Here is a 60,647-nt window from a genome sequence, read left to right as displayed (position 1 = left end):
GACTTTAAGGGATTTACGCCATTTCCGCTCCTGTCTTCTGCGTTCACGTCTTGCAGCATCAACTTCTTCGTTGTACCACTTTGGCCTGTGACGAACTTGCGTGGTGCGGAGACATACAGGCGCATGGATATCCAGGACACACTCCATGTCTCTGTCAAGATTGAGCACGCAACTGTTTACATCCTCTGCCAAGGGTTGATTGTCAAGGAAACTGGCAAGATCATCGGCAAACAACGTGTGATCAATGTTGCTGAATTTGCGATATTCCTGTGGCCGTTCATCTGTAGATGGTCTTTCACCACGGATCATGCAGCTCACGGCTACATGGTCGGACATGAGGCTCGGATCTGTACGTATGGAACAGAGAAGATTCTCATCTTCCCTCGCAATCACTACATCCAATGTATGGCCGTGTCGATGAGTTGGCTTTGATATGTACTGCTTGAGTCCTGCGGATTTCAGCGTATCTACAACGCGTGCGACATCAGGTCTCTCGGGACAGTCATAATGGACATTCAAATCACCTAAAAGCAGTAGCTTCCCAGGAGTCTGATTCATGTCATCGATGAAGCTGTCAAATTCTTCGAGGAACGTAGATGTTTTCAGACCATTCGTGCTGGATGGTGGTGGACGGTACACAGCAACATAGTTCACCGAACGAGCTTTGTCTGTAATAATGCAGTGCTCAAATGTTGTAAAATGAGGATCAATAGTCACTTGATGTAGTTTCAGATCAGACCTGACCAGAGCACCAACACCTCCGCCACGACCGCCAGTGCGTGGAACATTGGTGAAAGTATAACCAGGTGGTGTTACCTCAGCAATTACAGCGTCATCATTTTCAGTCAGCCATGTCTCTGTGACAAACATTACATCAACTTCGTTGGTGATGACATAGTCTTGAAGAAGAAGAGATTTATGTCTCACTGAGCGAGCATTCCAGTGACATACATGCTGTAATGTTTCATTTCCGACATTTGCATCAATAACAACATTGGAAGAGTCAATTCCCGTTGACCTCACTAGTTGTAACGTGCAAGAGTGGTGGTTTATGCAGATTTTTCTTCCCCCCCCCCCTTCCAAATGTTTTTGCTCATTACGTCACTGCCCCTGGAAGGTGAGCCCCCTGGAATGTTTGCCCCCCCCCCCCCCCAATCCCAAACTGCTTCTGGCGCGCATGTAGGTGACAGATAGCAAGGTACTCGCTCAGTAATGAAGAAACCTAGACACACAGTAACAAATTAATCCTCCCATCATTAAATAAATGTATTCCTTAATTTCCTTTTCAGCCACCAAGATGAGGGACATCTCTCAGTACAAAACAAAGATAGAGCTAACAGCTAAGGAATTCATAAAGTTACCATTGTGTATCTTTTATAATTTTAAAAAAGTCATACATTTTTCATTTCATTTTATCAAATCTTTTTCAAAAATATTTCTGCAAGTCTGATTACAGTACTAACTTAAATCGATTAGACTTGTTCTTCATTACAATTAAAAAAAAATTAAATCCCATACAGGTACTGGCAAATCTTGACTACATGGTACAGTGCAACCTGTATAGAATCATTCTGTACTTCTAGATCAGCTCAACATGAAAGCAACCGTTTGTAATAATGTAATTTAAAATACACACATACATATTAGGAAGTAGACGCCAATCAAAGGAATCAGGTATATTATTAGTAATGCAAAATTATTTTTGTTCTTGTCTTTTCTTAAAACTTGAAGGAGCTTGTTATCAAAGAACTAGGAGCAGAGAATGATGTTAGGCTGCTTGCCCTCAGGTACATTATATGAATTATTCACTCAGTGTGTGTAATGAAGAAAAGAGACCACAAGCAGATTCAGATGTCTGTATTTATTACAAAATATTCACATGAACCGTCAAAAACAAAACTCTTAGCTTTACAGTGTAATTGGAAGTGTGCTACAGACAGAGACATTGACATGCCTACCGGAAATGTCTTATTACCTTTCAACACATTAAGTGACCTTTAACCTTTAATCTTTCACATTACCATATCATGAAAGTTCCCAAAATGCAATGACTCATGATACATATTGGAGGTCAACTTTTCATGACTGATGCTTTTATACTTGTCAGCATTAGTTGACCTATGATTTCCTTCAACTTTGACCTTTGACAGTAGCATAACAGCCTAATTACCCAGGAAATCTTTGAACCAAGTTTTGCGGTAACTGGAAAAAGTGGTTGCGATGAGAAGACTTTGTACATACACTTCCTAAGTTGGTAATGGATAATGGCAAATAAGAGCAAGCGATAAGGTCTTTGTTTGACACGTGGTATGGCATTATACATATGGTGGGGTTCAGGTTTTGTTAAACATTTTCTTTCTAAATTTGCCTCTGAACCTTCTAACAAAAATAACATCTGGATTTTGTCCCCATAGGGTACCACTTGTACCATCCCTCTAGCAAGTCACACATATACTAAAAACCAAATTCAAAGAAAAAAACATTTTTCATCAGGATTTTTTCTCCAACCAGCAGGAATCCTGAAATTCTCGCATCCGATCCTGTAAACTGAAGCATGTATAGAGTTCTGCATTGTTGCCCGCACAATGGTCAGAACTCGGCTCTATCTATGAATTCTAGCTTATCATAGCAAAGATACATGTAAGTATTGCTAAGTGAACTAGTAAAATATTGTGGCCTTCTCATTCAAGCCAACTCTTGGAAAACCTGTTCAGCATTTCTTTGACATCTATAATACAACGTAATACTACACAGTTTCATGTTCTCTGTTATGCAATGTTTTTTACTTTCAGGAATACAAAGAGTAAATAAAGATGTGGTTTTTACTTTCAAGAACCATGTTAAGAAGAAGTTAAAATATGGTCATTTTGATTTGAATTTCTACAACCCATATGTTGTTAAAAATAAAGATGTAAAGAATAAATAAAAATGTGGTTTTTACTTACCACGTTGAGAATTTAAAATGTGGTCAGTTTGCTTTGACCTTTTACGACCAATATATTGGTAAAAACAAAGATGTGTTCACATTGCTTTTACTTTCTTGGTCCCACACATTGTTGATATGTAAAGATTTGTTTACATTGCTTTTACTTTCTTCGAAACCACACATTGTAGATATGCAAAGATTTGTTTACATTGCTTTTACTTTCTTCGAAACCACACATTGTAGATATGTAAAGATTTGTTTACATTGCTTTTACTTTCTTGGACCCACACATTGTAGATATGTAAAGATTTGTTTACATTGCTACTACTTTCTTTGACCCACACATTGTTGATATGTAAAGGTCAGTTTACTCCAGCATCATCTTTCACTTTCTGGAACCCCGATATTGTTGAGAAATAGCGATCATTCGCTTCCTGAGCTTTGAAATCGTTTGCATGTGGGTTTACAATCTCCAGACCCTGTATAAGAAGAAAAAAAAGGGGGAAAAAAAGCATTTTTGAAAAGTAAGCTGAATGAAATTTGAAAAATATTCTGTACTTGCTTTACTTTGCTGACTTTTAGTAGAAATAAACTTTGTGAAATGGTAGGATACATTTACACAGGACACTGTTATATTGTGAACACATTTACGCACATGTTTTTGTCTCAACTTGCCAAGTATTGAAAAAAGTCTTCACATTTAAAAATTGTATTTCAAGATTACTTGTATTGTCCCAAAACTCACTCAAAGAAATTTCACATAGGTATTCTGAATGCTTTCGACATTACCATCACATTCCAGACTTGACCACCGCAAAGGATCTAAAATGGAACTGATAATATTGATTCCATCACATTCCAGACTAGAACATCACAAAGGATCTAAAATGGACCTGATAATATTAATAGCATCTACTAGCAGGTATACAAGATTGCCTACTTTGTTATGATTACCCCAACCAATGACAGGTATCTGAATCACGATTGTGGTTTTACTGCAGAGAATTCTGAAGATCAACTCTCTTCAATTGAAGGTAATATGTACCACTATTGGCGGAGTACAGAAGAGCAGTGTGGAACTCACCATTTTGGGCGACAAATACATCATTGTCAATGACTAGTAAATAAGTATTATGTTTAGACAATAAAAGGATTGCTAACCTGTAATGGGGTAAAGGCTATGCTGGATGATGTACCAGATGTCTCTCTTCCTCTCACCGTTGATCTCCCACCATGCATCTGCTGACGATGTAGTTGTCTCTGTTCAAGAAAAATAAAAATCATAAGTAAATATATGTTACAGATATTTGACATAAACTTTATTCAATTTGACAACTTTGATAACTAAATTTTGGTCATGTTCATGCTTAATAAATAATTTTAGGTTTCATGTAAAGAAGGAAGTCAGAGTTGAGGATTCCAGGTGGATCATGATGCTTAAAAGGAAAACAAAACATGTCATAGGGACCGATGGTGAGTAAATAAAACTGAAACAAGGAGCCACATTCTGAAAAATATGCATCTTTTATGATAAAAAATATTTTAATGGTCAAAACTGAAAAAGCACTGGATAAGAACTTCTTATTAGTCCTTGCATGGATGGCTCTTTTAAGTATGCATGCATACAGCCAGTTTTGCACCCCCCCTCTCTCTCTCTCTCTCTCTTCCCCTCCCTCCATCCCTTCTCTCTCCCTCCCCCCCCCCCCCTCTCTCTCTCCCTCCCACACTCCACCCTCCATCCCACCCTTCCTCCCTCCCCCTCTCTCTCTCTCTCTCTCTCTCTCTCTCTCCCTTTCCTCTTTATCTCTCTGAACTCACCTGCAAACTCTTGGATATTTTGACCTGTGTTTTGTTGTCGACCTGTGCAGCTCGTACCCTTCCTGATCCTCCCTTGCCAATCTGTCCAAGAGAGAATCCCAAGTCCTCTTGATAAGCATCCTCTTCAATCTCTGCAAAGTTCATCCTATTCGCTTGTTTCCTCATCTCTGTCATACCAAGCTTGTCTTTCATCTTCCTCAATCTGCATTAGTAAGTATAAATGGTCTTCATATAATGCTTTGTGAAAGATGAAGAATATATTAATATCACTATCATATTTCTTTTTATCATCATAGTATTATCTATAACATGTGTTTGCATCAATTCAAAAATGGAAACACATATTCCTACCATACCATATCATATTCACAGCATTTGTTATACGTTAGAATTAGCAAAATTGTATAGATTAATTGTATACCTTTATTAAAATCAGAGATAGTTGTGCTACCATACCATACATTTATGGGTGTGTTTATACATGTATATTACTTTATGTGAAGATAAAGTCAGAATTATAAAATAACAATGAAGATCATTGATTAGATACAGAAGTTTGTCATCGCAGTTGTCATCATTAGATTTCTGAAACTCTGATGTGGGCGAAACCATGATTCAAAACGCTTTGTGTGTTCTAAACCAGCAGTTTCTAATATTACTTAGTGGCTTGATTTAAACCTCTTAAAGGGATCGTTTAACAATGTTAAATCTCAGATGCACGGCCCTACGCGTTATCAGTGTCTGTGATATGGTGTTATATTGAAGCCCTAGAAAAAATTGCGGTTCAAAATGATCCAGAAGTGCCTCAAAAAGCTTTCAGTGACCGGTGTTACCATACTCGTTTTCCACAATAGACTGTAGTGTTATGAAAAACGTTTGGCAAACGCAAAATTTGATTTCGATTTTCAATCATAAATATCCTGATAATCAGACAGGCGATCGGCCTGTAAAAATCATGGAGTTCCTGACTGACCGAAATTTTTATAATTATCATTGCAGCATGAGCTAAATCAAGGATTTTTTTAAGGATTTAAAGGTAAAGCCCAGTATTGGTAACGCCCCAATTTCAAAAAATGAAATGGAAGCTCTCATTACCAATCATGTGAAAGAATATGTTTTGACTAATACATGATGATAAAAAATTTGCCGGGAAACCGCCTACTAATTCATATATTTGGTAAATTTATCTCTCTCATGGTCGTGTGAGAGAGATAGGGTAGTCCCATATACATCTTTCTGTGTATAGTGCTTGTAACTTTACGAAGAATGGGCCAAATTTCTTATCATTTTGATGATTCCAGAACCTTGCAGATGCTAGATGCTAGATGATCAACCTTTTCTGATCGATTCCACAACGTTTCTTTCACAATGCAATCGCATGACCATTACTGGTCTTTACCTTTAAGACAAAGTTACCGGATCCCTTTAATACATACCTTCTTCCTCCTCGTTTTTTCCTGGGTTGATCAAGAGGTAGAGGTAGTGCCTTGCTTTGTTTTGGTGGTGGAGGTTCCTGCATCTTGGCAAGTTTTCTTTCAATCTCAGCTCTGAGATTCAATCCCATAGTACCTATAGGGCTCTCATGGAAACTATCGATCCTAGAAGCTAGAGTACACTTGGCTGATACCAGACGAGCAGCTTGTCTTCTCATTTCCTACGCATATCAATCAGAAATCATTATCAGTTAGCATTCTTCAATGTAGCAACACATAATACCTCTACACATATTATATGATATAAAGATTTTAAAAATGCAATTTTACTAAACTAGGACAGCTGTATCTGAAGAAAGAACAACAACAGAATACAAGATATAGGTCTTTAAAAAAGTACCTTTCTTGACCCTTTCTTGATTTGGTGATTTGTGGCAGGATTCTATGCGCACATGATGACACATCACTTTATGGACAGTTAAATCATGTTTTGTAGTAAACATGATCATGTCATCCTTAAAATGATAGATCTAAAGAGGGATATCAACATAACAAAAATGACAATTGTTTTGTTACTGAATCCATCTTGTCTGATATGTATTATCATGTCTCATCATTTGAAAATGAAAAGGTCTATAACATGGTCTGATTTTTTAGTGACAGAAAAAAACTAGATGGAATTCGACTGCGCGCAGTCGAAAATGATGCCTCCGTTAAAGAGCAATTTTACAAACCAAAACAGAAAAAAAAAATTGAATTCACGTTCAATGGTAATCCATTGACAGGTTCTCAGAATATTGTGATTACAAGCAATTTCTCATATACATATATGACCCTTTGATCTTTGACCTCATGACCATAAAATCTACTCAGTTCATTGGCTCTGCAAGATGTTCTGAGTTAAATAGTAATCCATCTGTCAGTTCTAATGAGAATGCGTTCACAAGCTATTTTTGCATACATAATGGGCCCATGACCTTTGACCTTTGACCTTATGAACCAAGAATCTACTCAGTTCATTGGCTCTGCAAGTAACAAACATGACCTAATTTTGGCATGAATCCATCAATCGGTTCTTGAGATAACGCGATCACAAGCTGTTTTTGCATTCATAATGTGCGCTGTGGCCTTTGACCTTTGACCTACGTGCTCCAAAATCTAATCAGATCGTCTTCCTATGGTGATACACACTATCACTAAGTTTGAAGTTTAAATCTCCAGTGGTTCTTGAGATATCATGATAACAATCTCAATGTATGGAATTTCATAAGTTGACCTCTGTGACCCTTGACCTTTGACATACGTGCTCCAAAATCTAATCAGATTGTTTTCCTATAGTGATACACACTATCACTAAGTTTGAAGTTTAAATCTCCAGTGGTTCTTGAGATATCATGATAACAATCTCAATGTATGGAATTTCATAAGTTGACCTCTGTGACCCTTGACCTTTGACAAACATGCTCCAAAATCTAATCAGATCGTCTTCCTATGGTGATACATACTATCCTTAAGTTTGAAGTTTAAATCTCAAATGGTTCTTGAGATATCGCGCTAACAAACTCAATACAAGGAATTTCATAAGTTGACCTCTGTGACCTGTGACCTTTGACCTACGTACTCCAAAATCTAATCAGATCGTCTTCCTATGGTGATAAATACTATTCCCGAGTCTTAAGTTTAAATCTTAAATGGTTCTTGAGATATTGTGATAACGGTTTAAACGGGACGGACGGACGGACGTACGGACGTACGGACGGACGTACGGACGGACAACCCGAAAACATGATGCCTCCGGCACCACCTTCGGTGGCGGAGGCATAAAAATCATCGCTAACAGGTATTTCAATATCATGAATTCTGTACAACAGGACCTCTCAGTCTTCAGTGAAAACTTTTAAGAGCAGTGAAACTAACCTGTGGTGTTGCTTGAACAATGTCACTGTAATAGATGTAGCCAGTATGTGGTAAAACAGCAGAACTAGAGAATCCAGAGAGCATCTTGCGTTGAGAGCCTAGGACTAACACATTACATGAAGGCATCTTGGACAGATTGGTAAGGCCACCAGCAACACCTGATCACAGAAGAGAGATAGAACACTTCTCTTCTTCAGATAAACATATAAATGATTGATTCCTCCCAACACTGCCTGCCTGAGTAACCCGTTTCTAAACTACCTACATGTACTCGACAGCTAACCTTAGCTAGTAATTTGCTTCTTAATCAGGGGCGATAGTGAGCGCCAAAAAAAGAAGGCTTTAGTGATTTTGAACAAAAAATCTGAGCTCTTGCGCAATGCATTCAAGCAAGTCATGAAAAAACAGCACCTCACCAGCATCTCTGTATTTGATTTATTCAAATTTTGAATTTTGATGTGCTTTTGTAATATCTTTGAATATTTTCCTATACATAAATCATATGCAATTCGGCATTATAGCAGCGAATCTTGATTCATATAAATCATCAATCAGCCATCAATTCAATGTTTTAATTAAAGAATCAATCCAACATCAATTAACTTACCCATTAGTTTAGCAGCAGTTGAGGCACCAACAATAATAGAAAGATTGGGAGCAATAAATGACATCCTCGATTCCACATAGGTGAAGATGTCTGTCTTTGCTTGCTTCAAGTCAAAGGCCTGTAACAAAATCAAATATGTAGCAAAATATAAATGTCCATTAGACTGTTATGACAAAGAACACATGAAAAAGGGATAACAAAGTGACATGATGAAAGTGACAAATAGCCATGTTCACAGACGGTAATATCTATACCAACTACAGTGTATACCAAGTATGATTCACCAGCTGAAAACCAGAGATTCACAAGAATGACCAAGTACATGTATATTGTTATTGATTAAGACACATCCTCATCCAATTCAATCCACAGGGTATTTAGTCATTAGTAATTGAGTATAGTGCATTTTTTCTTGCATTTACAAAGCCCTTCACAACTTACTCCACAATGTATGAATTACATTTAAGGGGGTGGGGGTGGGGCAAGTTTTGGTAAAAAGTTGAAGGAATGATATATTTTCATTGGTGCCACACATGATCTAGTATTTGTCATTGAATGAGATTAATTTGAAAAGGCCACTTCTTCTGATTGCTAAGTTTCCTAAAGTTTTTATTTGGTCTAGTTATCATTGGCAAGATGTTCAATTTACAACTGAACAGCAGGCCTTCAGGTTACAACACCAGGAGGGAGTTTGAAGCAAACTTGTTAAGGCTTTCAGGGAATGTTTCTCAGAAATAAAGCCTATAAACAGATATGTATGATCTAAAAAAAAACACCCTTTCCTGAAGTAAATCAAGAGTGGTAGACTTATAAATTATAATAATATGGTTATTTATTTATAGCGCTGGTGTCCGTCAGGCTCTGACGCTCATGGTGCTTTACACATATTACCCTGGTCATAGCCGAGCTGCCAAAGTAACTAGTGCTCAAGCATATAAGGTACCCATTTACATCTGGGTGGAGAGTGGCAAATGTAGATTAACGTCTTGACAAAGGACATTAGTGCCGCGGCAGGACTTGAACCCCGTACCTTGTTATTTGCAGTTGGGTGACTTATCCACTATAACAACATCAGGTAATAAAATATACTACTGTTACTCTAAGCCAAATTTGAATAATATCAATCAAACAACTCTAACACCACTTTATTTCAGCTTGAATGTAAATAAAAAAGGATGACACAAGGAGAACACAGTAGTAAATACAAAAACCCTCAAATAAATAAATATTGCATGCATATTATCATAACAAACATTCACCTCCAAAGCAGTATGTTCTATTTATAAGTTGAGTCTAGGCCTGTCTTCATAACATAGATCATTTATTTAACTCACCATATCACCTGCCTCAAAGACTGTTGCTAATTCTTGTTGAGTGAGTGGTGTGCCTTGTGTAGTAGAAGCTGAAACACTGACAATCATGATGACCGCATTGGTCAATATCTCCTGCAGCTTCTCATTATTCTTCGCTCTCTCCAAATCATTTCCAAGTTCCTGGTTGATTCAATCACACATTAACATATGTCAACAATTACAGTAAGTGATACAAAATCACACTTTACCCCTACCCCACCTCCTCAATGTAAATGATCATGTTATCCTTTAAATGACAGATCTAAAGAGGGATATCAAAATAACAAACATGAACATTGTTTTGTTACTGAATCCATCTTGTCTGATACGTATTATCATGTCTCATTATTTGAAAATGAAAAAGTCTATAACATGGTCTGATTTATAAGTGACAGCAAAGAAAACGCTTTCTAATTCTGATAGCTCACATGCGCCCCTAAAAGCAACTGAGGGCAGCTTCCTAAAACATTCCCAAAGCTTGCTCAGTATACCCTCTCACATTTAAAGCTAAGATGTAATGATGATGCCAAGCAGATCACACCAAGTACATTATAATTGGTGCATTTCACCTTTGTTAAAGTCTTATTTATTCTTTTATCATGAGATTAAAAACAACTTTTCAAACCCCTTCAGGTTTAATTATTCTGTGCCAGAAAAAAAGATATTCCGATTCGCGATGAACCCCACACAACAAACATATCAATGCACTAGCCTAACTAACATTATTATGTATACCAAGATAATGGTCTAAGTACTCACCTTGACTGTGCTAAGATATTCAAAAGAATTAGGAACAAGAGAGTCCAACTCTGGAAAGCGCTTCTGATAATGGTCTCTGACAAATTTATGAATAATATCTGCACAAAAAAGAACAAAAACAAGAAGTAATACATTTACTTCACATATAAAACCCCATAAAGAAACATGCTTTAAAAAATTAATTCAACAAAGAGATGGTGTACATAAATTAATATTCATGATAATTAATAAATAACTCGTTTTAACTTAATTAAATTTGGAGTGGACTTTAAAAGATTATTATTATTATTATTATTATTATTTATTACTCTTTGTCATGTAAGCCACACCATATTACATAACTGGAAGAAAATAAAACCTTCCCAATGTCCATATCTGACACCTCTGAATTACTTTGAAAAAGAAAAAAACCTAGAATTTTTTAACCCACTCTTTTTTTATAGATTTCATCTCGTTGATGATAACATCAATGGAACTTACATACAGTGAAACCTGTTTATTAAGACCACCTAAAAGAGACAAGAAAGGTGGTGTTTCTATACAGGTGGTTACTAAAACAGGTTTGACAGTATACTATTACATTACCACTATGTAATTGTACCTATATTAATATAGCTCCTACATAATATTTAATGGAAAAGGCCTTACAAATGTTGAGTTTCTAATCAAGTAGACCAGGCAATTAAAAAAAAAAAAGAGCAGGTACATGAAGCATCAGAAGCTTCACAAATGAAACTTTCCTTTCAATCACAGCCTTCATGAAAAACATTCATGTGGCATTTCAACTGCATCAAACTGAATTGGAATAAAATTAAATAATTTATTCTTGACATACACGTTACAAAATTAGAAAAGTTTTTGTAGAGTGATCCAAAGTGCTCATTCAGTGTTTAGTGCATGAATGTTGTATATGCTCTTTGAAGAGTAGGGCACTTTGTACAATGATACAATATAAAAGGAATAGGATACAGGTATACTCACTGATCTCATTCTCAATCTCCACTGATAAGTTGTTAGCCTGTACAATCAACTGATACTCTGGATTGGCCTCTACTGGTCCCATCACTGTAATTGAATGAATGCATGAATATGAAATGTATCACTACATACATTGCAGTCTATTTGGGTAAAATAGGAATCCTCTTTTTATATTGTAAATTTGAAAGAAAAGCTGAAGAAATAAATTTTGCCTTCAGTATTTCTAAAATTTGCAATTTCATAATAGGGCGATTCTATGGAATGTCTAGGCCTGTAACCGATCATCGGATCGGGGGCTGATCTTGAGCCGCTCAGGGGTGATCGGATAATATTTTCTGATCGGAATGCATGCCTACATTATAATCCAAGATGGCGGCCTGCATGTTTTGCCTCTTCTCTTAGACCAATATTATTAATTTCAAGGTCATGAAAAGGCACTAAGTATCAACAAACATGGTCTAACAACAACTCCAAATGACAAAATAATCCCAGCCATGAAATTTTTTTGAGCATTTGATAGCCAAAAACTTGAAAATTTTCGTCATTAAAAAAAAAAAAAAAAAAAAAAAAAAAAAAAATTGCTGACTTTTTTTGCTGATTATTTTTGCCGATACCGACCACAGGTGCGAGGGTGTCGCTCCGATCTTCCGATCCAATCAAAGCCCCAACTTACAGGGTTAAATGTGTCCCATATGACACATGTCCTTTTACCATCATCCTGAGACATCTTTGTTTGATTTTATGGACAGAAGAATTTAAATTCAAATTCTCTTAATTAATTGATTAGGATTTGGGGCGCCATATGTCCCAGGCCCCTTTCAGTATCGAGCCCGGTATTAATTTAAGAATGTCTCAACTGGAAAGCAAATTTTGTATGATAATACATTTTGAGAGAAATTGTTGGAAACACATAACTTACCTTCTCCTTTTCTTGGATTGTCCTGGTAAAATTTAATCTGTGTCAAAACACTCTGCAACTGTAAATAAGAAAACAATGGATTCTTAAGCAAAGGAAATATCTAAAAACATTTAGTAAATAACATTTTCTAAAAGTATGAGATGATCAACAAAATAAGTACTCTGTAAAGCTCAAACAAAGCATGGTAAAGATGAATGTATATATCCTCTGTTTGCAGCAAGTAAGAAAGTTGTTTTTTACCTTCTGGCTATCACGAAGCTTGGCTATGCTCTTGATAGAAGATTCTCTTGTATCTATCTCCATGGTAACATCCTGGATGACATCATCCTCATCTTTCTCATTCTCAGCATCATCAATGAAACCTTCTTCTGCTATCTCCTCCAAATCAGCGAGTAGTTCATCAGCCAAAGACATCCTGACAACCTAAAACAACTGAAAAAATAAGATTAAAAACATGACCCTCTAGATAAAAGACTGCAAACTGCAAGTAGATCTAGCTAACATTGGTATTCCACATATTAACAAACATATTCAATGGCCACTTAATATTACATATTAGCAGTATTGACAATTCATTATTTCCAAAGGATTTCTCCCCAGTCAAGACTACAAAATGTACAAGCTCAGAGTCAGAAGCGAGTATTTAGTATGCTAAGGTGCATGCTGGTATTTCCCCAACTTTGCAGACTCCCTGCGCGCACGCCGTTTTACAGTATTATTCGCTATTATTAAAGTAAGTATAAACAATTGATAATGCAAAAAACAGTTTTTTGTGTGTACACCACCTGTATTAATTATGATTTGTTCAAGTCAGAACAAACATTGCAAACTCTCATGAGAGCTCACGACTCACATAGAACTTTGCGCATTGAGCGCTGTACAATGAGTTTACAAACTCCCAGTGGCCGATCCGCTCGATCTCGAGTGGCTTCAAATTTAAGTGAGCCGAGACAGGGCCAGCGCCAAGACCCTACCTAACTTTAGCGCAACTCAAGTTTAATCACGTAATACTACATAACACACTGACATGTCGTGCTTCACACATTACTGACGCACACACGGCATTGCACACAAAAAATAGAACAATCAACAAACATTTCAGAATAAATTTCCAGTTTGTAGGTCTACCTTAAATATGACGAAAATGACATTAGTTTACTCATAATCATAAGAGTAATTTATAATAAACCTAGATCTATGTTTCTTTTTCTGCTATGCAGAAACAAGCGCCCATGAATTACACCAAAGGCCGTCACGGGTCCAAAATATGGGCACACTTCTGAACTAGCTCCTGATCCTGCCGAGCGGCTAGCGGGGAGCTTGAGTTTGCTACCGGAATGGAAGCGGCGCGGCGCGGCGTTCGGGCTTCGGCCCGAAACTCTCGCTGGAAATGGAGCCTCTCTAGCCTCTGGCTCTCTAACTTCTAAGCCTTACTGAGTTACTCTGGCTTAGTTTGGCCCTTATTCGAAACATTAAAAAATTGACAAAATATTATCATTCTTATGGTCAACAATATCCAACATATACCAATCTTTCAATAATAATAATAAGAATTTTGAGAAATTACCTGAAATTGAGTGCGTGAGAAACGTCGTACACTCAACGTACCGAGTTTGAATGAATCTAGCAACCTAAATATTAGACGAAAGACCAAACTTGAAGGATGCTCAATTAAAAATAAGTATCAAATAACACCAAATAAAACCAAATAACATCAAAAATATATCAAATGAAAGACCTTTAAAAAAAAGATCAAAAGTAATTTCAAACCGTTTTTGAGAATAATTTTTGTAGTATTAAATGACAACAAAAAATATAATGTGGAACGAGCTTGATATACTGAAACGAAGGCTCTATCGGAGATGAAGGTAGCCCATCAGCCCATCTTATAAGCATATCAATTTACCATCGATTGTGTGGTATTTACACGTACCCCTACTCCCTTGACAAGTTCCCATTTTCGTATGCAATAAGTGTCCGCTCTCCATTAGTGCCTTTTTAATCTCTAGTAAGTTCTCCTTTTCAGGTACGAGAAGCGCCCTTTTCACTTTTGATAAGCGCCCCCGGCCCCCTTCACCTTTGATAATTGCCCTATTCAAATTTGAGAGGTTCCCCTTTTGCTTTGACAATTTCCCCTTTTCCTATGTAAAAAGTGCCCCTTCCCAATTTAATAACTACCCTTTTAACCCTTCACATGTGTCCCCTATCCTTTTTAATAAGTGCCTCTTTTCCTTGTGATAAGTGCCCCCATTTAAAAAGAGCCCTTTTCCCTTCTCATATAAGGCCCGCCCCATGTCATTTATGAAAGTAGTTCCTTTTCATTCTCATAAGTGCATGCCCCTTTTCATCTTGGGTAAATGACCCTATTCAATTCTGAGAGATACCCGTTTTACTTTGACAAGTGCCCATTTCCCACCTGATCAGTGCTATTTTCATCTCTTATAAATGCCCCTTTTATTTTGACACGTCCCCCTTTTCCTTCCTAATAATTGCCCATTTTCCTTCTAACATGTGCCTCTTTTTCTTTTTATTAAGAGCTGCTTCCCCATTTTCATAAAAGCCCCCTTTCACCTCCGATACATGCCCCTATTAAAATCTGCTCGGTGCCCCTTTTCTTTCAACGAATGCACATTTACCTTTATCATTAGTGTCCCTTTTTCATTCTCATTATAGTGCCTCTTTTCATGAATGGTCAGTACCCCTTTTCATATGCGATAAGTGCCCTTTTTTACCTCTGATAATTACCCTTTTAACAATGATATGTGCCCCTTTTTCCTTTCTAATAAGGAACCTATCCCTTTTCACTTCTAATAGATGCCCCTATCATAATCTGATGGGTGCCTCTTTTCAGTCGTCAAATGCCCATTTCCCATTCTCATAAAATCCCTTTTCATCCCTGGTGCATGCCTCTTTTTTCAGTAAGAAGTGCCCCATTTTCACCTCTGATAATTAGCTTTTGTACTTTGACACGTGATCCTTTTCTTTTTCAATAAGTGTCTTAACCCTTTTGATTAGTGTCCCATTTTACTCTCATCATTAAACGTGCCCCTAATTTCAAGCGACTAAGAGCAATTTTCCCCCAAAGCTCGCTCGCCACGCTTGCTCGTAGTTATCGATGTTATAATTATGTAACTTAACAGTAATGTCTTTTCAGTCTTCCGTTTATGAGAATGTGCTTATAACCCCATTAGGATTGGGGTTTTCCTCTTTATAAGGTGTAATTTTTCACACTGCGACCTCACAAATCTCTTCTTTTTTTTTAAATTCTCGCTCGCAAATGAATTTTCAGACCATCCCACCCAACTGCAAAGTATGATGCTTAAGCAATATCTTTATGTTGTTTAAAGAGAAACAAATATTGAAATCAACTTGATAATGTTTAAAAAACTGTATATTTTCGCCTTGAGATCTCCCTTTGAAGGTGCCCCCCCCCCCCCCACTTTGGAAGTCGCTCCGCCGCCTTGGGCTACAGCCCTCGAGACCGACATCCAAATAATAAAAAAGTGACCCTGCGGGTTATAGTGAGGGCGGGGCGGGCCTTATTATACTTACTAGACCGACATCCCACGAGGCGGGGGGCCTTTATTCTGCCCAAAAACAATTGGTTGGCTGAACCAGCCAATTTAAAGAGACGTAGGACCTACGCGTTTTTTTTTTTTTGTTTTTGTTTTGGAGTGTTTGGTTTTTTTTTTTGGGGGGGGGGGGGGGGAGGGGGCGGCGGGTAGACGGTGGATGTTTCTATTCCGACACACACGTACATACACCTCCACACATCCTAAGTTATTTCCTCACGTACCCACCTAAACACAAATGACAATCATTTCCGGACGGGATAGTCCTAATCTTCAGTCCCAGGAGTTATAATTGATATGTATCTGGGCCATATGACTGCCATGCTAAAATTTACCATTCACGTAATTTTCACAAATAACGTGCCTGATAATCATGCAGTTACTATTAAAACAAACAGAGGGTGATGGTAAGTGGGTGTGTTAACCGCACATTTTTGCTTCTATATATAATTATAGGCCTACATTTTGAGAAAGCAATACAATTTTCACCATAAATTTAATAAATTTTGCTTATTATAACGTATATAGGCCTAACCATTTAGCGCAAATTAATATCTTAATATGCACCCTCCAAATTATACCCGCTGTATTAGCCTTTGAATAAACTATGATTATTCCCAAATACAGACTCTCATCTACCAAGAACTTAGTCATAATGCAGTGCTGCTTTGAACATTGACACCCCACTTTCCCTCATCAGAGAAAAAACATGTCTTGCCACTTTCAAAATCACTTAAATTCAAGTTCAAGTTCAAGTTTTATTTACACATCTGATTAAAAAAAAGGTACAATATATGCATATATACATTAACAAACGTTAAAATGAAACATCTTCAATTTAAATCATAATGTGGTGGGAAAAAACAAAGGCTAATGGCCTATCAGGGTTATTCCCAAAGATAATAAAATTTACATAAAAAGTTTCTTAAATTCATTAAAAACGAGATAAAAATACAGAGATTAGAATAACACAAAGCATCAATAAACAAAACTAAACCGGACAAATCCATTACAAAGAGACAAGAAACAGAAAAGGCATTTATGTAAAAAAATAATATTAATTATACATATTCATTTACAAAATATTTCTTCAGTTTTCTTTTAAAAATTGATACAGTTTGGCAAATTTAAATGACACTTATTTCTATTGATGTACCTATTTTATGAATTTAATTTGAAGAAAAATATGAAAATACATTAATTTAATGTATTTTCATATTTTTCTTCAAATTCTGTGACTAAGCGTCATGTGATACTTTTTGTATATAAGCGCCCCTAAATAGTTAGTATTATTATTATCATTGCTATTACTACTATACCATTAACGTTATTATAATGATGATTATATTAATAGTTATAACAATAATGATACGGTATTATCATTAGGTTTGTAATTGTTGTTATTATAAGCCCATTATTACAGGAAATTTAAAATTAATAATTATTTGACACCTAATTGCATCACAACAAAAATAAAATATTCAATCTTCCAATATGTAAATATGAACTGATTGAATTTAACAATTTTGGTATAATAATGTATTAATGTAAAAATACTGAGTCAATAATTACGGTCTAAGTATCTTTCAGGGATCACATTATGGTTGATACCAGGGGTAACTATATTTCGGGACAAGCTCCCTATATAGCCAGATTAAAAGTGTCTATTCCAACATTCTGGTACCCCCCCCCCCCCCCCCCCCCCCCCACCCTTACTCAAAGGTTTCGGGCCAAAGGTCACAAATTGGCATTCCATCACAGGCGGCAAGTATACTTTCAAATCACACTCGCAGACTTGCCTAAATCATGTAGAATTATGTTCTGTTGACAGTGTTTTGCTTGTTTCTACTAAATTTTCTTCCAAATTTAATATGTTGTATTGCTGAGAATTTGCGCTAAAGGACATTAGACTTCAATTCACAGTCAAAATTACAAGTTCCTGGTCGCAAGTTCCTATATGAGCACAATGACGGATGCACTGGGCTATATCCTGGGCTGACTTAACGGTTCAGTGGACCGCAGTCAAATTTTAGTGCTAATCCCCCTTTATAACGTAATGAACCCAAATGCGGGCATAACGATATTGACGTTTATACGGTATACAGTGCACGACAAATTTATTAGTTATTCCAAACTCTAAACACTAAAGACAATAAATCAGCAATTCAAGGATTAAAACGTTATTAATGAATAGATACATCCGAGGGCTTTGTAGGGGGGGGGGGGGTGTTTCAAACACCCCCTTGGCAAACAGGGGGTACTTTAGAATTTTAAAGACACCCTTTATCTGTGTTTTTTTTCTATGACCCCCCCCCCTGGCCCCCTTTGGCCCCCGATTAATATTTTCTCACGAATGGGGGGGGGGGGGGGTGCTCCTTAGCTCTGTTTTGCTATATACACGTTTTGTAAATTGATTTATATGATATTTATGTTTACAGAATATTGATTTGTAACATTGCTTTCAATTGATTTATATGTTTATAAATAGAATATTGATCAATGAAGTTTGATTAATACAATAGAAGTAATTTAGGTCAGCGGTACGTTTTCAACTGGTCCCGCGCTGTGAGAGAATTAAATTATATTAAGATTACTTTATGAAATATCGTCAGCTTCATGACAAAGTATCAGAAATTGCAAGATGACAAAATGCATTATAGCCGGCCTCTTTTGACAAGGAAATAACATTTTAATGATAACAAAGTCTCACTTTCCTGAGTGCAAGAGAGCACATCGACCAATGAGAACAGAGTATTACCAGGGGCGGATCTAGGGGGGGGGGGGTCGGCGGTTTAAACCTCCCCCCCCCCCATTGGGCGGCCAAGTGGATAAAAAAAGGGGGGGGGGGGGAGAAGAAAAAAAAAGGGAAAAAAGTAAAACAGTAAAACGGCGCGATTTTTGGAAATTCCTGCATGGATCTACCACTGGGTCAACCCCCCCCCCCCCCCCTTGGCAAAAAGCTAGATCCGCCCCTGATTACTTTACAATTTAGAACGGAAATCATAACTTTTTTTTTGTTTACCTGTAAGAGGAGGTGGCGAAACTCAGTCTCCAATCCCTTTTAACAAGGATAGCATCTTCTATGGGAGCCCTACCCCCCCCCCCCCCGGCCCTTATTTCGGGCATCGATCATACAGACCGGGTTCGAACACTGCATATCTTTTATGTATGTGAGCGCTTGCGTAGCGACCGTGTGGGGGAAAATATTGGATTATTGAAACTTTGAGAACAATGCTTATCCATTCTTGTACATGCAAATAATTATCTAGAAATCTTACCCATGTATAGAATCTATTTAACATTTTGCTTTACTAATATAGAGGCCGAATAAATGACATTTCACTCCAAAAATAACTCACTTTAAATAGAATCTTGAAGAAAAAAAAAAAAAAAAACAATCACAAAAGTTTGAGCAAAACCAAATAATTTATAAAACTTATGAATTTTTAAAGACATAAAAATGCTTTGAAAATCACAAGACAAATTGGCAACTCACTCATAAGTCTGTGACGCCATTGCCTCACTATTCACTTCTGAGTAATTGTTTTCTTTTATAAATTGTCCATTCTCCCCCTAAAAATCTATTTCCTCACACCAGAATCAAAGTTATATTGAAAGTAATATGTTTTTGTGTGAATGCACTAATATAGTGATTTTTTCCAGTCATATCATGAAAGATTTGAAATTTGTAAACTATTTATATAAAAATCAATGAGTTATGAATAGCCTATACAATATTCAAAAAATAGTATCAGTTCTTCAAAGATTTTGAAAAGTATCATGCACGCAATATGATACAAATAAAATTGGGCAAAGGCATTAGGAAATCAAGTTTGGGGGGATAAAAAGGAAAATCAATGGGATAAAAATATATGAGGCAATGACGTCACTAACTGAAAACCAAATTGGCAGTTGGATTGTTTTTCTATAAGTTCCATAGTTTTTCATACTATATTAAACAAAAATCATAACCTCCTCAATACTTATCCGATTTTTGTAAATTTATTTTGCTCTGTTTCACATCTATTAAAAGCAAATAATTTTTGGAGTGGACTTAGCCTTTAAAGGTACTATGTCCTATTTGCAGGCCAAAAAAATGAAGAGGTTAAATTCCAATGGCATTTGAAAGATAATACTAATTTAGAACTTCCCTAAAAAAGAGGTGCTTGAAAAAAGTGGGAAAATAACGACTATAGTAGTTGTCAAATTGACTAGAGAGCTATAGAGCCAGTAAGTAAATAGTCTGATTTTAAGACCATTGTACCGAATAGTCGTACGTTTTATGCTGCGCAAATATTTAATCAGTTTAATTTTGGCCAGTACAAGAAGTGGGTTATTGATGTAGACAAAATGCTCATTGTACCCTTTACAGCTCATTTTATGTATGTTATTACCAAAGAAGAAAAAAAAGCCAATCAGTCACTCAATAGTGTCTGACAGTGAAGTCTAGCAAGTAAACGTGTTTCCTTGCATAATTTGAATATTAGGACACTGCTAATGTTTAAATTTTACAGATAGGACATTTATATACATGACATATTCATAATTCCTGCAAAGTTTTACAGAATTTGATGTTGGCTGCAAAAGGGACATAGTATCTTTAATAGAGAGAATCAGAATGTCATTGAATAATAATTATGATTCGTTTAAATCATGTTAATGTTTTATTCTTTCTCCGCAGACAATGACCATACACTTTCAAATTAATAAGCCTATGTAAGATATGCAAAACTGGATTTTGATGTTTATATAATAAACGATCTATTTGGCTATCTATGATCATTTACTTTGTTTTTCCTTTTACGTTTTTAGTTTGGGGAATCCCCGATTGCAAAATGCACTTAATAAATGTTATGGCATATTATTGACCTAAATACTATAGTAATAAAAATAAGTTATGCAGCTGTGCCTGGTGATGCTAGGATTGCTGAGAAAGAGAAGGAAAAGATTGAAAGGTATCAAGACCTATACGGAGAGAATTGGGAAGTCTGTGGAATATCAAGACATGAGAGGCCCCTGTGGTGGTTGGTGCATGCATTAGGCATGATCACAAGCAATCTTCGGAACTGAGTTCGGAAGATCATCTGAAGTAGCTTGGGGTATCCATAACTCCTCCAGAAAGTTTGATCCGGGAGTTTTATCTGCTTGGTACCGCAATTAAGACTCTTATGAAAAGCACTTGAGGAGGCTAAGCTTGCCCTCAGTATATGCCAATGAGATTTAAAAAAAAAAACACAGCATAGATCGAGCTGATATATTGATGAAATAATAATAACATCAATACTATAATAATAAACTGTCTGATAATATTCTATTTTTTAAGTTTCAAGTTTCCAATTTATACAGTTCAATATCTTCTAATTCAAGGTTCAAGAACTCACCAATAATATCAAAACATTTATGAGAACAGGATATATATATAACATGTTTTAAATAACATAAAATACTCATGATAAAAACAAAAGATGAGAAAATATAGAATAAAATAATGATGCATGGGAAGATAGATTTACATATTCCATGTGATGATATAAAGTGGCAATGTGCACAAATCGAGTTAATCAATTCTTTACCCCTTGCTTTTAGTATTAACTTAATTAACTTATGGATGGGTTTTCATAAATATCACTTTTTAGTCAAAAACTCAATTGTTGCGACTAGTGGCTTGTTGCTTGCGCAAAAAAAGTATTTCCGGGTCAAAAATCTATATTTAGAACGTAACTGCGCTCGCTATATATTAGACACGATCACTTCCGCATATTGAGAGATTCACCGTAGCGTTGTATCGCACTAGCACTGTACTAATGCAGCATTGGAGTTACGTGTAAAAGCTAACACACCCTGTCCGTTTGCGAGGGAAAAGAGAGTCACTGAAGAAGCAACATACATCGAATGTCATAGTTTTCGAAGCTAATTTCCAAGAAAACGAGAGCTTCAACATGCAGGCTATTAAATGTGTCGTCGTCGGGGACGGGTAAGAAACCTGAAATCTGTAATTCTAATCTTAGTCGTAGATCGTACACTCATTCATGAGTATGGATAGTGAGTGGACCATTGGCTTGTCGTGTATGAAATGCATTGTGAACGTGTGTGTGTGGGGTCGTGACATGTCCGTCCTGAACAAATATATTAAAAAGGTAGACCTCTAGCTCTTCTCACGTTCATGACGTTTCCCATTATAAGGTTTCACACAAAATTATGCATCGAATACTAGAAAGTAGCTTCAACCAGGTAACCATGATCATGGCACCATGAAAATTTGTCCAACATTATGATTTGTCTTTTTTCTTGATTGATTAGTGACAAATAATCAGGCCTAGAAATCTGCAATGAATGTATTTGTTTTAGAAATTGTAATGTACATGTAAGTCAAGACTTAATTACGAATGGTAATTAAACCCAGGGGGTCACTCCCAACATGACCTGCTCTGCACCCGCATCCAGAAAAAAGCGTTGAAAGGGTGTCTTATTCAGCTATACGGCGCGCGGCGTCGTCAACATTTTCCTTGAAAAGGGGTGTTTTTCTAGCACTGAACGCAGACAAATATAAAAAAGGTACTTTTTCAGATTCACAGGTTCAACGTTGTCAACGTTTTCCTTAAAAGGTGGTGTTTTTCATTTTTCAAGCACTGATCGCACTAGACCTAATTTTCCGTCTCTTTCGTTCGTTAGCCTCTTATTGGGGTAGGGTCGGCTCTCTCTTTAGAGACGGAAACCGTCTATACACATTCCCTTGATAACGCCACGGCCATTTCAGGTCGTAGCGTTTTGCCCCCAAAATCCCCCAAAATGTCATTTTACCTCGTGCATATCCACATGTAAATTAGGCCTAGGCTATAATAAATCAGTTCCACTTACCAACTTGACTGAAATAATCAGTTTAATAGTCCCTTTTTAGGAATTTATGGGTCAAAATCGAAATCCATGTTGAAAAAGATTTTCAAAATGGATTTCGATTTTGACCCATAATTTCCTAAAAAGGGACTATTAAACTGATTATTTCAGTCAAGTTGGTAAGTGGAACTGATTTATTATAGCCTAGGCCTAATTTACATGTGGATATGCACGAGGTAAAATGACATTTTGGGGGATTTTGGGGGCAAAACGCTACGACCTGAAATGGCCGTGGCGTTATCAAGGGAATGTGTATAGACGGTTTCCGTCTCTAAAGAGAGAGCCGGCCGACCCTACCCCAATAAGAGGCTAACGAACGAAAGAGACGGAAAATTCGGTCTATGATCGCACAAGAACCAAAAACAGTATCTTTTCAGGTTAACGGGTGTCGACGTTTTCTTAAAAAAGGGTCATTTCAGAAAAGGTGCGATACGCTATTAGGGTCCATTTCAGAGGTTGATGGACACGGGTGGATAGCATTTGTATATGAGAGTGACCCCCCAGGGTAATTAAGCAACTGTGCGAGGAAGTTACTTCAACTTCAAGCATGACAACAACATGAACAAACTTCAAATTACTGTTTGAAGTAAGACTAAGAGTTCAGAACGACAGAGAAATCCATCTGGTTAGAGGATTTTTTAAATGTCTTTTGAAATTCAGACCTCTTGCTAGTCTTTGCTCTGCTCCAACGCAGAATGGAAACGTCTCATACTCCAAGCTACCTGTGCTGGACATGGGAATCTTTGAGTACCTTAATAACAATTGGCCTGAAAGGATGCACCCCTGCACCCTTTTAATATACTAGAAGAATGTATAACATACATTCTTAAATATTATGTATAGGTTTTAAATTTGCATTGTACATGAACTGCATTCACAACACCAGACCTGCCTAATATATGTAGTATGTGATACACTAGACGGTGGACTGTACTTTTCTTGGAAGAAAAAGAAGAAGTAGGTCTTAATATACTACAAGACAATAGGACGTACATGTAGCTGATATCACCAATTGTTTATTGTAGCCAAGTTTTCTTCAATATAGCCTTCGCCACTGGCTGTACGTGCGTGTACATATACATACAACAGAGCAATTTTAGAATACCCCGCCACAAAAATTGACCAAACGTTTATAGGGTACCGAACGCTTCACCAATGATCCTAAGACTTTAGCTTTTTTAAGTAACACTAAACCTAATCCTAATCCTAACCCTAACCCTAACTCTAACTTTAACTCTAACCCTAGGTCTTCAACGTTAATGTACATTAACCCTATTGGTGGGGTATTTTAAAGTTAAACCCATGTAACGAGAATTTAACAGAATTGTACTCAAGATTTTGAAATACTGTATATATTAATTTAGAGTAACAAAAATTGGTTTTCTACATACAATAGTCATAATAATCAGTATAACAATCAGTAAGCATCAGTACATGTTTGCAATATACGGTAGTTTTACATTGTTTTTGGTTGAGTACTTGTAGTGTGAAGTTGATGGTACTAGCCTGTGTGAAGGATGATGTGCTGTGATCTAGTTAATTGAGGTGTTGCCCTTGCCCGTTTAGGCGTTTACCCAAGTTAAGTTAGAAATATCACAAAGACCGCACATTCAAATCTCAAACTATACTTACTAATTTGATAAAAACTTGTACAATTTTGTTGAAAGTGATGAATTTCTAGTTTTTAATATATATTCAAAAATCAAAATGCTTGACATCACGATTGAAAGGATCCTTTTTTGATGGTTTTAAGTAGTTTTAAGCAAGTTTAGTAATTAAAGTGTACCAATCACAATTTGTAGTTGTTTTTTTAATAGGGATCTATAAAAACATTATGAAAGTAGAATGTATAAAATCTACCTGAAAGAACTGTAAAAGGCATTTTATCAGTAAATGGTTAAGGAGTAAGAAGATAATATTGTATCACAATGATTTTAACAGATCAATATTCTTTTATGGAGGTGCACTATTCTAAGCACACCTGTGCTGTATTGTGCCGTTTGATTAGAAAAATAAAGATTGTACAAAAGTATTAATTCTGTTTCTTAAAAAGTATTTTCGTGTATTAAAGAGTTGAGGGTATTGTATTCCCATGAGAACTTATGATTCCTGGTTTGTAATTCTTTTTATCTTCCATTTTCTCCTTCTCCCTCTGACCATCTTTTGTCATGTATTCAACGTCTTATAATTCAATCACTTCTCCTTCAGTTTATCATTTTCTACTCCTGAAGATTGAAAAGTCAAGCTTTAGGGTATAAAAATGTAAAAATAATTTAATAGTGAGAATACAACATCATGATAAATGTACATGTAGGTACATGTAATGCATCTTACCTTCATATTCAATTTGTTCATTATTAATTCTGATTTTTTTTTCTTAAAATGAATTATATCTGTCCTTTGATTTCCATTTGTTTTTATTCAAGCCACCAATGAGTGGAAGCTGTCTTTTAAAACACTCCAGATACATTGACCTTGACATGTACATGTACAATGTACTTATAGAGGAAGGATGTGAGACAAAAAAAACCCCCATTGTCTTGAAGTAGACTAATTATAGTGCTAGCTGTCCTTTACACTGTGTACTAGAGGAAACAAGGAAATGGCTGCGTCTGATATATCCTGTGGAATATTTCCCTCTAAATTGGCTGCATACCAGTGTAATAATAAGGGAAAAGTTGTTTACACAATGTGACACATAGTGATTTAATTGTGTATTATTGTCATAAAAGCAAACAGATTTGGCACATAACTACATGAAGAGGAATGTGCTAAAGGGACAATCATTCTGTGAATCTTCCGGATAAATAAAAATCTATTAGTCTATTTTGAGACTAGCTCCCGGACTAACTCCCTGGTACAACTATGTACATGTACTGTACGTGTACAAACTACAAAGGCAACCCCCCTAAAGAAAAACACCTTTATGTGGCCTTATGTTGGTTAAAGGAGAATTAAGTCCAACAAATCCAAGTTTAACTTGATTGTTTTGTTCTTTCTTTACCAGTATGTACATGAAGGTATGGGTGTAGCTGTGTGTATGGAACAGGAAGAGGCATGTAACATAGTACACACTCTCATTCAGTTGTATTAGTTTTGACTGTCACATTAATCACACCTTTTAGAATGATGGAATCATGTCGAGAACACTCTTCAACTTTTTGTTCTAATTCACCCACTAATACCATACCCATATATTGTTTATGAGATGTGATGTCTTAACTATTCATAATTTTTTTTTATCTTTGCAGAGCTGTGGGAAAGACATGTCTTCTCATCAGTTACACCACAAATGCATTTCCCGGAGAATACATTCCCACTGTGTAAGTATGAATATAAGATTGCAACAGAAAGAATCATATTAATATACACATGTAATATAAGACTATGAACTTAGGAATAGTGTACTGTGTACATGATACTAATATCACCCTGGCTTTTAGCCTACATGTAGCTGCCCTAAGGCAGCTGGAATGCTAAAAACATTTAAGGAATAAATTTCCTAATAGGTACCCATGTAATAAACACCTGAATGGAGAGTTGCAAATGTAGATAAATGTCTTGTCAGAGGACATTAGTGCAATGGCGGGACTTAAAACCTGAGCCTAGTGATCTACAGTCAGTGACGTATCTATGAGACCACAACACCTCTACTTGCACATTTCAGGTTCATTAGTATTTAAAAAGGCTGACAAAAATGAGGTAGAAAAAGTTACAGGCATGATTAGAATTCCCCCAATTTGTTATTTCCGTTGAATTGATATACCGTGTAAGTACCCATGCATTTGTATGAAGTGTGAACTTCCATGAACTTCCTGAATACTTTACAGAATCAATATTGAGCTAAATTGACTGAACCTGAACATGGAGGTTAAGCCACAGCACTACAGTACATAAACTACATTAGCATGATAGCAGGATCACAGCATTATACTTTTCTACTGAGTACATGTATATCAAGATATATTTTATTTCGGTCTGTTTGTATACATGCTCCATTTTGTGTCAGTAGTAATGAACAGCACTATCATACATGCACGGGGAAATAATTATGTCATCAATCTTACTGTTTTACTTAAGATGAAATTTCAATTTTATCTACCTACCCTAGATTTGACAATTATTCTGCCAATGTGATGGTTGATGGCCGCCCAGTGAACTTAGGATTGTGGGATACAGCTGGTCAGGAAGATTATGACAGACTGAGACCACTCTCTTATCCACAGACAGTAAGTCATCTCCTACCCTTCGGCACTCTTCTCTCTCTCTCTCTCTCTCTCTCTTTCTCTTTCTCTTTCTCTCTCTTTCTCTTTCTTTCTCTCTCTCTCTCGCTCTCTCTCTGTGTTTATCTCTCTCTCTCTCTCTCTCTCTCTCTTTCTCTCTTGCCCATAGACAATATACATGTAGTCCTATCTGCCTCTTACGTTGCCTCAGACATAAATCTTTTATATTACCTCTTTCGTTTCCTCTATTGTACCTTTAAAGGGACTTGGTAACATTGTTCAGATGAGAGTTAGTGGTGCTAAGGTAGTGACTTCAATGCTAGATGTACAATTAAAGATAATCTGAAAATTTGAGGGAAAACGGACCATTATTCATGGTACAAATTGGGAAAAACTGATCGGATCGATTCCTTAATTCTCTCAACTATATTATTACAATTTAATTACATTTTAGGTAAATGGAAATCGTCACAAAGCAATAAAATGGCTCTACATTCCATTCCAGACATTTAAGTGTTGACAGATTTTTTATAGCCTGTTTTATGTTTTTTTTTCATGGAAAAACGGTTGGGAAAATTCAAAAATGGTTGGGAGAATTTACTGTAAATCACTGTTAGGGGGTGTCGTACATCAACGCCTTCAAAGAAAACCATATAGATATCTTCGTGGTTTGAGATTTTTGTCAGGATTTTTTGCATGTCAGAGGCTTAGTACAGTGAAAGGAATATGCAACATTTTATACAAAAATTAAGCAATTTTTTTCATCCACCTTCAACAATGTTACCAAGTCACTTTAAAGAGAAGATTGAGTTTTGTATATAATTACGTTTTAAATGAAATGTATAAGACTGTGCTTCATTAATTAATTAATTATAAGAGTTATAGTAATGATTATGATAGTGATAATAATGACGATGATGATGATGATAATCTAATAATGATATTGATAATAATAATGAGAATAATACTAAGCTGCCATTATAGTGCTTTTAAGAAATACATTTTTGCGGGGTACCCATCTACCTCACCTGGGTGGAGTGTGGCAAATGTAAATTATATCTTGTCTTTGGACATTGGTGCTGCGACAGGTATTTGAACCCCATAACTTGTGGTTCACAGTCTGGGGACTTGTCCACTGGACCACAATATAATTAAAACTGAAATATTTTATTTTTTAAATTTCAGGATGTATTTCTGATTTGCTTCTCGTTGGTGAGCCCTGCTTCCTTTGACAACGTTCGTGCTAAATGGTATCCAGAAGTGAGTCATCATTGTCCTAACACACCCATCATCTTGGTTGGAACCAAGTTGGATCTTCGGGATGATAGAGAGACGATTGACAAGCTTGCTCAGAGGAACCTATCACCAGTCACATACCCTAAGGTAATCACACAAAAATCTGCTTTTTTACAGATTTACTGGCTGCATGGTAAAATCATGATTCAGTTTATTACTTGAAGCATGATTTTGCCATAGCCATGCATCCGGTTATTACAGGAAAGCATGACTTCAAAATTTGCATAATTTTATATATTACCAGTGGTATCGATTCCCGATATCGCATATATCGTGTTGATATCTTGTGCAGTCAGTAACAAAATCTACACTGTAATTGACCAATCAGATTGCAGGGATTCTTCTACCCATTTTATAATCTTTTTTAATGCATGTTGAATTTCTAGATTGATGTTCATGGTCCAGTATCGTTTGGATGTCATCAAATTTGTTATGCTGGTCCTTTATGAATCTTTGAAATGGTCTGTTCTTAGTGCATCCATTGAGAAGGATTCAAACAATTCTCTCTCTCTTTTCTTTGTTTGCAGGGTTTATTAATGATGAAGGAGATTAGTGGTGTGAAGTATTTGGAATGCTCTGCTCTCACTCAGAAAGGACTCAAGACAGTGTTTGATGAAGCTATTCGAGCTGTACTCTGCCCAGATCAGAACAAGAAGAAGAAGAAGGGCAACAAGTGTAGATTAATTTGAACATGCACAAAAATGTCTTAGTACCATGTTTGTTTCAAAATGAGTTTCATATACATACTCCTGGCACCTTTGGTATATGAGCCAGAAAATATCACTTCAAGTGAAAGAATTATTTTTCTACTTGAGAGAAATTATGTCATTTTGATCAAAAGGGTTTAACAAATTTCATGGTATGACATGCAAGGAGTCTATATGTCCATGACAACCAGACTTTGTATCTTATTTTGTTATCTAAATTTCTGTTCCATACTGTTATTTTATTCTTCCAATATTATTTGTTGTTTTTTATGGCATATAATACAAAAAACTGTTTTTATATCAAGTTAAGTATTTTTTAATTTTCAAAGCAATGCCATAACATGTGGTTTCTGTAAGTTTGAGTTTAGTAAACAAATTAAAAAAGAAAGAAAATAAGAAAGAGTTTACATTACACCATTAATGTGGTTGAGCTTTGCTTGTGTTTATATGTACAAACTTTGTATGTATTATTTACAGTTGAGATGTGACTGTCCCATGTAAATTGCTTACTGGATTATGTATTTAGGTATGATAAGAGCTTTTATTAAAGGCCGGAGTCGAGATAGATTAGAAGAAAAATGTTTTGATAAGTCGAGAATGAGACAGAATAAATGTACAAGAGCACATGAAGTTAATTGCAGTACAGTGAGTTAATATAAGATGCTACTTTGTAAACATTGTAAGTTACATGGAAGCTTCTTGGTATTTAAATTCCATTGCATGTCTTATAGGCAATAACAACATAATTGCATGACTTATATGTATTGGTTACAATAACTGTACAATTAATGAAGCAGTGTAAGCCAATGTAACTAAACCTTCATCAAGTTAGTAGAACATTTCTATTATCTCCATTTATTGTGAAAGATGGTATTTTAAGTGATCTACTTAGGTCCACACTAAGACTCTCAACCAGTCTCCAAGTGAATGAGATCAATCCTTAAAAGCAAGTTGGAGTTGATGAAGGTGGAGTTCAGAATGGATTGGAATACATTTATTTGTCTTTGCTTGTTTGTAACCCCCACATTCCAAAGCCAAACATTTTGTTTGTACCAATGTCTTCCATTAAATATCTTCACACTTAATCAAAAGAATGTTATAGATTCTCAAGGCTAACAAGTTTCATTTGTAGACATGTTACGCAGATATTTCTCTACCTGCATCATTTAATTTAATTTTGAGAGAAAAGCACTTATGGTAGGGAGTATAACTCATTGTTTTTACCATGCTATGAACAAATGGAAAGGAAGAAAAGCTTCATACATACATTAATGTGCTGTTGACAGATACGATATATTTGAATATTATTTGGTCTCTATCGAATCTGTACGTTTGTTTGGGGGTTTGTGTGGCTAAGTTTATGTAAAAATATATATTAATTGTAGGATTTAGTCGCTGGTCATCGAAAAAGCTTAGTTGCAATGTATGCTACTCCTGTACATGTATATAGTTTTTGTATTTTGGCCTTTTTTCCATTGTAGATAAAAGAAGAGATGATACAGAAGAGAATATTTGTCACTGGTGGTATATCCGGAGCTCGGAGGGAGGGAAGTGCCCTCCAAAATTTCTTGTGCCCCCCTCCCCCACCCAGTACAAAAAAATAAATTGGAAAAAAGTATATTTCAATGCACTGTAAAGTTCTTTGATGCATTAGAATGTCAGTTTTGATATCTAAAGTGCATTTTCATTTTCACGATGTCACTTCACTTCACTTCAATTTTTGTTTTGTTATGCTCTCTCCCACCCTGAATATAATCTGGCTATGCCTCTGATCTTTTAGCTGTACATAGCCATTGAATATATCATCATGTCCATTTCAGGGAGGGGGGGGGGGGTGTGATTTTACCAGGGGGTAAATATTTGTTATCATTAAAATTTTATATTACAAACATATGCAAAATGTAAATAATTTTGTCCTAAGATTTCTTGGAATTTCCCCACACCTGATATATTCCCCATTCAATTTACATGTTGATTTGATATCTATTGCATGCCATGTTTGGAATATGTAGAAGAACATATCAACAAAATTCGTCCTGCAGACACTATTTGGTCATGTCTGTTTCATTATCATTCTTTGAGTGTTAAAGTGGTTCGGTAGAAGTCTGAACATCGAATGCAACGAAAAATATGTCTTTCTTCTTTTTGGCTCAGTATTTCTTAATAACATGATGTGAATCTTTCAGTTTTTACAACCAATGCTACAAAAAAATGCACTCCTAATTATTTTAGAATATCAGAAACCATTTACTGCACTTTAAAAGCTGTATCTATAATTACTTAGTTTAGCCCCAATACTTCTAAGAAATTTATATCAATATATTATCTGTATCACAAGCATTGCATGAATTTTGTGCCTAATAGAAAGAATTTGTATGTATCTAAAGACAAATATTTTCCAGTTTATCATCACCTCAACCATTTATCTTGTTAGATTAAACACTATAAAATTATAAGAATATGTAATCATGAATGATGTAACAATAAAGGGAAATAAAAAATAATCCAGATTCATGACTTGTTATTTTGTATTTTACCATGTGTATACATGACCATTATGAAAAACAGTTTTGGCTGATCTTGTTATCCTGTATAGATATTTTTAAATAAATAAATAAATGAATGAATAAATATTATGATTCAATGTAGGTCAAAGGTAATGTAGAGTGATCAAAATTCAAAAAACTTAAATTCATATCAAATGGGAGTAGGTTAGACCTAAAGACTTCTTTTTCTACACGTCTCGTGAACTCAGGGATATATGCTTTGTTATTATTCTCATTGTTTATTAAAACATTCTCTGCTACCCCTAATAAAAGAAACCTGCATATAATATATACATACCGGTACAGAGAATGAGAGAGAGAGAGGGGGGGGGGGGGGGGGGGGTGTCTAAAGATATATATTTACATACATGGTTATTCCTTTTGGAATGTATATTGACAGAAAAATTATAAAATATGACGTGTTGCTTGCTCGATCCCTTTATCTGTCAAGCTATTTCATGATCAGCTACGTCAGGACTCTCAAAATGATAGCTTGAATTGACAATAAAAATTTATACAATTACGAAATTTATAGAAATGCATGAATGTAAGATTATATAGTTGAACCATACTAAATTATATTCGTGCATATTTGAACTTGATATGCAAAAAATAGATGATGCCCTCCTTTTTTTTCTTGATTGATTGATTGATTGATTTTTATTCGACAAGCTTCCAACATACAACAATATACAATAATAACAGATCAAAAAAAGTCAGCTTGAACAGGATAACCCACGAAAGCTCGAGAGCTTATTTCCAGTGGGGTCCTTACAGACATGTATAAAATTAATAAGTTAAAATAGTAATATTTACAGACAGATAAGAAAATTAAAAGAACTACTTATTAAAGATAATAATAATAACAACATTAAACTGATGATAGAAATGATATTAAGTACAAGAAGAAAAAGAAGAAGGAGAAGAAGAAAAGGAGGAGAAGGAAGAAGAGGAAAATAATGATGAATTTGTAGAATTTTCTATAACGTACGAAAACATAAGTATATACAACATGAAAAAGTATGAACCGACAGAAGAATAAAAATTTCAATCATATAACATGTCATTCACTTCTCTTCTCTGACTGTCAAGTATTAGGTATTCCTTTAATTTCCTCTTAAAATGATCATAGTTTCCTATTTCTTTTACACCATTGGGAAGGGAATTCCAATGTTTTATGGCATTGTAATAAAAACGAATTTCCAATACTACCTACTCTTTCAGGTAAGTTAAAGTTGAATCGTCTATTTCTTGTATTATAATCATGTACGTCAGTAACAAGATCGAAGTTGGATCGAATATAATGATTCGACCTAGTATGATATATTTTATGCACATGATGCAATACGAGTTGTTTTGATCTTTGGTCGACTTCAAGAAAACCAGCTTTAGAAAGTTCGCTGTAGCCAACATGAGTTCTTGGACCAGAACAGTTGATAAATCTCACCATTTTGTTCTGTATAATCTTCAACTTCTTTTGATCTGACTTGTTTATGTTACTATACCATGCAGGGTTAGCATAGTCAAATAAACATTGAATAAGAGCAAAACAGACGTCTTGCTTTTAAATCCATACAACTTTGATATCTGTACAAAAATTTCAGACGAGAATTTGCTTTTTTTTACAACTGATTCTACTAAAGATGAAAATGAAATTGCGCTAGCCAACTCAATGCCTAAATACTTCACAGACTCTTTTCTCTTGATTGCTTGATTATTGTGTGTCACTTTGAATTCAAATGACTTTTTAGAACTACTTCCATTCTGGCCCCATATGTCCGTTTTTCCTCGCCACACCCTCCCCCCCCCCCCCCCCCCGCAAATTTGAAAAGTCTATGAAATGTTGATGCTTGTTTGAAATTTTTGTTGCTACCCTCGGCCCTCTGTTAGACAACATACTTATCTCTAATTATGAGAAAACAAATACTAGGTCTAGTGGTAGAGATCGAGTGGACAAAACTACAGCCAACGCCTGATTACGGTAGTCTGCACCGAACAGGTCATTTGTTGCTTCCTTCACACTCTTATTTCATAAACCGTAGGAAAGTAGCAAACAAATGAAAAAAATCAGGGTGTTTCAAAGAAGAGGGTTAACAAATGTATCAAGTGCCAAACCAATTTTACCATAATTTGCCCCCTCCCCGGTCCTTCTTTTTGACTTGAATAATATGGATAAGATTATACAGCCTTGTACAGAAGCTAGGCTAAACTCCTTTTCGCGATCGCAGATCTTGAAACTTCGTCGCGAAATGATTGGAATGCGTGTATTGGGCACCGTATCAAAAGAGCAGCGAAATTAACGCGCGAAATTACAATAGGTGAAAGAAAACGGCGCGCCGTGTGCTCAAAGTGAAAATCTAACTTGTCGATCTTTGTGGTTGGATTTGTGTTAAGAAAACCCCAAAGACACGTTTGGATCAGATCACATCAACATGCCAGGTCAACGATCAATAACGTGAGTTTGTTTCCGATCTAACTTAACCTAATTTAGATTTTAGTAGCTGACAAGTCTGATTGTTACACTTTACAGATGATCGGACTCCGGCCTCGATCGGGATGGTCGAGGCCGCTGCCGCTAGCACCACTCGCAAGGGCCAGGGGGAGAGCCCAGGCGTAATGGGGGTACCGTCTCGTCTCTCGACAATGCAGGGGTGTCTTTGTCTATGACTTACTTTATTCAGTAGACCCCTCTAGTACTTTATTCAGTAGATCTACTAGTAGACCTACTGACAGACTAGCAGATTCTACCTCTTTCTAGTCATGCAACAACAAATATTTAAAAGAATCATGATGATGAATGCACATGACATTGACCTGTTCCTGTTGACAGAGCTTTGCTAGTTTGCTTATGAAGTTATGTTTGAAATTGAATGTTTTTTAATTTGTATTGTTAACAACAATGTTAATTTTTATTTGTTAATGTTATAGTACATTTGTAGTATTGTACCAGTCGTCTAATTGTACCTAGGCTTAAGTTAAGTTCAATCTTCATCAAGTTCATGAACCTCGGGCTTCAGTTAGTTCAGGCTTCACCTTGGCCTGGGCTTCGCATGTACATGTTGTTGTTTGCCGAGTAGAGTTCAGCGTTATTATTAATCACCAACAATTCAAAAAATTATTAATAAGAGAAAATCATTTTTGTTTTTGTTTTTGGGTGTCCTGTATTTTTGTCAGGGTTTTCATTAATATTTAATCGCCCGAACCGAAGGTGAGGCCGTGAGGGTGATATGACAAGTCGTATTGCCCTGAATTAGGCAGTCAATATTACTATTATTAACCACATCAGACATCTAGAGCAAACAAGAAACTCTTACTATCTTATACTCTTAAATTATGCAGGCTACACAGGGTTTCCTAGCATTAGAAGTTGCAAAAACATTGTCAAACCAGCACTGTTCATCCAGTGTTTGACAGATTTTCAATACACTGCAAACAGTTTGCCTAGGGTGTGATTGTTACGTCACAATAGAGTTCGCGCAAAGTGCGCATTTTCTTATACACGATGCGCGATGTAAATTACAGTAGCTGATGCGCGATGTAAATTACAACTGGCTCTATATTATTGCTCACTAGTTTAACACGCATTTTGCCATTGACTTTTCAGAGCGGGCTAAAATATTTGTTCATTGGTTTACTGTATAACCATATTGACCGGCAAATTACACACAAATCCCATTGACTTTTCTGAGCGGGCTAAAATATTTGTTCATTGGTTTACTGTATAACCATATTGACCGGCAAATTACACACAAATCCCATTGACTTTTCTGAGCGGGCTAAAATATTTGTTCATTGGTTTACTGTATAACCATATTGACCGGCAAATTACACACAAAATCCCATTGACTTTTCTGAGTGGGCTAAAATATTGTAATTTTGTTGGCTTATCCATCAAACCTTGAGGGCAATAACATTTAAAAATTGCCCTGCTCAGATGTCTGATACGGTTAATAATATTTGTTATCATCCTGTCCTTTCTTATTTGGCACCACCCTGACAAACCAATCCTGCATGCCATGGGGAGGGTTACTGTTATATTTTCCAACTAATGTTGTTTTCCTTGCTTCTCTTTTCACAGCTCTTTTTTCTCATCACCAAAGCCCAAGCCACCATTACCTGCTGAAGCAATTCCTGAAAACAAAACTAGCAACAAAAAGTAAGTGTAAATATGTAGCAGATGTTTAAAAAACAAAAACATAACAAATAATAAACAAACAAAGAAAAACAAATGTATGAATACTATTATTACAAGAACAGATTACTGTGGAGCCTTATTACTGACAAACTCCTTGGGATCATTACCTTCTTACAATTAAACCTGGGTCTAAATAAAGGCTAGAAAATAATAGAGTGCAAGGAATTGGGATTGGAGAAATTACTTTACAAATCACAATGAGAGATTGTTATGTACAACAGTTTTCTTTATACAGTTCTTCTGTAGTAAGCTAATCATTGCACATTGAAAAGTAAGATGTAGATCAGTGTGGGTTTAATTTGGATTAAGTTTAATGATATTTCATCGATACTTGTAAAATAAGACTTTCAGTTTCTTTTCTTTTCATTTGATAACATGTGGGAGCCATGAAATCAGCCTGGGTCCATATATCATGATACTCCACAATATGTTTCTTTGCTTCCCAAGCTCCCATTGTTAAACATTTCCCAACATTTCTGATATAGAGGCCTAAAATGGATTTCTTTTTCCCCTATATTTGCAGGGTTAGATCTCCACTTCATAATAGGAATGGCTCACCTCCAAGTGAAGAACCTGCTAAAAAGAAAGCTAGAAGGATTCTGGACAGTGATAGTGAAGAAGAAGAAAATGAAGACCAGAAACCAACCATGATGGAGTGTGAGGAGAGCAAAGAAGAAGAAGAAGAAGAAAATGTAAGACCTGAACTGGTTCTTTCTAATCATCTTTAGGCAGTTATTTGTCAGTGATAATAAATACACTTTACATTGTCTTACTAGAATAATTAAATTCATTTTGAAATAAAAAGGGAGATGGGGGGGGGGGGGGCTGTGTTTTATGTGACCCACTCTAGCTTGTTGATATGTACGCCCTATAAACCACCTCAGAGATAGCACTTGTACAATCGACCACCAAATATGCACAGATCTTTCAAACATGAGAAAAGCCCATTATGAGCATTGTAGAATAATCACTGCCAAAGTTAGGGAGGAGTCAAGAATACCTGTTGTTCCCTCTTGTAGATAATATGTCAACGATTTTGTCATAGATGTCCCATTGGTGCATAAATGATGTAGATGTAGATATACATGATTACATAGCCTTCATAAACAAATATTCAGCATTTGTATTGATGGGTTTTACAGTTTTGTACAGGCGACCTTTATCTGCATATAAGCAGATCTTATCTATAAAGTGTGGCTTTTTTTGGATACAATTTATGATACTCCCTGGACATTCGCAATAAATTTAAGTTTGTTTTCTGGTACATGTACATACCTACAGTTATATGAAAAGAAAACCCCAGGACCTTGTAACAATGTTTGAATGCATGACCTTATTAACAGGGATGTACTCTCTACTACACGTCACTTAATATTACGTGAATACAGTCAAACTTGCCTTAGCAGCCTCTCCAAAAACAGGCCACTTGTCTATACTCATCATTTGCTTTCAAGCTTTGTTTTATCATGTGATACAAGAACAACTTAATATTGCTATTGTTGTGTGTAAATAGCAAATGTGTAAACCAGTTTATTTGAAATGAAAGAGTAATGATTGTTATTAACAGGAGAGCAAGGAGGCAGAGGTAGTGGTTGCTTCTCAGAGTGTCGAGAAAGAACAGGTGTCTCCAACGTCTGCTAAGAAAGATGTCCCTCTCCGAAAGACGGGTAAGAGAATCAATTACATTATTACCTAACAATCACTTCAGAAAAATACATGTATTCTTAGCAAACTTGCACGATTGCAGCTATTGTTCTTTGTATGATAACACTTGTTCCCAGAAAATGTCTTATTTAATTGTACATGTATTGTATTTATTAAACTTCATTGATGTACATCAAAATTCTGTTTATAAACATATAAATTAATTTACAATGCAATGTAACAAATCAATATTCATGTATTATCAATGAGACAAAAACAAGTTGTTAGAGTGATCTAAAACAACTATGTTTTGTATTTGTTTTTAGCCCGCAAGCACATGAGGAAAAGAGAGTCTCCCCCAAAACAAGTAAAGCAGGAGTGTGATTCTAAAGACCTGGAACAGAATGAACTAGAAGTGAAGAAAGAGGAAGAGGACAAGAAGATTGAACAGACTACTTCACAAATAAAAGAGGTATGGTTTTAGAATAAATGTTAACATCACATTCAATTGACCCATCAGTTCTAAAAACTAAGTTTTCAAACATTATATCCCAAAACTCAGGAATGCTGTGATATTCTTTGCTCATATCCTGACTAATTGAATACTATTTTACATTTTTTGTAATAAAGAACACCTACGTGTTGAATTAGAAGTGGTATTGAAATAGTTACAGGTATAGGTATTCTTAAAATAAAATGTTGATAGTACAGGTACATTTGCTAAATACACTGTGAATATGCACATACTGATGAAGTTCATTTCCATTTGCCTACAAACTATTTTAAAAGTGTAAATGAAATCTTTAGTTCAAAATATATTAAGATTAGATTGTTTAATATTGCAGATAAAATTAATAAATGTATGTCAGTAGCAAATGTTGTGGTAAATCAATATTACTGGTCAAATATATAATGAGATACTGTACAGTGGAAAGCTTGTCAATTTTTGTTTGATGATTTGGGGTAGCAGGTCATCTACTCCCCAATCAAGTATTCTAAATGTCTGTTTGAGTTAGGTCAAATTGAAAATAAGATGGCCCTATGTGTCACTTTGTGGCTTGGGTTTATCTAATAATCTGCACTGTACTGTTTGTTTTACATACTCATTCTTAAAAACTAAACAATAAACTGAGTTGTTATAAAGGTAAATTGAAGAAGAAAAAAAAAGGATATTGTGAGTGATATTAAAACGATGACATCATATTTTGACACTCTTTAGGAACCAGCCTCGCCAACAGAGAAAGCACAGAATCAAGAACGCTCATCTTCCAAAAAATCACCAAAATCAAGGAAAGACAAATCATCTCCCAGTGACAAGAAATCCAAGAAGTCATCTGAGACTGATAACAAGAAGGAGAAAGAAAAAAACAGAGGAGAAGAAGGAGGAAGAGAAACCGATGGAGAAGAAGGAGGAAGAGAAACCGATGGAGAAGAAGGAGGAAGAGAAACCGATGGAGAAGAAGGGAGCTAAGAAGGAAACCAAGAAGGAGAATGAGAAGCCAGTGGAGAAGAAGGAAACCAAGAAGACTAACGCATTCGTGTGGGGCAGCAGCGATAAGAAGTGAGTGGGAAATCATTGTTTGGGTGTTTTGACTCAGGAAGATCTCGGGAAATAGTTATAGTTTTATTTGAATATTATGTCGTGCTTTAGATATGATAGTTAAAGTAATGTCTTCTCATTCTATCTTGTTTTAGATCTGATGTCAGGAACTAGTTATAAATCTGTCTCTTTTTATTCCATCGTAATATCTTGCTTTAGATCTGATGTCAGGAACTAGTTATAAATCTGTCTCTTTATTCCATCGTAATATCTTGCTTTAGATCTGTTGTTAAGACCTCGGGGACTAGCTTTAGATCTGTTTTCTCATTCACACGCCTTTTAATGTTTTTTTAAACAGATATATGTCGCCATACAAATGCTGTTCATTATCATCATCATCATTCTATTAATCTATCTTGTTTTAGATCTGATGTTAAGACCTCGGGGACTAGCTTTAGATCTGTTTTCTCATTCACACGCCTTTTAATGTTTTTTTAAACAGATATATGTCGCCATACAAATGCTGTTCATTATCATCATCATCATTCTATTAATCTATCTTGTTTTAGATCTGATGTTAAGACCTCGGGGACTAGCTTTAGATCTGTTTTCTCATTCACACGCCTTTTAATGTTTTTTTAAACAGATATATGTCGCCATACAAATGCTGTTCATTATCATCATCATCATTCTATTAATCTATCTTGTTTTAGATCTGATGTTAAGACCTCGGGGACTAGCTTTAGACCAGGCTCTTCATCTTATCATCCAGTGGAAGGCGCATGCTGGAAAAAAGACGAGAAGTAAGTCTGTAATACTTCTTAATATTCCTTTTCATAACCATTTTTGTTTTAATAATATTTACCACACTGATATGCTATTGAAGAAAAAGCTTTTATGACATGTTAACAGAGTTCTGTGATTTACTATCCATTGGAACATTTCATGTAGTGCGAGATTTTGACATATCCTACATACATGCTTCTAATAAAAACAGTAATAACATCCATGTACTATGTGGTTGATACAATTACCTTTCATGCTTTTCCATTTCTCTCTTTTTCCATTTTTCTATTAAAAAAGCTGAATTTTGATATCTAATGTATTTTTTCTTTACTGTTTGCAGTGTTCCATACATGGCCTTAGCCGACACCTTTTCAATTATTGAAGAAACGAGTGGAAGACTGAAGACGATTGAGATCTTGTCAGACTTCTTGACCTCTGTGATGCTCTTGACCCCCGGTGACCTTAAGATGTGTATCTACCTGTGTCTCAATAAGTTAGCTCCAGCTTATGAAGGATTAGAGCTGGGTATTGGTGATACGGTTCTCATGAAGGCCATCGCTCAAGCAACAGGTTGGTTTCAATTAGTTACAGCTTACAAGATTTGAATCTAAGGCCTAAAAAAAAAAAGATGTTGTATTACCCTTTGTGACCGACCCAAAAATCTTGAAATCTATGGTCGGCTTTTAAAAAAAAGGTTTTTTTTTTTTACATTTTTATGAAAAAGTATGTATTAAAGCATTCAAAACTGAGAAATATCAGCCCAAAGAGGGAGTTTTAAAAAAAAAAGAGAAAAAAAAAAATATTTCTGACCGACCCATGTTTTTTGGCACCTAAAGGGCAATACAACATCTTTTTTTTTAAGGCCTAATAGACCTCTTTAATTATGTTGATGCATGTTTCTCTCCCTAACCCCTTTTTACCAGCACTCTCATTCACCTGCTATGGATGGAATCCACTTTGCATACATTCAATGTTGCTATGTCGAACAGGCCCTCTGGCAAGCTTTTTAGTTGTCAAGAGAAACTTATTCAAAACATGTGCATAATATAAGTAAACATGTCTATTGATCCTGACATTAAGCGCAATACAAATGTTATTATTAATATCATCATTATTATTATCTCTGAGTGTTTTAAAGAAATATTATGTGTGAGTCCTCGTAATTTTTCAATTAGCTACATTAACATTGATCCTGACTTAACTGTCTGATGTACAGAGAATGTCTTTTATATTGAAGATTGTCCTTTCTCTCGTAATCTCTTGTAACAGGTCGATCAGTTGACAAGCTGAAAGTTGATGCTGCTGAAAAAGGAGATTTAGGGCTGGTTGCAGAGGTATGAATTACATTAATCTCAACTCATTCTTTGAGTAGATAATCCTTGGGATTAAGGTGATGAATCATGGAACTCATGTTTCCACTGTTCTCCTATATACTGCTCCAGGAGCAGGAGACTAATTTCATTCAACATTGCACAAACAGATTTTAATATATCTTTTCTAGCATCTACATATCATTTAGCTGTATCCCGTGTGAACAGAGCTGCAAATCCTATCAAAGATGGTGGTGGATCTAGGGAATATGATGCTTGGGACAACAACAAAAAACATATTTTCCCAATTCAACAATAAACAAAGAAGTCAAACTTTGAAGTGATGAATTATTAGCTTCATAGTTATAACTTCAGACTTTGGCAATCAATTAAAACCAGTGCCTTGTCCTTCCTGAAATTCCTCATTATAGTTCTGATTTTGACCAGATAGGCAAGACAGCTATCTCGATAGAGTCTGATACAGGGATTCTTCATGCTTATAACCACTGTTTTGTTGTTGTTTTATAATGTGTTTATAATGAGGTGTAAGTAATGATCCAGTGGAATAAAAGGATTTATTGCTGTCATTACAGAGCAGTCGAAGCACACAGCGTACCATGTTCACTCCTCCAAGGCTTACAATCAAGAAAGTCTTCTCAAAACTCAAAGATATTGCTAACTTGAGTGGAAATTCAGTAAGTTCATTCTCCTGTTTCTTGTAGAATATATCAAGAATTGCCATTTCCATATGCACTCAAATGATTCAATTAACCGCTTTATAATAATAATAATATGTCTTGTTTACCCAGGGTAGCCTCATCAGTATTCATACTGAATGTTGAATATTAGATAGATAATTTGTCTCAATTTGTTTAACCACTTGGCTGCGGGCCACGTAAATGTACGTGGTCTCACTCTTGCATGCCCTGTGCGCACCACGTACATGTACGTGCTTAGGACATTGAACTTTCAAGACTGTAGCACTGCCTACTGCCTAGCCCTACTGTGTAATTAGCACTACAATGATGTCATACAGGTCTAGAACAGTAGATGGCGCTCTTTCAAATAAAAATCTGGCCTTTTCGTGTACAGCGTACATTTTTGGAACAGTACAAAAATGCTGTAGCACGGGGTTTGCTGCTCGTTTTAAGCCAATAGCAGTCAAGTGGTTAAAGGTAACAGTGACATTGTCCCTTTCCTCCCCCTCAGAAGTGATAATAATAAAAGATATCCTGAACAAACAAAAATACAGAACAATGGCAGTTATGAAAGTTAAAATAAAACAGATAAATGCTTTACTCTTCTAGATTTTCATCTTCGCTATATTATTTCATAATCTGGAATACGCTGTACCATTTTCCACCTGCTTTGATAAGCTTAAATGCCACCACAACATTGTTTATTTATAGGATACCAGTGTGGTTACACTCCAACCATGTCATATGAAATACCTCTGAACCACAGCTGAAGAAGAAATTCCCAATGATATACCACAAGGTAGTAGTCGGGTATTGATTGGTTGAGTAGCACTTACTATGAGGGTACCAGTTTTAAGAAGTTTATTTTCTATGACTTTAGTTTTTAAGATACAACCACATACATTGTTCTAGTGTTATTTGTTGCTGTTTTAATACAGTTTTACCACATACATTGTTTCTCTTGATATTTGTTACTGTTTTACAGTGTATGTCAAAGAAGGTTGATCTGATCAAAGGGCTGCTTGTAGCTTGCAAGAATAGTGAAGCAAGATATCTTATCAGGTATGTACTAGCATCTTAATCAACTCAAGAGCTATTATGTAATGTACTTCTTAACTTGCTTACCAACTCTTCAATGTATTGTTTATTCAGTTCCTATCCTGCTAGCAAGTGTGATAATTTGTTGTAGATAATGATGCGATGAAAGTAATGTTAAAAAAAAAGAAAAGAAAATCAGCTGTGATGTTAGCGCTGGAGTCTATTTGTGAAGAAAAAGTGAAAGAAAAACCAACTGCAACCATAAAATGTACACTTCCAAGTAGGTCCAAAGGGTTGGTGGACTGCGACTTGTGGCCATTAACAGATTCTGAATTTAGTCTAGTCACAGATCTCACAATTATCCTTTCCATAATCTTACATGAAAACTGAATATATTTGTTCTTATATCTTTCTTTTCAGATCACTTGGAGGGAAGTTAAGGATAGGTTTAGCAGAGCAGTCTGTTCTCGTAGCTCTAGGGCATGCAGGTGCTCTAGCGAAACCAGAGTCAGGTATGTCATGAATCTCATTTAAACCAGTATCATGTACTAAGCATTTTTGTTTTGTTTACACATTCTTTAATGTCTACGCTTTAATAAATGAAAAAATGTATGGTACAGGTAAATAGACTATATTAAACATGCTTATGTGGACCTTGTGACAGAATAGCCTTGGTGCTTACTGCTGAACAAGTTATGCAGTATAGTCAAACACTACCACTACCCCCACCACCAACAACAACAACAACAACACCACCAACAACACCACCAACATCACTACCACTACCTCTACCACCACCACCACCACCACCACCACCACCACCAACAACAACAACATCACCAACAACACCACCACTACCTCTACCACCACTACCTCTACCACCACCACCACCACCACCAACACCACCAACAACACCACCAACAACAACATCACCAACAACACCACCACTACCTCTACCACCACTACCTCTACCACCACCACCACCACCACCAACAACAACAACAACAACATCACCAACAACACCACCACTACCTCTACCACCACCACCACCACCACCACCAACAACAACAACAACATCACCAACAACACCACCACTACCTCTACCACCACTACCTCTACCACCACCACCACCACCACCACCAACACCACCAACAACTCCACCAACAACACCACCACTACCTCTACCACCACCACCACCACCAACAACACCACCAACATCACTACCACTACCTCTACCACCACCACCACCACCACTGATAATAAAGTTGTTGTTCTGACATGTTTCAATTAATTTGCATAGTTATTAAGCGTGAAGTTCTATTTGTCTTTAGATGAGATGATTCTGAAGAGCAAGGCCCATACATCAGACAGTGTGAAGAAAGCTATGGATGAAGCAGCACTGCTGGTCAAGACAGCTTACTGGTCAGTCTCTCACAAGCTAGCCTGCTTTCTTGTTTGGCTTTATTTACTCAAAATACCTAGGAATGTTCGGCATTAGTTCTTATTCATTCATTATACAATATTGCATGCTTGTGAATGTGTTAGTGAAAATACATAGCATTCAAGTCACAGGAGGGAAATTAACAAGAAAATACTGAGTGTAATCTTGTTTTGAACCAGCTACAAAAAAAACATTTCTTTATAAAAAGAGGTTTACAAGATGAAAAAAAAAAAAAAAAATCAACTTCTAACCCAAACATATATGAAATATGAATGTCAATGTCAATCCGGTGTCTCAGCCTCATTTCCAAGATAAGAAGTGCTAGAGACACAGTTATATCTGCATTTTAATAATGTGTTACCAATTTTTGATAGTACCTTTCGTGCACAGTAGAAAGAATAATGCCTGATCATGTAAATATCATTTGACCATTATAAGAGCCTACATTCTTAAATATATTATATAAACCTGTTCGACCTTATTTTAATAGTGAGATGCCTACATACGACGCCCTGATTCCGGCATTGTTATCCCATGGTGTGACGGAGCTACCCAACCATTGTCGTCTGACTCCATCCATCCCTCTCAAACCCATGTTAGCTCATCCTACAAAGGGCGTATCAGAGGTACTCAACAGATTTCAAGATACACCTTTCACCTGTGAATACAAGTATGATGGTGAACGTGCTCAGGTAAGGCCTTTATCGATTTGTTTGCTCACCTCTCTATGACACCATTATTGAGGTACATTTATTCATAATTCGCTCTGCAGCGCAATGTTTATTGTCACTGGATTCAAGCGTGCAAATGTTCGTGGCGATCGGCTGTGAAACGGCCGAGATCTTAGTGGTGGGGGGGGGGGGGGGTGTCAATCGATCCCCCCCCCCCCCCCCCAGTAAAAACCTGGTCTGAAATAGCCCAGTTAATTATCTGTATAAAATTATATACACTTAAAATATTGTATCAAACCATATTATGTTCATGAAAATGTATGATGAAAAAAAGAAAAAAGATGCAGAAACCAATAAATCAAAAAAATCAAATAAAAACAAATCAAAATAGGGTTAAACTCTAGAACAGACTCCCTCCTCCAGTGAAATCTTCACCAACAGTAGAAAAAGCAAACAGACTTTGAAGATATATCTTTGCTGAAAACATATATATTCATTCCTCGAAGTCACAAGGTCACTGCTTAGTAAATTGTTTATGTTTCAATTCTTAAGACATGAATGGACGGCACATCAAATCACTTTGAATCCAGTGGAAAATGTGCTATATAAATTGTGACTACCGTATTTGCCGGCGTAAAGGCCGCAGTATTTTTGGAAGAGAAAATATCAAAAAGCCGGGGTGCGGCCTTAACGGCGAAAGAGTAAAAGACAAAACAAAAATCAAGTCAAAACCCTCACGAATTTGCACATATGGGACTACGAACGGTACACTAACTATACCACTATGGTACAGGACATTTCAACACATCTTACCGACAATTTTATCTTGCATTATTGACATGAATACGAAAATAAATTGCTAAACCAACATTTGCCGATAGATCTTGATCTAAGTTCGTGCCAATGCATTGCAAAAATAAAGGAAGTACCATTTAACTGAGCTGCTGCGAAGCATCCATCCGAAGTCGCCATTTTGTTTTCCATTTCATGCAGTTTTGCATTACACCGTACATTGTGGTGGGGGATATATCGGACACCAAATCTGCCCGCGATCACTTTTTGAGCTTAACTTCCGGTAAATTATAAGAATATTGATGAATTTGGTATCAGTTTGTAAAAAAAAATAGTGTTTTTCAAGAAAATTACAATTATTTTTTTTTTTTTTCTTCCCCCTCTTGAAATGTCAAAGTTGGGGTGCGGCCAATGTGGCAGTCCGGCCTTATCGCCGGCAAATACAGTATCACATTAAATTTAACCAGTTATCCAAAAGTTTGGAGTGAACCCATAAATGATGGTGGGTATAAACGTGAAGATTGTTTTTGTTATGCCTCCGCCACCGAAGGTGGTGCCGGAGGCATCATGTTTTCGGGTTGTCCGTCCGTACGTCCGTACGTCCGTACGTCCGTACGTCCGTCCGTACGTCCGTACGTCCGTCCCGTTTGACCGTTATCACAATATCTCAAGAACCATTTAAGATTTAAACTTAAGACTCGGGAATAGTATTGTTCACCATAGGAAGACGATCTGATTAGATTTTGGAGTACGTAGGTCAAAGGTCACAGGTCACAGAGGTCAACTTATGAAATTCCTTGTATTGAGTTTGTTAGCGCGATATCTCAAGAACCATTTGAGATTTAAACTTCAAACTTAAGGATAGTATGTATCACCATAGGAAGACGATCTGATTAGATTTTGGAGCACGTATGTCAAAGGTCAAGGGTCACAGAGGTCAACTTATGAAATTCCATACATTGAGATTGTTATCATGATATCTCAAGAACCACTGGAGATTTAAACTTCAAACTTAGTGATAGTGTGTATCACTATAGGAAAACAATCTGATTACATTTTGGAGCACGTAGGTCAAAGGTCAAGGGTCATAGAGGTCAACTTATGAAATTCCATACATTGAGATTGTTATCATGATATCTCAAGAACCACTGGAGATGTAAAAACTTCAAACTTAAGGATAGTATGTATCACCATAGGAAGACGATCTGATTAGATTTTGGAGCACGTAGGTCAAAGGTCAAGGGTCACAGAGGTCAACTTATGAAATTCCATACATTGAGATTGTTATCATAATATCTCAAGAACCACTGGAGATTTAAACTTCAAACTTAATGATAGTGTGTATCACCATAGGAAGACAATCTGATTAGATTTTGGAGCACGTAGGTCAAAGGTCAAGGGTCACAGAGGTCAACTTATGAAATTCCATACATTGAGATCGTTATCGCGATATCTCAAGAACCACTGGAGAATTTTCACTTCAAACTTAATGATAGTATGTATCACCATATCATAATATCTCAAGAACCACTGGAGATTTAAACTTCAAACTTAATGATAGTGTGTATCACCATAGGAAGACAATCTGATTAGATTTTGGAGCACGTAGGTCAAAGGTCAAGGGTCACAGAGGTCAACTTATGAAATTCCATACATTGAGATTGTTATCATGATATCTCAAGAACCACTGGAGATTTAAACTCCAAACTTGTTCAAATTGCTCTATGGCGGAGGCATCATTTTCGACTGCGCGCAGTCAAAATTCCATCTAGTTTGTTTTGTTTCTGTAGATTCATCTCTTAGAGTCTGGTAAGATTCACATATACAGCAGAAACCAGGAAAACAACACCTCCAAATACCCTGACATTATCGCAAGGTGAATATTAATACTCTCTTCGGACTTTTGTAGACAAAGTTGTAGATGTAAGAAAAGCCTCATATGTTGCTGCTTTGAAGTTTTGTTGAAGACGCTCTTGTTTTCAGAAGCTTTTGAATAGTTTATGGTTGTGTGACCGTAAAGTTGCACTGGTAGGATTTTTTCCATCACAGCCTAGTAGAGTATATAGTAGCTGCACTATATAAATTGATCTAATTATTATTAATAATAGAAAGCTCTATGACGATGCAATGAAAAGAGTGAGTTCTTCTCTCTGATTTAAATCATCTCACAATGCAGATGGAATGGATCAAATCACCTTCAATTAGGTTAATCTACAATCTACTACAACAAAGAATTTTAATTAAATTTGACTTATGGTATTAAAGCATGATGAATGTACATAGGAAGATAAAATGATTAGCTTTGGAGAATAAAAAATCTAATGTTCTTGATTATATCGTGTGATTATATGTTATCAAGATAATTTGAAAGTGACATTTTATTCTATTGAATAGTCATTATATTTCATTACAATCATAGTCTTTTCATTTGTCTGTTATATATATATATATATATATATTAGTGTGATATATTAGTTTGATATACTTTTATATGTTACTGTTGCTGTTGTTACTGATATTATCGCTTGAAGAAAGTAAAATGAATTTAAAAAAATAACCTGAAATAAATATAATAAACTTGACTATTTTGTGTTTCAGGCTTTCCTCTTCTGTTGATGAGAAGGTAAAATCCAGTATCTTAGATGCAGAAGCTGTTGCTTGGGATGTGGAGAGGAAACAGATCTTACCGTTCCAGGTATTGAGTACGAGGAAGAGGAAGGACGCTGATGCCGGTGATATCAAGGTTCAAGTCTGTGTCTTTGCGTTTGATCTTCTCTATCTCAATGGAGAGGTAAGTCTGCTTTGTTCAAATCTATTGTTTTGTTCTTGCTCAAGAATGATTGAATACAAAGTTTCTTTGAAAAAAGAAGAAAGAAAAAAAAAACTGCTTTTAGTCAGCCCAATGAAAGTTTGATGATAATGATGATGATGATGGAAGAAAATAAATGTTCATTTGAATTGAATTGATGATGATGATGATGATGATGATGATGATGATGATTATGATGATGATTATGATGATGATGATGATGATGATGATTATGATGATGATGATGATGATGATGATGATTATGATGATGATGATGATGATTATGATGATGATGATGATGATGATGATGATGATTATGATGATGATTATGATGATGATTATGATGATGATGATGATGATGATGATGATGATTATGATGATGATGATGATGATTATGATGATGATGATGATGATGATGATGATGATGATTATGATGATGATGATGATGATGATGATGATTATGATGATGATGATGATGATGATTATGATGATGATTATGATGATGATGATGATGATGATGATTATGATGATGATTATGATGATGATGATGATGATGATGATGATTATGATGATGATGATGATGATGATGATTATGATGATGATGATGATGATTATGATGATGATGATGATTATGATGATGATGATGATTATGATGATGATGATGATGATGATGATGATTATGATGATGATGATGATGATGATGATGATGATGATTATGATGATGATGATGATGATGATGATGATTATGATGATGATGATGATGATTATGATGATGATGATGATGATGATGATGATTATGATGATGATTATGATGATGATGATGATGATGATGATTATGATGATGATGATGATGATGATGATGATTATGATGATGATGATGATGATGATGATGATGATTATGATGATGATGATGATGATGATTATGATGATGATGATGATGATTATGATGATGATGATGATGATGATGATGAAGATGATGATGATGATGATGATGATGATGATGATGATGAAGATGATGATGATGATGATGATGATGATGATGATGATGAAGATGATGATGATGATGATGATGATGATGATGAAGATGATGATGATGATGATGATGATGATGATGATGATACTGCTGCTATTTTTTTTTCACTCAGGGAAGCCTCATCAGCATCAATGTTGTTCTTTCTGTGGGGCCTGCAATTATTCTTACCCCAGCGTTTGCCAGATACCAATTTTACACCTGGGTAGAGAGAGGCAAATGTGGATTAATGTCTTGCCAAATGACGTTAGTGCCGGGCTGGATTTCGAACCCTCAACCTTTGGATTGCCATGACACATCTATCTGTTTGATTCAGTCATTCTTGTTGCAGTGAATTGTTGTGCATTTATTCAAAAGCCTGTTTGTTTTTGTTTCAGTCCTTAGTGAGGAAACCTCTGAGAGAGCGCAGAAGTCTGTTGAGGGCTCACTTCAAGGAAGTGGAAGGAGAATTCATCTTTGCTAAATCCATGATCTCGTCTGATGTAGATGACATTGCTGTATTCTTAGAGGAATCAGTTAAAGGTTAGTTTTCTTTCTAAGGTTCTATTCTTTTTATTAAATTATTCTACAGCCTATTCAAATCCTTTTGCATTGGTAATCACATTATAAACAATTCATCAAGAGTGCCAATCCATGAATTCTATTAGTGTTCGTAACAGATACTAAGTAACAATCGCCTATTTTTTACATGGAAAGTATTAATGCCTGATGTCAAATTCAAATAAGGTGATCGGTTTGCACCAGTGTCAACTCGTATATGCCAGGGCCAGGTGAAGAGTTGGATTATAGATACATAATTCCATATTTATATTTAATTTTAGATCTATGAAGCAAATTAACAGCATCATTAAAAACTACCTTCTTCTTCTACTAGGAAACTGTGAAGGTCTGATGGTGAAAACATTGGATAAGGATGCCACGTATGAGATCGCAAGACGCTCACACAATTGGCTCAAGGTAAGTCCTCTAAACCAGTTAGCATCTCAATTTAATACTACTCGTAAAAACAATTTTTATGCCTCCGTTACGAAGTAGCCGGAGGCATTATGTTTTCGGGTTGTCCGTACGTACGTCCCGTTCTCGTGATCGCATTATCTGAAGAACCGATTGATGGATTCCTGCCAAACTTTGGTCATGTATGTATCTTGCAGAGCCGATGAACTGATTAGATTTTGGGGTCACAAGGTCAAAGGCCAAAGGTCACAGGGCTCATTATGTATGCAAAAACAGCTCGTTATCGCGTTATCTCAAGAACCGATTGATGGATTCCTGCCAAACTTTGGTCGTGTATGTATCTTGCAGAGCCGATGAACTGATTAGATTTTGGGGTCACGAGTTCAAAGGTCACAGGGCTCATTATGTATGCAAAAATAGCCCGTGATCGCGTTATCTCAAGAACCGATTGATGGATTCCTGCCAAACTTAGGTCATGTACATTACTTGCAGAGCCGATGAACTGATTAGATTTTGGGGTCACGAGGTCAAAGGTCATGGGCTCATTATGTATGCAAAAATAGCTTGTGAACGCATTCTCATTAGAACAGATTGATGGATTCCTGCCAAACTTCATTTATGTATCTTGCAGGGCCAATAAACTGAGTAGATTCTTGGTTCATAAGGTCAAAGGTCAAAGGTCATGGGCTCATTATGTATGCAAAAATAGCTTGTGAACGCATTCTCATTAGAACTGACAGATGGATTACTATTTAACTCAGGACATCTTGCAGAGCCAATGAACTGAGTAGATTTTAGGGTCATGAGGTCAAAGATCAAAGGGTCATATATGTATATGAGAAATTGCTTGTAATCACGATATTCTGAGAACCTGTTAATGGATTACAATTGAACTTGAACTTCAAAAAATTCTTCTGTTTTGGTTTGTAAAATTGCTTTATGATGGAGGCATCATTTTCGACTGTGCGCAGTCGAAGTTCCATCTAGTTTAAGTACTAAAATTTATTTTATTTTGCTATCATTTAATTTCTCAACTTGCGTGAAAAATCTGTAAAGAATATTGGGTATTATTTTTATTTATGGGCTTAAGGGGTGTACCTTGGTTTTGAAGTATAAGAAATACTTACACTTCATGCAGATATTTGATCTTGATTGATATGGATACATTGTGATTAACATTAACAGCTGAAGAAAGACTACTTGGATGGTGTTGGAGATACATTGGATGTGGTTGTGCTCGGTGGATTCCAAGGGCGTGGTAAGAGAGTTGGTTCCTATGGAGGATTCCTACTTGCCTGCTATGATGAAGAGAATGAAGAGTTTCAATCTATTTGTAAGGTAAGACCGGACTTCGCATCATAAATTTTTTTGATTCATTTGTAAAAAGTTCAGTCATACAGTTTGATGTTTGTATTGGAAATAAACATTGAAAATTTGACTTGAGAAATACACATTCTGGTGTAAAACAAGATGAACTGCTTATCCACTCATTTGCAAACACAATTTACAATGTCACACTTTAACATTACCAAATTACAGAGAGAGAGGGGTGGGAGACAGAGAGAAAGAGAGAGAGACAGAGAGAGAGATGAGAAACTAGAAAGTGAGAGAAAGATAGAGATGAGGGATGTAAACAGTATGAGAGATAGCTGGATAAATGATCTGATCAGTAGCATTGAAGAAGTTAGATAGAATAGAACATTTATAAAGAATTATATTGACATCATTATTGTTATTTGAGAAAAGTTATGAAGATATGAAATAATACATGTGCAGAGGTGGGCAATGTACTTCTCAGCTCTGTTTGTGTATCCGATAGGGCATACAATGCAAGGTGATTAACCGCAGTTGATCATTGAATCATGTTGGTTTTAATCACAGATTGGAACTGGTTTCAAGGAGGAGGAGCTGGAAAAGCACACCAAGTTTTTCAAGGATCATTTGATTGAGAAGCCACGCCCATATTATAACTATGACAGCAGTGTAGCTCCTGATCATTGGTTTGATGCTGTGCAGGTCTGGGAGATCAAGGCTGCGGATCTATCTGTCTCACCCGTTCATAAAGCAGCCATTGGAATAGTGAGTTCACTTCTCATTCTCATTCTTTGATCCCCTAACACATGCTTCTCTAATAGCTTTAATAGTTGAATTCCTAACTTGAACTATAGACCCAACATTACACCTTTATCCTGAATCTAACATACCAGTAAGGTATTTCCCTCTAAATATAATCATGTACATGTAAATGTTACTTGTTTTACCCTTTTATCTTTCTGTCTTTACCTCTCTTTCGTGCAGTCCATCTCTTTGTTTTTTTATTCAATTTTTTCTTGCTTTCTTTCAACTTTTCTATTTCAATGCATGACACAAATCTATTTGTTTTTATTTTGATTTATCACGTAAGCTATGAAATGTTGAAAGCTTGTATTTGCCTTCATATCATTCTTGAAACATGCCTTATTCAGTCAAAATTATGTTGTGGTAGAGTTGGCACCAACTGGACATGTCACTGTCTATTTCAAGCAGATAACAGCATCTAATTCCTGTGGTTTGTTTCACAAGCTAGTTCTGAAGCTAGTGATTTCTAACTTATAAGAGTAACAGTGTTAGATATGTCACCCTTCTTTTGAGTGCACACCAATAATTCTGATTTTATATCACACAGGTCGATCCAGCCAAGGGTATTTCCCTACGATTTCCCAGATTCATTCGTATCCGTGATGACAAGAAACCAGAGGAGGCCACAGGCTCTTCACAGGTAAAAACAATCTCCCTATTCAATCAGAAATTTAATTTTCCCTTAAGAAAATGTTCAATCATACACGCACCCTGAATATGATTATTGTCAATATGATTCTATACAACCCCTGTATGGAAAAAAATCTGAGAAAATGAAAGTAGATGAAGTTTTATGTACAGAACAAATTGGAGAGGACCTCCCAAGATACGTCACAGAATTGCCAGTTCGTGTTTGATTGATTGCAACTTCAAAAGTTCATAACTTTCTTATTTTTAATAGGAATTTGCTCAAACTTTCACCGAACCTGTTACTCTTCTGCTTCTATTAAAACCAACTTCATATCCGGGTAGACTTCCCCTTTAATGACGTATGAAATGGCAAAAAGTGTTGGGTTGATCCCTACAAAGAATCCCTATCTACCATTTTTGATTGATTACATTACAGGTTGCCAGCATGTATAACAACCAGGATCAAATCAAGAACCAACAAGCAAATAAAACCAGCAAATCAGAAGAGGATTTCTACTAAACACAGACGAGTGGTAACATGACCAGAAGACCAGAAACATTGCTGGTAGCTTGCAGAGAAGGTTTCCAATTTCATCCACTCTCATACCTGTAATCCATTTAATCATTCATAAACGGACTACTGTTAATACAGTCAATGTTATGTAGTCACAAAGGTAATCCTGTCTTATATCACAAAAAAACTTGAAGTAACTATGGTGTACACGTCATTCTACATCAAATTATTGTAAGCATGAACATTAGGTAGCACCACAGAGCCTTAAGTTGATTTAGTACACAGAACTTGAACTTCCTTTAGATCGATTGTTATAACTATGTAGACTAATGATTCAATCAGTATGATATCAATGCAACATTAGCCTTTGAAGGGTTGACAAGAATTCAGAACAATCTTTGTATATTACAGGGTTGTTTGAACCATCAAAATGTGAGCAAATTTTTTATTTTTTATAAACCATTAAAATTGATATCAAATGTCTCAACAAAATCTAAAGACTTTCATGCTTTTGCTGATATTTATTTATACCTTTTAATCTAATGATATCAATGTCATTAGATACTATGTATGATTTATTTGCTCTTCATAACCAATATTCCTGATTATATTAGAAGATTCAACTATTTGAGGAATCTTGTGTATTTGTAGTTATTACTCTTCCAAACATTTTTTCCCCAACTTTTTTCATTCCTCTTTCGTTTTTATTCCATTAATCTATTTTTACTAGTCAATATATTTGTTGATATTTTGGAAAGATTGATAAGTACACAACCATACACCTTCTCAATATATTTCTATTATAAGAATACATGTTACAGTCATGTATTGAAAACATTTTTTTTCCTCCATTTTTGAGCCCTCTCCACTTGTAAATATTCTGAATTTGTAAATAGCATTATAAACTATTACAATCATTGGTAAATAAAGCACTTTGTCAGTATGATTGTGTGCATAGGGGCTTGAGATAGCGCTTGTGTTTGTCTGAAATTGTAAAAAGAAAAATTGAAAAAGCTTTGATGAATCATAATATGATTGTGTATATAAAAGATCAATATAACTTTTGTGTTGTACTTGTGTACATTAAAAGAAGTACAACATACTCTTTTTCAACTACAGTTTCATGAAGCACTTTAGGCCAAGACTATAAACAAAATATGATCACTTATGCTTACCAATGCACTTATTAGTAATACAGCCATGATGTGAATCTCTTAATACTCTCAATGATTACACTTTCATAACATTATGTGAGAAATAAGTTCATTTTATACACAGAATATTTCAATGAATTATACTAAAATGAATGTGTCATTTGATGATGTAATGCATTGGATAGTTATAAGATGATATGGTAACTTTTCTAAGATTTTGGTTAACGGATTATAGCTTGTAAATAAAATGAATGCTTCATCTTCAGACAGTCTTGAATGTTTTGCTCTAGAATTACATTATGACTCGCTAAGTTGCATTGTCTCTGATTTGTAGCAAAATGATAAAGAATTATTCCTGTGAGAGTGTTTTCATTAAATGAAATAAATCCTGCTATGTAGAATTGATATATTTGGATCATTTGTTCTTTCTTCAGAATTGAGAAATACACTGTACCCTTGTCTTGTAGCACAGTACAGTTTGTTTCAAGATCACCTTGGCGGGTAGTTTTAACCATGCCCATCAAAGTCAATATTTGTATAATATATTTTGTTGCATTTTAGATCATTCTATGTATGCAGGATCACAATTCATGGCCTTTTTTTTGGGGGGGGGGGGGTGGTGGGAAAACCAGTTTTAGTATATTGTGCCTTTCTGGTACGATGGTGTCTAGTATTGAGATGTGACATGAGGAGGGAAACGTTTAGGGTCTTAATGAATTTTTTGTTCATCTTTTCAAATTTAAAACCAATTTTGTTGAAATGAAATTAAGTCTGGCAAGCAAGTTTTGTTGTAGACCCATTGTATGCAGCAGTTTGAAATCTAGATTTAATTGGATAAGGATACTTTATGATCTAAACCAAATTCTAGCCATTCAGAATATATTAATTTATGTCAATATGATACATAGAAAATGTCACATCTTTAATTGAATAAATGCTGTAATCAACATTTTCTCAAAGACAAGAATGATTTGCTACTGTTTAAATGCTTACTAGGCTTTTAAAAAGAAAGAAAGAAATCTTGAACAGAAGGTTACTTGCCAAAATAATTCCTAGCTGTTACAGTTATTATGTACATATTATTGGTGCACATGTGCATATGATTTGCATAAATGATTCAATTATTGTAAGTTCAAGAAATGTTAAAAACCTTGTACTTATTTGTCAAATTTCAGAATTTCGTGGTCAGACACCTTTTGGGTGAATTCTGAAAGTACTATTGTGTTGATGTGATTTTAATGTGATTATGATGATGGTGATAATTGTATAATGTGATAATGCTGTTGATGATAATGTACCTGTCATTGTGATGTTGATGGTGATGGTGTTGATAATGACGATAATGATGATGATGTTGATGGTAATTATGTCATTTTGATGATGATTTTATTAATGGATATAAAAGAGCACAGCTGGCCCAGAAAAAAGAGAAAGACGGAAATTGATTATAAAAAGAAAGGCGTTAGTGATTATAGTCATTTCTTGACTGATTGTCATTACAATAAAAAACAAGAACAACAACAATGACATCCCCCCCCCCCCCCTCATCTAGTGCTCATCATTTTCGACCAAAAAGGCACCTGGAAATGAAACGTTTTTTGCTTGTCACAATTTCTATTTAACTATGTATTCCTCTTACGAATATACATCTTTCCACTGATATTTATGGTGGTACTGTTAAAATAGATATTTATAGGATGCCTATAGTACAACATTACGAACATCAATTACATATCCGTTACAACCACCATCATCATCACATCAATACTTAACATTCAATAGTACCGTTCAGATTTAACAATAAAGACAATATCATAATGGTAAACTTGGTTAATGGTAAGGTTATACTTGTCAATAAAACGCAGCTATGAGGAGTATTTAATCAAAGAATGTTTTCCTTAATCCGCTCTCCACCTCTTTCATCTCCATTCTCTGAACTCTCACCCTCTTGTCTCTATTCTTTTCTCCCAACTTGCTCCCGCACTTCATTTTCTACCCTTGACTCTCCTTTTATTATCCTCTCTCTCTCTCTCCCTCCCTCCCCCATCCCATCTTCCCTCCTCTCTCCCTCTCTCCCCTCCCCCTCTCTCCACTATCTCTCTCTCCCTCTCTCCCCTCTCTCTCTCCCTCTATCTCCCTCTCTCCCCTCTCCCTCTCTTCCCCTCTCTTTCCCTCTCTCCCCCTCTCTCTCTCCCTCCATTCTTCCCCTCTCTTCCCCCTCTCTTTCCCTCTCTTCCCTCTTCCTATCTATCCGCTCTCGTGTTTCTCCATCGCAATCGTCACTGCGGCGACGATGATGTAAATCCCTCAGCATTCTCAGAAAGAGAAAAATCAGCTGACTTCATTGACGTCACCACTCATTAAAATCACTTCTCTCCGACTTTAAGAACGTCTTTCTTGTAATTGAAAAGGGAAAATTAAATTACAAATTCAAAGTGGCTTTGTTCCCTGAAATCTCTTTAAAATACTGACATTTATAGTTACCATTCTCCTCTCCATTACTTCATTTTCTGTCACTGCTTAATTCTTTGTTGTTTTCTTTCTCGTACTTTATTCAAATGTATTATTTTATTTTTCCATTCTCTCTCTATTTCAACTGTTTTTGTTTCGCTTCGTTTTATAAGGTTCCTATCCCCAGATTGGAAATATACCCTTTTGAGTTACAAAAAACTTTATTTTGAACATTTCTGTCCACCAATAGTGCGGCTATTTTTAAATCAAATATTAGCCTAATCTCAGACTTAGCCGAACCCCCCCCCCCCCCTCACCCCCTCCACGGCGTAAGTTATATTCAGTCTTCATATTCCAATCAAAAGTGGTGAAATATCCTAATGATAAAAGAAAAAAAAAGGGGGGGGGGTGCGTTGAGAAAACATGCAAGTAACTCAGCTTAACCGATCATTGAACTCCCATTTGTCTGTTAAGTGATCATGTCCAAATCATTGGTAGCTATTTTGAGCATTCCCAGCGGTTTAACCTAAGCTTGAATTAAAACCAAATCAGAATTACTGCATCCTGTTATAATAGCATGGGAAATCAGAGACATCCTCATCACACTCTAATTTGCTTCACTCCAAAAACTTAGTTCTTATAAAGTATATTGGTGTCTGTACAAATCATGCCAATGTCTACTGTTGTAAACCAAATATTTCAACTAAATTCTTAAAGCAACTTTAACATTTCACGAATCTACACTTTTCTTCGCCTCAAATAGGTCACTCCCCTCATCCCTTTCTCCCCTATCTCTACCACCATCTCATAATCTTTTACCCCCTCTCTCTTTCTCTCTCCTTCTCTCTCTCCCTCTCTATCTCTCTCCCCTTCACCCTCCGGCCCCCTCTCTCTTTCTCCCCCCTCTCTCTCTCTCTCCTCTCTCTCTCTCTCTCTCTCTCTCTCTCTCTCTCTCTCTCTCTCTCTCTCTCTCTCTCATTTACTCCTCGCTCTCAATCTTAGTCATTTGGCGAAATAAAAAAAACGTTTTCCATCTTTGCCTTATATATAAAAATACAGGCATACGCTATAATTATGCTTATGCGTTTTTTTAATGTTCAAACGACATTAAATTTTTTTTCTTCTAATGAAGGGACATAGATAAGTTGTAATGACATTTGATATGGACTGCAATATGACGTGCAAATAAAGACCTCATAGAGAATATCTGAACTTTAAAGAGTGCCATGTCTATGCTTTCAACGAAGGAAGCTTGATATTGATATGAGCGCCATCATGGGGTACGAATGAGCCAACGTATTGAGGCTCACATAAAATCACGGAACAAGATCTAGGACCGTTTATCTCAGTTGATATCAAATGTAAAAAAAGTCTATGAAGAAAATATAAAGCCAAATAATCCAAGGGGGATTTTAAAACAAAATATGGCACAGTATTTTAAGTTTGGAAGTTTCCAGAGTTTCTGTGAAACCGTACCCAACTTATGTGTTCGTGGGTGTATTAAGTAGTATGTGAAACATTGAAGTTCAGCTATCAATATAAATGTGTACAATCATAATTATCTCTACGTGTAGGTCTACATCATGCTAATCTAGTGCATGGGAACAGTGATATAGCTCACAACAAATACTTTAAACGCACATTTAAATAAGATGTTAGTACTATATATTTCATATTTTTCATACCAGACTCTGTTCCTATCATACACATCACCATATTAATAACTTGACTAAGTAATCGTAAGTAAATTAACAAATATATGATTTACTTCTGCATTACTTTCTGACTTACTTCCATTCATATTCACCCAGCATGTTGTACTCCTGATACCACGCGTCTCGATCTAAACTTCTCTTTGCGGCACCGGGGTCGAACTGATTGCTTTCTCCATCTTTCACAACTCACATGCATGCTCTTATTTCCTCATCTAATTATTGCGACCTACCTGTGCTATAGCAGTGGAGGAGTGTTTTAATATTTTCTTGGCTAGCAATAATGCAAATTGACATTCATTTAACACGAAACAGGTATGACGACGTCCACCCCTGTCATGCCTGTATTTTAAGATTAAATTGAATTCTTCACAACTTTGTATGCAAGACACCTGTCATCATTCAAGCCTGCAAATATATTCCTATACTTTATTAGTCTCTTGTCCTCTAAGTAAAATATTTTAAAACGTCATTAAAATGTTTGTTAAAAGTCAAAGTCTACCGTATTTACGATGTTGGTCTACATTGTGTATTTGAATATTTATATTCACAATATTTAGTTTTCATAGTAGATAATAGAATCCATAGGGCTACTGGTAAATGCAGGACATAATCTTCTGGCAAGGAAAGCAAAAACCTATACAACAAACCGTTTTTAGCTAGGTCAATTTCTCCTCAGTTATATCTTCGTTAGTAGGATAATGTTATTAAGACTAGAAATTAAAATGCGAGCTAAATTTGAACGGTTCTATGATTTCATTGATATTACATCGACAGAATAAGGGGCATAGCTGCTAAAACTTAGAATACGAGAGAGCGAATCGACCAAGCGCTTGGTGTTCAATAAGACTATACTGGTAGGACATAAACTTTGAGCAACCAGAATGAGAAAGGGCTTTTTACGTGCTATGTTTTTAATAAACACAATGAATTTCATTAACCATCACCCCTACAGCCTTCTTCTTCTCCCCAGACTATGAATGAATGAGAGTGTAGAATGACTAGACAGTCTGAGATTGACTTGATACTACACCTGAGATAGTTACAGTCTTGTGAACGGTCCGATGAGTCATTCTCCTCCAGGAATCTAGTTTACAATCTTCCCTTCCTATCGTTATTTATAGAATGAAGATGAGAGGAATGTACTACATTTAGGGCCTGTATCGATGCTCACATTATTCACTGAATCATTCCAATGATGAAGCTTTTATCG

The 60,647-nt window shown here is 35.9% G+C and overlaps 4 protein-coding genes across 6 annotated transcripts; 3 read left to right on the top strand and 1 right to left on the bottom strand.

Moving 5' to 3' along the window:
- Positions 1-1,846: 1,846 nt before the first annotated feature.
- On the bottom strand, positions 1,847-14,361 carry LOC588846 (U4/U6 small nuclear ribonucleoprotein Prp31). 2 transcript variants are annotated; one of them, XM_788510.5, is made up of 12 exons: positions 14,277-14,361; positions 12,950-13,141; positions 12,710-12,767; positions 11,794-11,877; positions 10,813-10,910; positions 10,036-10,194; positions 8,702-8,819; positions 8,095-8,252; positions 6,181-6,398; positions 4,745-4,946; positions 4,088-4,186; positions 1,847-3,405 (listed from the first exon to the last, which is right to left on the bottom strand). In XM_788510.5, the coding sequence occupies exons 2-12, from the start codon at positions 13,121-13,123 to the stop codon at positions 3,289-3,291; spliced, it is 1,485 nt and encodes a 494-aa protein (XP_793603.3). In that variant the 5' UTR covers positions 13,124-13,141; positions 14,277-14,361; the 3' UTR covers positions 1,847-3,288. The 2 variants fall into 2 exon arrangements, with proteins under 2 accessions (XP_793603.3, XP_011664928.1); XM_011666626.2 differs by having other exon boundaries at positions 12,950-13,132; positions 14,277-14,359.
- A 7,859-nt stretch (positions 14,362-22,220) lies between these two features.
- On the top strand, positions 22,221-29,383 carry LOC581537 (ras-related C3 botulinum toxin substrate 1 (rho family, small GTP binding protein Rac1)-like). Its single transcript, NM_001242667.1, has 5 exons — positions 22,221-22,255; positions 26,427-26,498; positions 27,287-27,404; positions 28,584-28,781; positions 29,222-29,383. Exons 1-5 carry the CDS (start codon positions 22,221-22,223, stop codon positions 29,381-29,383), a joined length of 585 nt encoding a protein of 194 aa, NP_001229596.1.
- A 4,996-nt stretch (positions 29,384-34,379) lies between these two features.
- Positions 34,380-38,270, top strand: LOC115923875 (histone H3.v1-like). The gene is made up of 5 exons (XM_030985273.1): positions 34,380-34,402; positions 36,026-36,103; positions 36,666-36,834; positions 37,710-37,809; positions 38,113-38,270. Exons 1-5 carry the CDS (start codon positions 34,380-34,382, stop codon positions 38,268-38,270), a joined length of 528 nt encoding a protein of 175 aa, XP_030841133.1.
- On the top strand, positions 37,778-56,407 carry LOC752989 (DNA ligase 1). Of its 2 annotated transcripts, XM_030984896.1 has the most exons (19): positions 37,778-37,809; positions 38,113-38,258; positions 39,006-39,347; positions 40,040-40,129; positions 40,453-40,682; positions 41,382-41,446; positions 42,016-42,117; positions 43,106-43,182; positions 43,579-43,670; positions 44,490-44,580; positions 45,090-45,291; positions 47,853-47,938; positions 48,661-48,853; positions 50,279-50,423; positions 50,776-50,858; positions 52,041-52,193; positions 52,737-52,934; positions 53,521-53,613; positions 54,040-56,407. In XM_030984896.1, exons 3-19 carry the CDS (start codon positions 39,184-39,186, stop codon positions 54,121-54,123), a joined length of 2,148 nt encoding a protein of 715 aa, XP_030840756.1. In that variant the 5' UTR covers positions 37,778-37,809; positions 38,113-38,258; positions 39,006-39,183; the 3' UTR covers positions 54,124-56,407. The 2 variants fall into 2 exon arrangements, with proteins under 2 accessions (XP_030840756.1, XP_030840758.1); XM_030984898.1 differs by lacking the exons at positions 37,778-37,809; positions 38,113-38,258; positions 42,016-42,117 and having other exon boundaries at positions 39,071-39,347.
- The last annotated feature ends 4,240 nt before the right edge of the window (positions 56,408-60,647 follow it).

Source organism: Strongylocentrotus purpuratus, unplaced genomic scaffold, assembly GCF_000002235.5.
Source record: "Strongylocentrotus purpuratus isolate Spur 01 unplaced genomic scaffold, Spur_5.0 spur5_scaffold_14, whole genome shotgun sequence".
NCBI classification, from domain to species: domain Eukaryota; kingdom Metazoa; phylum Echinodermata; class Echinoidea; order Camarodonta; family Strongylocentrotidae; genus Strongylocentrotus; species Strongylocentrotus purpuratus.
The sequence above is the reverse complement of the archived record's forward strand: the minus strand, read 5'-3'. Positions and strand labels throughout refer to the sequence as shown.

Coding starts and splice junctions, on each gene's coding strand:
- LOC588846 (XM_788510.5), bottom strand. CDS start 13,123: ATGTCTTTGGCTGATGAACTACTCGCTGATTTGGAGGAGATAGCAGAA. Junction 11,878..12,709: donor CAATCCAAGAAAAGGAGAAG/GTAAGTTATGTG, acceptor ATTCAATTACAG/TGATGGGACCAGTAGAGGCC. Junction 10,195..10,812: donor AATATCTTAGCACAGTCAAG/GTGAGTACTTAG, acceptor TGAATCAACCAG/GAACTTGGAAATGATTTGGA.
- LOC581537 (NM_001242667.1), top strand. CDS start 22,221: ATGCAGGCTATTAAATGTGTCGTCGTCGGGGACGG. Junction 26,499..27,286: donor GGAGAATACATTCCCACTGT/GTAAGTATGAAT, acceptor TACCTACCCTAG/ATTTGACAATTATTCTGCCA. Junction 27,405..28,583: donor CACTCTCTTATCCACAGACA/GTAAGTCATCTC, acceptor TTTAAATTTCAG/GATGTATTTCTGATTTGCTT.
- LOC115923875 (XM_030985273.1), top strand. CDS start 34,380: ATGCCAGGTCAACGATCAATAAC. Junction 36,835..37,709: donor AAGAAGAAGAAGAAGAAAAT/GTAAGACCTGAA, acceptor TGTTATTAACAG/GAGAGCAAGGAGGCAGAGGT. Junction 37,810..38,112: donor TGTCCCTCTCCGAAAGACGG/GTAAGAGAATCA, acceptor ATTTGTTTTTAG/CCCGCAAGCACATGAGGAAA.
- LOC752989 (XM_030984896.1), top strand. CDS start 39,184: ATGGAGAAGAAGGAGGAAGAGAAACCGATGGAGAAGAAGGAGGAAGAG. Junction 43,183..43,578: donor GAAGCAAGATATCTTATCAG/GTATGTACTAGC, acceptor CTTTCTTTTCAG/ATCACTTGGAGGGAAGTTAA. Junction 50,859..52,040: donor GCTCACACAATTGGCTCAAG/GTAAGTCCTCTA, acceptor TAACATTAACAG/CTGAAGAAAGACTACTTGGA.